The 72,089-nt window shown below is 40.4% G+C and overlaps 1 pseudogene; it reads right to left on the bottom strand.

Annotated features, from left to right (window-relative positions):
* Positions 1–30,305: 30,305 nt before the first annotated feature.
* LOC147602951 (aldehyde oxidase GLOX pseudogene) lies at positions 30,306–32,200 on the bottom strand (annotated as a pseudogene).
* Between the last annotated feature and the right edge of the window lie 39,889 nt (positions 32,201–72,089).

The raw sequence follows: 72,089 nt of genomic DNA, 5'->3' as shown, positions 1-72,089 counted from the left end.
TAGCCACAATGTCCCATGAATGTTTGTACCCCTTTAGGGTTGATAGGCCGAGGTAATGAGACAATGACATCAATTTTATCCATATCTGTTGAAATCCCATTGCAAGAAACAATATGGCCCAAGATTTTTCCTTGTCTTACCATGAATTTGCACTTGTCAGGACTCAAGCATATACGATAAAGTTGACACTTTTGAAACACAAGTCTGAGGTGTTCTATATGATCATCACGCTCTTGTGAGTGAACACATAAATCATCCATGAAGATCTTAAGAAATTGCCTAAGGTACTCCTTGAATACATGACTCATTAACTGCCGCTGAAAGGTTGCTGGTGCATTTGTTAGACCAAATGGCATAACACGATAGGCAAAGATGCCATCTTCAGTAGCAAAGGCTGTCTTGTGTTGATCCTTTGGATTAATTGACACTTGATTGTAACCGGAGAATCCATCCAAGAAACTATATGCCTTTTTCCCTGCAACTCGTTCCAGAACATGATCCGTGATTGGAAGTGGGTAATGATCACGCACAGTAGCTGCATTTACCTTTTTGAGGTTTACACATACTTGAAGTTTTCCATTTTTCTTGGGCACCACTACAATAGGGGAGACCCATTCAGTGTGTTCAATCTCATAGATAAATTCTGCCTCTAAGAGCTTGTCTATTTCTTCTTTTATCTTTCGTGCGAAATTCTCATTGTAAGTATAAGGACGTTGCTTGGAAGGCTTTGCATCCTCTCGCAATGGAATTGTATGCTGACATATGCTTGGATCAACTCCTTTGAGGTCTTTATAACTCCAAGCAAAAACATCGCGATACTCCTTTATTGTTTGAGTTAATAACTTCTCCTCATCTAAGGACAAGTCTGTGGCAATCCACACATAGCGAGGCTCTTCTCCTGGCTTAGCGATATCAATCTTTTTTGCATCTTCTGGACCATCATATGAAACCCCTGGCACGCTTGGCTTTTGTCGCATGGGCTATTGAAGAACAATCTTCCGATCTTGAAGAGTGTAATGTGTGAAGTTGGAGGGAACATTGAGACCTTGTTCTTGTCCACTTGAGTCATCACTCATTGAAGACCATGTGGTTTTGAGCTCTCCTTTGCCATCTTGCATCAAATTTTTTTGTTCAATCGTTATCTTTGCACTCCCGACATTCTCTTTTGAATCGGTTTTAGACTTGAGTTTTGGTTTTTGTTTCTTCGTTTTTTTACGATTTTTGCTAACAGTTTTTAGATTTTCTCCTGCTTGGAATCCATCTGATCGTTTTACTTGGTCTTTGATACTATCTTGTGCTTGGATATAGTATAGATATCCATTCTTTCCTGAGAAGTGAGGTGGTGGTCTAGAGAGTTCATTCTTAGACTCCTCCTTTTCTTTTTGTAGTCTCTCACGTCGTTCCCTCTCATCTTGTTTACGGATTCTCTTATGGCTCTTACAGCATTTACGTTTTGGTCGGCTTCGAGGGATCTCTACTTGAACCTCCCTTCCTCTCAAGAGTAAGCGTGCCTTTCCTAACTCTTCCTCAGGGATTATCACATCATTATCAAAATCAGAGTCCCATCCATCTTTCTTATCAGCATCATTAGCATATTCGAGTGTTAAATCCTCCACTGAGACTTCCTCTACATGCAGTGCTGTTGTGGATGCATTCCTATAGTACAAATCATCTAGAAGGTCACGTGGTTGTACCATTCGTATAGGAATAATGTCATATCCATCTGAGTCATAAAATTGAATTGGCTTAGGCAAAGCACAGGTCGATAATGTTGCAAGGAATCATCTTATGTGAGCATTTACTCATTTTTGGGTATTTTCTTTTATTCTTTGGATTTATCTCATCCCAATACTTGGATTAAGCCTAATGGCCTCCCATAGGAACCTTAATTGGACCATAATCCAAAAATTTTTGAAAATATATACCCTTAGGCTAAGGTCCCTTATACCATTTCCAATTAATTCCTAATGCATATTGGAAAGTTCAATCTGAACTTTTGTTTTTGGGGAATCCATTTTAGACATTAGGAGGATTTTTGTATCCAAGGATATCTCAATTTTGAATTATCTCTCTCTAGATATTTTCTCTCTCTAGGCCAAAACAGGGTAAAACAAGATCTTTCTTCTATTTCAGAGAGGGGAATAATTACAAGAACAGAAGGGGAGATTCTTATACCTTTACACCTCAAAAGCTAGATGGAGGAATCTTACAAATACACTAAACTGAAAATTACACTAGCATAGAGTTACTCCAATATGAAAATACAAAGGATTGGGGTCTATTTATAGGTGAGGGAGGCCACCAACCAAGTCCGACTCCATTCTAGTGGATCAATCAAGTGCTCAGGGAAGGGTTGAGGAATGTATGCCTCATCTGATACACTTCGATTACCCTTAAGTCTCTCAGTGTTGAAATCCCTACATGAGGCTCCACACATCCACAGATCTTCTCGCCCATCTGACAATGTAACTCTTGAGCCCTCAGATGAAGCAGAATCAAACTCATCTTTTGGAGGCCTTGTTACATCACGATATGAAGCAGAATCAAACTCATCTTTTGGAGACCTTGTTACATCACGATATGAGTGATTCCTTAGGTTGACTCCTGTGATGACAGAATCATGTCGGAGGTACAAATAACTGTATCCCCAATCTTGAATCATTTGAAATTGTCGCATGAATGGTCTACCCAATATCACTTCATAGTTTGGATGTTTTCCAAAATCCACTACTGCAAAGGTGTGCTCATATTCAATCCCACATGTGGTGACCAATATGTTCTCAAGCAGCCTAAGGGGATGTTCTAAGCTTCCATCTGCTAGCTGCAAGCGCATCCTAGTGCTTCTAATAGCTGGTTTGCTCCACTTTTCCCAAATGGACCTTGTCACAATGCCCACTCCTGCACCACTATCAAGTATTGCAGGTTGACGCTATTTTTCGCACTTCTAATGGGAGGGTAGCATTTCCCTGATCGTCCTCACAAAATTTTCCTACTTTGTTGATAGGAACTGGCAAAACATGCTTTGTCTCAAGGTGTATAGTACCATGATGGTGACTCTTTTGTAGCAATACCTGCTCTGATAAACAAGTGGCAATATCATTCCACAACTCAGGTCGAAGCTTTATCAAATGAAGCAAAGGTAAGGTACAAGCCACTGGTGCTGACAAAATAGCTTGCACGATACCCATATCCATCTCCTTTGTCAACCTTCTATGCATGGAGGGTATCCTCAAGGTTTGAGAACAGTTCTCATATTCTCCCAAATATAATGGTAAGGTTTTCATTGTATGCTTACTTCTAGGAGAAACAATTGTTTGAACTTCCTCCTGGATGCTTGGGCGTCTAAAGTTGTTTTCTATGCCCCTGGTAAAATCCACCTCAGAGAATGAAGGTGAACTAATAGAGGACATATTCTCATTAACTTTCTCATGAACTGCTGCCCACATATCATTTCCCATGTCCTCGTTAGCATCAATAACTTCATCATTGCATGGGAAGACAAGGCTAGGTGGTGGCAGAATACCTCCTTTCAATTGGGTGTCAATTGGTGCAGACCTTTCGCTATGAGCTTGTGAAATGAGCTCACTTTTCATTTCCCGACTTGATGACACTTCTGGTATGGTTTCTAATGTTTGCTTAAGAGAGGTTGGGCCCCGAGGAATAGGTGGAGGTGGTCCTTCAAGTATTGACTGAGCTTCCCTAATGAGTTGCTGATGTACAGCTAGATTGATCTTCTCCTCTCACGAGGGTTTGGGTATTCTTGAAGCTTCTTGGGTAGCTCAGATAAAGCTGCAATGCGATTTCTATGAGCATCAATGATGGCATCTAGAGTCTCATTCACCTTATCCACAAAAATAGAACCCCCAGAACTATCCTTAGTCGTACTAGTCTCATCTTGCTTAGCACTAGTAGGCCCAAATTGAGGTTGATGCTCCTCATGCACTTCTTAGGATGTAAAAGTTTTATCCCTCATGTTTTGTTTAGAGGCTTCTTGAGAACTAGTGGATGCACTTTTAGTTCGCTTGTTTCGGTTCTTTTTCCTCCTAGTGGTCTTTTTTCTATTGGAATGTAGGGTCTTGTCCACTAGATTTGCCTTTGCATCCATAGTTCGAGGTGTCTCATCAGTTTGCATTTCGGCATTTCGTGTCTGTGATCTAGTCATGACTCTAAGTGGCACGACATCCTCATTCTCAGATGAAGGTGGTGATGGAACTGCCCCTACAAGGTTGAGTGAGACCTTTGGTTGAGAGGTGCCTTCCTCATGTGGTTTCAGCAAACAATCCTTTGGGAAGTGTTCTATACAACACCCTAGACAATATCTTTAAATTGGTGGAAACTGTGGTACTGTTGTATTGGATCGAGCTGCTTGTCTTGAGCGATGTGGACAATCACGAGCCCAATGGGGTTCTCCGCACTCATAACAGGGACCCATTAGTTTGGCTTCTACTTTCCTTTGCTGCCCACTGACCTGAGGGGCCTGGAGTCCTAGGTTGGTAGCCGCCTAGCAACATCAAAGAGTTTTGTTCCCCTGGCCAGTGCTTGGCTTGGATATGCGGGACTTTCAAAGAGATTTTCCTTGGATGAATATGATGCATATTCCTCCTCCACATAGCTTGGGTTTACCAAGTCTCTACACATATTTGAATTGTCGTAGTCAACAACCCTCACAGGAGCAGTCCCAGCAGGAGGTTGAGCTCCAAGAACAGGTCGTGCTTGCTCTTGTGCTATCGGTGGGTTACGTTCAAAATTACTATACTATTGATGTATTTGTGGAGCCACTACACCCCTTTGCTGCTCATGCTCCTGTCTCATTCTTGCAATGCGAGTACATTCCTGTGTGGTGTGGGTAAAGTTCCAAGCACAGGCCTGGCACCACTTCCTTGTGGGTTGGTTTGTGACTAGAGGAGAAAAGTTATTACATTCTTCGATTTTATGGTTTCCGCCACATGCTCCACAAAGATGAGGACCTGTAGGTAGTACACTCCTCATTCTCTGCTGCTGCTGTTGTGGCTACATGGGTGGGCGATAGGTTTGTCCCAATCTCCTTAGTACTAGGTTAGCTATCTGGTCTGGATTTACTAGCGCACTAGACCCTGAACTTTGGTCATCACCCCACTGATCTCTAGGTTTCACCTCAGGGCTAGAACCATCTTGGAATTTGAAGTTATCTGTGAAATCCATAGCATCATGGCAACACTCATTGAAATTTGTATGCTTCTTTGCATAGAGATGTGTATGCAGTGTTGAATTTTTGAGTCCTTTTAAGAAGAGAGAAATTAATCGACTTTGCGCAGGCTTCTCATCTTCTAGGCAACAATTAATGTACTGCTTCATTCTATTTACACAGTCGCTAACACTCTCAGTCTCGCCTTGCTTGAAAGAGTAGATGTTTGCTACTGTGTCATGTTGAATCCCCATCAAGGAAAAAGCAGCAATGAATCTCTCTTTCAAAACTCGTAAAGAAGCTTTATCTGAAGCCTCTAGTGCCTGAAACCAAGCAAGGACCTTTCCCTCAAGAGTGAGCCCAAATCCTTCAATTTGAGTATGCTTGTCAGCCACTTGCTCAGCTCGAACTGCTTGCCTAAATGCTGCTACATGGTCGTATGGATCTCTCCTGACCCTTCATACTTCTTTACCAGTTTTTGAAGAGTTGATGGCCTTACTTGTCTTGAATACTCATCATAGGGCCTACGGCCTCTCATTCTCAGTGGGAATTGTTCCTCTCTTTGGTAAGATGGGCCACATGCATCCCAAATTGGTGTGGGTCCCCTATTACCTACCTCACCAACCCCCTCCAAAGATCTTCCTACCCGCATTTCAGGAGGTACATTTATGGGAGGCCGAGTTGGCTCCCCTACCCTCCGATTGTTATAGTGAGAGAAATGTTGTTGTGGTGTGATCTGTGGTTGCAATTTTGGTGTAGGATAATATCTTGGTGCTAGAGTTGGGCTACTTACAGTGGTCCACTTTGATGTTGAGGGTCCCTCTCTAGTGAACTCTCGTAGGGGAGGAGCAACAGTTTCTCCAAGAAAGGCTGTCTCTTCTGGTTTAGCTGTATTTGTTGAGAACACTTCCATGAATAATGGTTGTCCTTTCCACGTGAGCTCCCGAATCTCCTTCCAATCTAAGGTTCGATATTCATTGGCCCATTTATCAACGATTCGGTTCATGTGTCCTGCAAGCTTGTCAACTACCACCACCAGTGCTAGAGGAAGATCTAGCTCTGGCAATCTTGTTGTGGCATAATATCGCTCTAAAGTGTCCTTATAGACCTCTTGAAGTGGGTCATCCTGTAAGACCTTTGTCACTGGAATTTGTCGTACAAACTCCCATTGGTTCTCAGCCCCCTGACCCATTTTGCTCTTGCCTTTCCTATCCCTTTCCAAATTTAGATCTACAAGAAGTAAATCATCTATGGATGGCTTTGAGGACTGGGCATTGGATGGTCCTGGCATGTTCGGCTCAATGAGCCAATCATCTCTAGACTCCCTTGCTTTGGAAAGCTTCGATAAGTCTAAGAACTCGGTTTTAGAGAGCTCCCCTAATTTGTCTACATTCTCTGGATGGTAGGTGACTTCGTAGCGAACACCATCTCCACCCATGTTATTGATCTTTTCTATAATTTCTCAATGTTTCTCTCTTCTCAACTCCTCTCAAGTTTGAGAAGCTTAATTGGTATGGTTTTTTAAATGCTATTGAAGTTAATTGGTAAATAGTAGTGAAGAGTTTCATAATTTAATAAATGCTATTGAAGTTAATTTCCATTTATGTTTAAATTCTAATGGTTTTTATGTAATTTCTCTCTCTCACTCAAGATAGGATGTGATAAGAGGTGATAAGAGGTGATAAGATGAATTAAGATGTGATAAGATGTGTATGGGATGAGGTAAGAAGTGCATGTGATAGGATAAGATGTATATGGGTTGTGATAGGGCGAGAATGGATGTGATGTAAAAGATTAGATGTGAAGACATATGGGGTTATATGAATGGGAATGTGAAAATGGATGTATGTATGTGGATGTGTGGATGTGGAGATGGGAGTATGGATGTATGAATGTGAAAATGGATGTATGCATGAAGATGTATATGCATAGATGTGAATGTGGATGTAGATGTGGATGTATAGATGTGAATGGGAATGTAGATGTGAATGTGGATGTAGATGTGGATGTATAGATGTAATTGGGAATGTGGATGTGGATGTATGTATGTATGTGGATGTAGATGTGGATATATAGATGTGAATGGAAATGTGGATGTGGATGTATATGAATGTGGATGTAGATGTGGATGTATAGATGTGAATGGGAATGTAGATGTGAATGTGGATGTAGATGTGGATGTATAGATGTAATTGGGAATGTGGATGTGGATGTATGTATGTATGTGGATGTGGATGTATAGATGTGAATGGGAATGTGGATGTGGATGTATATGAATGTGGATGTAGATGTGGATGTATAGATGTGAATGGGAATGTGGATGTGGATGTATGTGAATGTGGATGTAGATGTGGATGTATAGATGTGAATGGAAATGTGGATGTGGATGTATGTATGTATGTGGATGTAGATGTGGATGTATAGATGTGAATGGAAATGTGGATGTGGATGTATATGAATGTGGATGTAGATGTGGATGTATAGATGTGAATGGGAATGTGGATGTGAATGTATGTGAATGTGGATGTAGATGTGGATGTATAGATGTGAATGGGAATGTGGATGTGGATGTATGTATGTATGTGGATGTAGATGTGGATGTATAGATGTGAATGGAAATGTGGATGTGGATGTATATGAATGTGGATGTAGATGTGGATGTATAGATGTGAATGGGAATGTGGATGTGGATGTATGTATGTATGTAGATGTAGATGTGGATGTATAGATGTGAATGGGAATGCGGATGTGGATGTATGTATGTATGTGGATGTGGATGTATGAATGAGGACGTGATAATGGATGTATGCATGTCGATGTGGATATATGGATGTGAATATGAATGTGGATGTGGATGTGGATGTATGGATGTGGATATGGATGTGTATGTATGAATGTAGATATGGGATGTGGATGTATAAATGAGGATGTGAAAATGGAGGTATGCATGTAGATGTGGATGTATGGATGTGAATGTGGATGTGGATGTGGATGTATGGATGTGGATATGGATGTGTATGTATGAATGTGGATATGGGATGTGGATGTATAAATGAGGATGTGAAAATGGATGTATGCATGTAAATGTGGATGTATGGATGTGAATGTGAATGTGTATGTGAATTAATGTGTCGTCGATATGAGGAAATGGATGAGAATGAGTACACATTGAATGGAATGTGGAATAAGTAATGTGGACTAAGGAGGGATAATGTGGAAAGACGAGAGTTCGATTTAGAAACTGTATTTTGTGACTGTTTGTAAATGACTGTTTTATGTCAAGAATGCTGGGGAAGCATTTTGACCGTCTTGTGGATTAAGGTCATGAAGACCTAACTGTTAAAGTTGCAACTGCTGACGGAGAGTCAATGGAGGACGTCTCGCGTAGCAAGGTCGACCGAGGTCTTGACCAGCCTCGGTTCGATTTAAATGGTGAGCTTCCGGTACGGTGGATGAGGGACCAAGGAAGCGGCCTATGAGTGAAGCGCTAGGTCACCTGCGAAGGATCCTAGAGGGTGCTGACCATACGGTGCTCGGGCTCTGGGTCGCCTAGGATACCCACACGTGCGTCGAGGAAGATATTGGAACAAGGAGTAAGAGTTGTTTTCTGAAACCGGGCATGGATCTGGTTGACTGACCTTGCTGGTCCTCAACAACGGATGAGTCCATGGCTCTTTTATATGGATCTGTTGGTTGATCTTGCTGATCTTCAACGAGAGTCCATCTTGATAAGTGATTATATTGCCGAGTATTATGGGCTAGGAACTATTGAAAAGGCCCCTGTGTGGACAGGTGGTGAGCGTTCTAGTTGCCAATGATGCCATAGATACTTTGATGAAGGAATGATGGGAAATTGAATCAACCGGATAAATTGGAAGATTGTGATCAGTGATACTATGGATTTATTAAAGGATTGTTTTTGGTTGAAAATGTAAAAAGGCAATTTCATATTGGGTGTGTAAGTGGTGTGACTAGTTTTATTTTTGCATGAACTTCCGGCTAGGGGGCCTTGGAACTCTTTTCCTTGGTACCCGGGACAAAACCTAACCAAATTCTTAATTGGATCCCATCACTACAGTGGTTGGGCGGTTGGCTAACCCATGGGACTGGTGGATGGGGTTAGGCTGGATTGATGGATCCGTAAATCGAGACTCAACTTTTGTTATTACGATAGATAAAGTAAATCCCGGACAGTAATTGTTCTATGGATAGGAATCAACGGCTGTGCCTCTTGAATGGGGAAAAAAGCGTCGATCCCAATGATCCAAGTGCAAGTTTCTTCCTTGATCTGATCGAGTATCTTTATAGATGCAGTCGGATCAGCTTGATCAGTAATGGTCTTGACTACGTTAGAGTAAAAAGTTATCGTGGTGGAATCGCCTGTGCTTTCTGAGTAAAGGAAGTTTTTCCGGGTTCGGTTTTGGAACAACCGACGGATTAGTCTCTTGTCCGGATATCCGTGGGTGAGGCCCCGAATGTGGGACCCCTTGTCCCGCGTGACAAGTGCTACTTCCGCTGCTAGTACCCGAATCTGTTGCTCGGTGGGAACAGGGGGATTTCACAGTTGGTATCAGAGCGAATTGGTTTTAATAAAGATCAACTGAGAAGCCAAATATGTCAAAATTTTATCAAGAAGCACAAAAAGGTTGTAATTGTGTGATATAATTCATACAATTTGATATTGAAACTGAAATTCGTAATTTGGTAATTGGATCTTCAGATGGAAGTACCGTAATTATATAGAATCCCTGACTTGCTTGAGGCCTAGACATGATGGTATTTACCTTATAATTCCAAGGGCCGTGAGACTACCCGTATATATCGAGAGTATACTGCAGCTCTTTACTGACAGTATATACGAGTAAATCTAAGACTTGAAATTATAAGCGTTAATGCTATCCAGAGGATGATTTCGAATGTGGTTGATATGATTTTTAATTCTGTTTGAGAATTGATGAATTGATTTTGATTCTGATTGAAAAATGATGATCCCTGAAATTTGGTTGAAATGTAATAAGCTGAACGAAACCTCAATGAGGATGAATGGGACGAGTCCCTGTGATGATATTCATAACTGGAATGATGATAATGATTTCACCAAATCACTATGAGATTAGTGGATTGTGCTGTCAGATTGCTACTATTAATACTTGATCGTTAGATCAAGTTAAGGGATGACAAATTGAGAACTTACTTGAATGAAATTCCCGTGGAGGAATGTTCAGAAGGAAATTTTTCGGTCTAATGGACCATTATCATGTTAAAGATATGAATGATATGATCTGAATGAATTGTTGATGAGTTTTAAGGGATATTTATCCCAGTATTCTGTTGGGTTGACCAGAATATAAGGAACCCCAGAATAAAATTGGATCTTAAGAAAAAGAGTTATCCTCTACCTTGCGAGATGAGGACATCTCGCACTTATTTATGAGGAAAATCACACTTTTAGTATAAAAAGAATATCTTTTATGCATACCTACCTCTATGCATGAAATCCAATATGATAAAAGTAACACTCTTACAATAAAATAATCCATTATGCATACTTCTATGCATGAAAATAAAAATGGTAAAAGTAACACTTTTGATATAAAAATTTATCCATTATGCATACTTCTATGCATGAAAAATTTATCCATTATGCATACTTCTATGCATGAAAATAAAAATAATAAAAGTAACACTTTTGATATAAAAATTTATCCATTATGCATACTTCTATGCATGAAATAAAAATGATAAAAGTAACACTTTTGATATAAAAATTTATCCTTTATGCATACTTCTATGCATGAAAATAAAAATGATAGAAATAACACTTTTGATATAAAAATTTATCCATTATGCATACTTCTATGCATGAAAATAAAAATGGTAAAAGTAACACTTTTGATATAAAAATTTATCCATTATGCATACTTCTATGCATGAAATAAAAATGGTAAAAATAACACTTTTGATATAAAAATTTATCCATTATGCATACTTTTATGCATGAAATAAAAATGGTAAAAATAACACTTTTGATATAAAAACTTATTCTTTATGCATGATATTAAAATTCAATTTCTCCATGATTATAATGAAATTCTTTCAATTAATCTAGGATGATAATTCCTAGAATATGGTAGTAGGAAGTCCTCTTTTTATGCTTTGAATGAAATTATTTTATGTATAATTTTTATAAAAATTTTGCCATAGCTCCGCTGCTATGACTGATAAATCTCAATTTTTCTAAGGGATAAAGCTTATCATTAAGGAAATAATTAAAATGATCTCTAATTGGATCATTAATCCATAATGGATTGAATCATTAATATACATAAATTAAAAGCATAGAAAAAAGCCATTAATTTAGCCTCAAGCATAGCTTAATCTTGGGTTAAGGAAAAGCTTTATGAAAAGCTTGATTTGGATTGAGAATGGGTCATGAGTATGACCATTTCTTGAGTGAGAGAGAGAAATTACATAAAAACCATTAGAATTTAAACATAAATGGAAATTAACTTCAATAGCATTTATTAAATTATGAAACTCTTCACTACTATTCACCAATTAACTTCAATAGCATTTAAAAAACCATACCAATTAAGCTTCTCAAACTTGAGAGGGGTTGAGAAGAGAGAAACATTGAGAAATTATAGAAAAGATCAATATTCACTAATTACCTTACAAATTGCTTGATTCTTTGTTCACGGTAGAGACCCCCAACCAATCAATTGGTTAAGTATGTTGATGGAGTCACCAATGGGGATTGAAGAAAGAGGGAAGCTCCAAAAACTAGTGAATTATTAATGAATTCATAGTTCTTGGCTTAGGTGGAGTAGAGTAACGATGCATAAACACTATATATGTTTCAACAAGGGGGAGACTTCTATTTATAGGAAAAATTGAGCTCCTAACCAAACAAACTGATTCTAGAATTTTCTAAATCAGTTTGGTCAATATTTGACCATTTTTAGGTCAGTTAAGCTAACTTTTAGGAACTAGACTTGAATGAGGAGAGAGGAGAGATGAAATATCTCAATTTTTATGAGTTTAAAACTCATTCAAGCATGTGAAATATGCACCTCCTTTAAAGAACTCCCCTTCCTTACATATGTATCATAATGGAATCATTTTAATATTGCTCATAGTTTTTTACTAATAAACCTTGTACATTTTCAACTCTTCATCTTATGTGAAATATGCACCCCCTTTAAGGAACTCCCCTTCCTTACATATGTGTCATAATGGAATCATTTTAATATTGCTCATAGTTTTTTACTAATAAACCTTGTACATTTTCAACTCTTCATCTTATGTGAGCATTTACTCATTTTTGGATACCCAAAATATCTCATATTTTTAATATTGCTCATAGTTTTTTACTAATAAACCTTGTACATTTTCAACTCTTCATCTTATGTGAGCATTTACTCATTTTTGGGTATCTTCTTTTACAAATTGGATTTATCTCCTCCCTACACATGGATTGATGCTATTGGCCCATAGGAACCTTAATTGGACCATAATCCAAAAATTTCTGAAAATCTAGACTCTTAGGCTAAGGTCCTTTATACCCATTTCCAATTAATTCCAATTGCACATTGGAAAGTTCTTTTTGAATTTCTGTTTCAGGGGAACTTATTTTAATAAGATGAGATAATTTTCTATCCAAAAATATTAAAAATTTGAATATTCTCTCTCTAGAATATTTTCTCTCTCTAGGTTAAAACAGTTAGAAACAAGTCTTTTATATTTCTGAAGAGAGATTGATTACAGGGGAAGATGCTGGAGATTTTGAGAGGCTGGGGAGGAATCTTACATTCTCTCCCACTTGAAAAACGCGAGATGCCCTCATCTCGCAAACTGGGGGTAATTTCGCAAGATGCACAAGTATGAGACTGAGAGAAATTTTTTAATTAAGATTAATCACCAATTAAAAAAAGTCTCAAAGAGAGTAAGGGTCAAGACAAGAACAAGATTTAAACTTTATTCATTCTTGGAACATATACAGTAAAGATAGAAGAACTCTTTACACTTCCATAAGCCCGTCCATCATATGATCACAAAAGCAGCACTCACAAGCTGCGCACGTATAAGGTAACTCATCTATGGGAATGATTCTGTTGGTTATTGCCGCGCCTATCTCAGTGTATGAGGTGTTCTAACAAAAGGACCTCTGAGAGGCAAACCAAAAACGGGGTAAAGGCATATCTTCTGATGAGGAAGAAAACACGCCAGTAAGAAGACCCGCTCAGAAAACCCAAGATGTCTTGATCTCATGACGCAGTAGTATCGGGGACCCAAACCCAAAGCTTCAATAACCATGGCCAAGCGGACATTGTTACGAAAGTGCTGCTGACCCCAGGGTGTTACCCTAGTTATGTTTTGATAGGTCCGCCATTTGGTCTGAGCTACAGAAGTTCCCAAGTGAGGGAAAAGTGAGCGCTCATACTGTTCTATAAAATCCTTCTTCACAGACTCGCTTGCGTCTTGAAGGTGAGAAATCATCATGGATAAAACTAATTCTTGTTGCCAAGCCATGAAGGAGATTAAGAAAGAAGGAGATTGATGGGAGTAAGATTACTGTGAGCGACAAGTAAAAGTTACGACTTATATAAAGGAAGGAGCTAGCGTAACTTAGAAGCCAACGGTATCTTGCCACTGAAGTTTTACCGTCTTTCCATGATTTGGGTTTGGCACATATTTCTATGAAATACATTAAGAACTTTGAGATGAGGAGATAAAAGAAGCTCGTAAGCTAAGTCACTTACTTTCTTTGAATTCAGATAAGGCTCACAATATCTGGGGATAACTTCTTAAACTTCCCTATAGATAAAGAACTTCTTTTGGGCCGTACTCGAATGAAGACCAAAACCTTGGTATCCAAAACACCGATTTTTACTTCTGAACTCATTGTTCTGAATCCTTAAAACAGGTGGAACTCCTGAGAAGTATTCTAGGGAAAGGGTCTTCCTTTTTTAAACAGAATCTTTCTTTTATTTTAGAGAGGGAATAATTATAAGATCAAAAAGGGAGATTCTTACTCCTGTATACCTTGAAGGTTGGGGAGGAATCTTACATGCATAACTTAGATGCATAAAAGAAATTCTTTTATTCTAAAAGTGTAATTCCTACCAAATTGAATTTATGCATAAGAAGATGCATAAAAGATTGATTTTAATTTCGAAAGTGTTAGTCTCCTTAAATGGAATTTATGCACAAGTAAATGTGTAAAGAAATCTTATATCAAATATAAGAATTCTCTTGTATTCTATAAATAGATATGAGATGTGATAGGATGTGATAAGAAGTGATAAGAGGTGATAAGATGAATTAAGATGTGATAAGATGTGTATGGGATGAGGTAAGAAGTGTATGTGATAGGATAAGATGTATATGAGTTGTGATAGGGCGAGAATGGATGTGATGTAAAAGATTAGATGTGAAGGCATATAAGATTATATGAATGGGAATGTGAAAATGGATGTATGTATGTGGATGTGTGGATGTGGAGATGGGAGTATGGATGTATGAATGTGAAAATGGATGTATGCATGAAGATGTATATGCATAGATGTGAATGTGGATGTAGATGTGGATGTATAGATGTGAATGGGAATGTAGATGTGAATGTGGATGTAGATGTGGATGTATAGATGTAATTGGGAATGGATGTATATGAATGTGGATGTAGATGTGGATGTATAGATGTGAATGGGAATGTAGATGTGAATGTGGATGTAGATGTGGATGTATAGATGTAATTGGGAATGTGGATGTGGATGTATGTATGTATGTGGATGTAGATGTGGATGTATAGATGTGAATGGGAATGTGGATGTGGATGTATATGAATGTGGATGTAGATGTGGATGTATAGATGTGAATGGGAATGTGGATGTGAATGTATGTGAATGTGGATGTAGATGTGGATGTATAGATGTGAATGGAAATGTGGATGTGGATGTATGTATGTATGTGGATGTAGATGTGGATGTATAGATGTGAATGGGAATGTGGATGTGGATGTATATGAATGTGGATGTAGATGTGGATGTATAGATGTGAATGGGAATGTGGATGTGAATGTATGTGAATGTGGATGTAGATGTGGATGTATAGATGTGAATGGGAATGTGGATGTGGATGTATGTATGTATGTAGATGTAGATGTGGATGTATAGATGTGAATGGGAATGTGGATGTGGATGTATATGAATGTGGATGTAGATGTGGATGTATAGATGTGATTGGGAATGTGGATGTGGATGTATGTATGTATGTGGATGTAGATGTGGATGTATGTATGTATGTGAATGTGGATGTATGAATGAGGACGTGATAATGGATGTATGCATGTCAATGTGGATATATGATGTGAATGATGAATGTGGATGTGGATGTGGATGTATGGATGTGGATATGGATGTGTATGTATGAATGTAGATATGGGATGTGGATGTATAAATGAGGATGTGAAAATGGAGGTATGCATGTAGATGTGGATGTATGGATGTGAATGTGGATGTGGATGTGGATGTATGGATGTGGATATGGATGTGTATGTATGAATGTGGATATGGGATGTGGATGTATAAATGAGGATGTGAAAATGGATGTATGCATGTAAATGTGGATGTATGGATGTGAATGTGAATGTGTATGTGAATTAATGTGTCGTCGATATGAGGAAATGGATGAGAATGAGTACACATTGAATGGAATGTGGAATAAGTAATGTGGACTAAGGAGGGATAATGTGGAAAGACGAGAGTTCGATTTAGAAACTGTATTTTGTGACTGTTTGTAAATGACTGTTTTATGTCAAGAATGCTGGGGAAGCATTTTGACCGTCTTGTGGATTAAGGTCATGAAGACCTAACTGTTAAAGTTGCAACTGCTGACGGAGAGTCAATGGAGGACGTCTCGCGTAGCAAGGTCGACCGAGGTCTTGACCAGCCTCGGTTCGATTTAAATGGTGAGCTTCCGGTACGGTGGATGAGGGACCAAGGAAGCGGCCTATGAGTGAAGCGCTATGTCACCTGCGAAGGATCCTAGAGGGTGCTGACCATACGGTGCTCGGGCTCTGGGTCGCCTAGGATACCCACACGTGCATCGAGGAAGATATTGGAACAAGGAGTAAGAGTTGTTTTCTGAAACCGGGCATGGATCTGGTTGACTGACCTTGCTGGTCCTCAACAACGGATGAGTCCATGGCTCTTTTATATGGATCTGTTGGTTGATCTTGCTGATCTTCAACGAGAGTCCATCTTGATAAGTGATTATATTGCCGAGTATTATGGGCTAGGAACTATTGAAAAGGCCCCTGTGTGGACAGGTGGTGAGCGTTCTAGTTGCCAATGATGCCATAGATACTCTGATGAAGGAATGATGGGAAATTGAATCAACTGGATAAATTGGAAGATTGTGATCAGTGATACTATGGATTTATTAAAGGATTGTTTTTGGTTGAATATGTAAAAAGGCAATTTCATATTAGGTGTATAAGTGGTGTGACTAGTTTTATTTTTGCATGAACTTCTGGCTAGGGGGCCTTGGAACTCTTTTCCTTGGTACCCGGGACAAAACCTAACCAAATTCTTAATTGGATCCCATCACTACAGTGGTTGGGCGGTTGGCTAACCCATGGGACTAGATGGGGTTAGGCTGGATTGATGGATCCGTAAATCGAGACTCAACTTTTGTTATTATGATCGATAAAGTAAATGCCGGACAGTAATTGTTCTATGGATAGGAATCAACGGCTGTGCCTCTTGAATGGGGAAAAAAGCGTTGATCCCAATGATCCAAGTGCAAGTTTCTTCCTTGATCTGACCGAGTATCTTTATAGATGCAGTCGGATCAGCTTGATCAGTAATGGTCTTGACTACGTTAGAGTAAAAAGTTATCCTGGTGGAATCGCCCGTGCTTTCCGGGTAAAGGAAGTTTTTCCGGGTTCGGTTTTGGAACAACCGAGACGGATTAGTCTCTTGTCCGGATATCCGTGGGTGAGGCCCTGAATGTGGGACCCCTGTCCCGCGCGAGAAGTGCTACTTCCGCTGCTAGTACCCCGAATCTGTTACTCGGTGGGAACAGGGGGATCTCACATATCATCTCATTTCCACCCTCTAAGCATGCTCTTTCCATAGCAAAAAGCACATCCATAGTATCCACAAATGACACCTCATCAAGCACCCCTGAAATAAACTCATTCTTCTCCAAAAGACCACACTGCTCAAGACTTTTTTGTTCATTTTGTACATGTCGACGCATGCCACGCTTCAAATCCTTGCTTTTTACAAACACCAGTGACCCATAGCTAGAAAATCCCTGAAAATTTGCTGAAAAGTTATTTACATTGATTGAGTCCTGCGAGAACTCATTTTCCCTTGTACCATTGGAATCCCGCTGTACAATGGCACCTGGCCAAAATCCCTCATCTCCCTGTAGTTCATAAATTCTCTGTTTATCTTTGGGAGTGACTGTGCTCGAAGAGACTCACGGTTCCTTTCATGGTTAATGCAAACTGTCAAAAACTGAACAACTTTCTTGCCATCTTTACTCCTTATTCTTGCATATGCCGAGCCATCATCCAAAACCTTTGTTTCCATCCTCACAGCTGTAATGTAGGGTTGCCCAAGGATGAGGGGATACGATGACATCTCCTGAACAAAGAAGTTCTAATTATCTTTCACATCCCCTATAGTTACCCTTACATTTGGACAGGCTGCATAGAGCTCTCCAGATGAGTTATTAGTTGCTTTAATCATCCACCCATGATCTACATCCATTGGCCACTTACATTTGTTGTAGAGATTTTTAGCCATAAGATTTATTTCAGACCCATGATCAATTAGAGCGACATACGGCTCTTCCAAGTCACCTGTCTTGACAAGGGTTTCAGTGGTTGCCCTTGCCCAATGGCTCCTGGAGTAATGACTCTTTGTAAGATCTTCTTTTTCATCATCCTCATCCACAAAGCGCACTTGTCGTGCCCCTTCAGCAGAGTGATTACATTCCACCACATTCTCTCTCTCTTCCTTTTGCTGTACCTGTACTCCATGAGTCTTGGAAGTGCTTGCCTCCCCTTGTGATGGAATAGATTCAATTATGGACTGCCTTTTCCTTCGTATAATATCAATTATCTCATCATGGAATTCTTTCTTTGCAATCCCCAAGACTTCCCCTAGTGTAAATTCCACCCTACTGTTTAGAATCCTCTCTTCAAGCACCTTTTTGAGGTCTGTTGCGGCTTCAATATCAGATTGAAGCTTGTAGAGTGGACTTTTCCCTTTACCCTTCTCCTTCTCATGCTTCATTTTTGTTGGCACTTCTTCCATTGATACTTCCTGTGGAGGTCTGCTATGCGGTGGAGGCATATGTGACCAGGATCCTTCTTTTCACTACCACGGGTGACCCTTTTTGATGGCCCTCCTTCCTCATTTTCCCTCTTACGCTTTTCCTCAACCTGTGCCTCATTATTCTGGCATTTTGCAATGTAGGCATGAACAGATAAAGAATCCACAGGCTCTTCCCAGCCAGTCTCAAGACGTATACAGTCACCTGCCTCATGCAAAGCCTGCTTAGACACCTTCTTTGACGCAATTAGTTCCATTGTTGATGGCCAAAAATCTTCATTCTCATAATCTTCATCATTCTCAAATTCCAAACATATCACATGTAGGCATAATACAATCTACAAAAGATTTCCATATACATGTGTCCATTCACATCACATATATCATATAATGCCAATTCCATCATTTCAAGGTGTCTCTTGATCTCGTGAAAACCTGCTTTCAGATTCCAACAACTCACAAAGCAAAAGATGACATATGGCATATGTACAACATATTCATGTGATTTTAGAAAACTCCATGTCTAGCATTCCAAAATCCAACCGAGTAGAAAATAAAATCCAAGTCCCAGGAATCTCTTTGTATTTTGATGCTTTCTTACTCCAAGATTCTCCAAAACAACAAAAAAAAAACTTGCCCAAAGCCTTACCCAAAAGCTTTAAAGGGGTAGTGTATTTATCTAAGGGCTATACGATTTTTGAAAATCGTAAGTAACAAAACAAAAAAAAATCACTTATCTCAGGAAAAGAAAAGAAGCGAATTTATGGATTTCGCTATTCTCATATTTTGCTTCGCTGCCGTATGCGCCAGAATCTGAATTCGTCATGTATTGTGAGATTTCTTGAAGATCATATCATTAGATAGCGCTTCATTTCCTCTTTAAATCAAGCCCCAGGATGCCCTATACAGTAGCTTTCATCACAAATTTTGATCCTCTGGTCAAATTTCCCTCTGGTTCACTCTTCCCCTCGTTTCTGCATAATAATTTCTCTCCTCTGCGTTTCTGGTTTTTTCTCCAATTCTTTCCCGCAAGAGAATTGGGCTTCCTTCGCTTTTACAGCCCAAAAATCGCATTTTCCCAAATTAAAAATACGCTTGCGCCTCCTTATTATTCGGATATTCCCCTTTTTAAAAAAAATCCATCGTGTTTTCTTCCACGCAAGCCACCACCTTGCGTAACTCATACTTGCTTGCAATGCTAGGTGATGCAAAGTCCACGAGCGGAATCAAAGGAGATCCGGTGTCTTCCCACAAATGCATCTCGCCCATCTCATTCCGTTTCTTGTTGACAACCACAAACATGAGGTGATCCCCTTCCTTCACTATGTTCTTGACAGCCCACTCCAAAACATACCTACTCCCAAGCGAGAAGTCCATGACAACGCCCACCTGCCTTGCTGTCTTGCCCTCTGCTCAAGGCTTCAGTTGCCAAGCTGATTAGATCACCCTCTTGTCCACATACCCGGGTACCATCCATAGCCTCTGTGCACAAAAACTCCATCAAGAAGCCATCCGTCCAAGGCGTGCAAAAGTTCTAGTTGCCATCCCCGTACTCAACACTTACAAAAAAAAATCTAGTTCTTTCCTGCACATCATGAAAGGTGCCCCAGTTGGTGTGTCCATATCTCACCGCTCATGCACTCGATCACCAATCCAACTTCATAGCCTTGAATTCCATATGTCCACCTATGTCCAGACACCTGGGTCTCACCACAGCATGCTCATCATGTGCACACAAAAGCCGCTTCAAACTAGCCATCTATCATCTGTAGCTATTCCGGATGAAAAGTACCCACCTTGGGTGCTAAAAAGATCTCAAACTGTAGCTCCTCTGCAAAAATTTCCTTCTAGGAAGTTGTTCATCTCATGTCTGACCACAACTCCTTAGTTCATCACATACCCATCAGGCACTCCCAGCTCCTGCTATCTGCCCTCCAAAATGGCTCCTTATCAGCCTGTGCACTTCACAAAAACTCACACATTTCTCCACTGTTTGCCTGGCCTTCAAGCATGCATCTGCACAGCAAAAGACTGCCCTTTTCCTCCACTAAAAACATCACACTATCCAAGTGTTAAAACACCTACTACACCCGTTATGTACACAGGCTTTGAGACCTGACTCAGTCTCAGCTCGTCTTATTGAACCTCATTTACAATATGAACATATGTACTTAGGCATCATGTAATGACTCAAGTCATGGCACTTAATCCCATGCATCTGGATTTGCATTTAATGGCCTCATATGCATGGTTTCACACCATGGACGTGCCATGGCATGACAACGTCCTACCCAAACCTGTTATTTTTTGCATAGGGGACCCCTTGGGCAATATGCAAAAAATAGTAGGGGACCATCCCGCCTATCCCGCATCTAATGGTGGTGAAATTTTACAAGTGGAGGGGAAGTAGTCCCATGGACCCAATCACAATTTTAACCTCGATTGGATGCCATACAGGCATGATGTCCCACCCAAACCCGCTATTTTTTGCATAGGGGACCTCTTGGGCACTATGCAAAACATAGCGGGTGGCATCACACCGTCCCGCCCATCCGACATCTTATGGTGGTGAAACTTTGTGAGTGGAGAGGTAGTTGCCCCATGGACCCACTCACAAAGTTTTACCTACATCGGATGCCATACATGCGTGATGTCCCACACACTACAAGGGATCGGGCTCATATCCGCGCTCCTAGCCGCTAAAAATGACTTGTGAAAAAAAGTAGCGGGCCCGTGTAGTATCAGCACGTGTATCATCGCAGCCAGAGACATGCGTGTAAAAGCACGTGTATAGGACTGCTCAGACGCGCTCATACACGAGCGTATACACGCGTTCTGTCAGTTCATATGCATTTAGACGCGTTGATACAAGCGTCTATACACGCGTTTTGTTACTTTAGATACGCTTATACATGCGTATTTCTCAGGTTTAATGCGTTTATACACGCATGTTTTATAGATTATCTGCGTATATACACGCGACTTTTAGCAGTTCTGACGCGTTTATACACGCGAACAGAGAGCAAAAAAAAAATCCAGAGAGTGCTATTTGGTGCCTGAATGCTGTTCCACCATTCCAACACCCAATAACACTCTCTGGATTTTTTTTTTTGTGCATTAGACCATCCACGAAGAACATACCACGAGGAAGATTAAGACAAGAACGACATGAATGCATACATTGTCAATATACGATTCAAGACAGACATGAATGTAATACTATCGATTCACGATTCAATATTACTATCAAAATTTCACACATATATACAAGGGAGTCCATATCTCAAAGTAGCCCATGGCTTCAGTTTACAAAAAAATATATACAACCACATCCTCAATATGGAATGTGATACTATAAGTCTGAGTACTACTCAGACCCAGATGATGACTCGGTGCTCCCTCCATGCTCAGATGAGCTCGCATCGATCGGAATGTCCGATGAGTAGTGCTCACGTCCACCCTCTGCAGTGGCGGGGCGGGTGGATCATCAGCAGCTTGTGCCTGTTCAAGTAATATATAGTATATAAGTATATATATATGTAATTCAATAAACCAAAATCATTCGTTTAGAATTTTCAAGTACCTGTCGACCGTATGGTCTCATGGTGGCTATCTCAAACTGCGCGTCTGTAATACGTCCCTCGGCTCTGAAGATGGCCCACGTGTCACGTCTACTATGCCGGCGAGCATACGCAGTATCGTGGGTTGTGGGCTTCCTCCCCGTAACCCGGCTGTATCATAATCAACACAATTTGCAAGATTAAAACAATCATAGAATCAATGAATTAAGTAAACAATCAAATAAAGTGGCAAGATACTTACGAACTCTGCCTCCCGACGCCGCCAGATCCGAAATGCGAAGATCCAATGGTCTCCATCTGGATCCGTCGTGCCTCCACATGCTGCCTGCTCTTCACGCCACCCTCTGCTCGTTTCTTTGCCTCCTTCCACTCGCGTTTGTGCGCAGTGGTGGCAGGTTTCTCGGCAGGATAGCCACCCGCAGCTACATTTAGCCGGTCATCGTACGCGAGTTTTTTAAGGTGAGATCTTTTATTACTTAAGATCTCCCTTATTCGCATCCTTCCCCATACATCCGAGAATGTAGCATGTGGGGGATTGGGGTACCGACTATGTACAGCCTCTATCACCTCCCCAACTAATCGGCTATTTTGATCTTTAAATTTAATAAAACAATTTCTATACAAGTTTGATACTACCCCACGCATGTACTCCATTACCTCCCTCCCCCTCGCATCCATCACTATCCCGCCCCTATCCGTCACATCATAGCAGATCACTCTCTCCACCTCTCTCATCTCCTCCTCTTCCGAACTGTCTCCTCTAACTCTTCTCCCTCTATCTCCTCTCTCACCGCGTGCCCTACTACCTCCCCCACCTCCCCTACCAAAGCACCCGCCGCATTCTCCACTCCCACTCTTCCTACTGCTGCGGGTGGAGTCACGACTGGGGGATTGTCTACGTGACGGTGGCTGTGAGCCCTGACGTGACGGTGGCTCCGAGGGAGCACGTGATGGTGGCTGTGAGGGTGTGCGCGTGAGTGTGTCTGGGACGAGGTATGTCTCCTCGGTGGACGTGGAAGAGGAGAAGCTGCATGCCGTCTCGTCGGACTCGTAGGCATAGACGGCACTGGAGTGTCCTGGATACTCGCGGTAGGGGTATAGACACCAGGCATGGAAGGAGGGGGATGGGCATACATGTACTCTGTAAGCTCAACTGGACCAGGATGGCGCCCAAAATGATTTAGCATCTCCATCAGCTGTTGTACGCAAATGGATCGGATGAAGAACCTGGAATATCCATAAAGAACCTGCAAAAATAATCCTCATGTACATCATGGGCTGTCTCTTGACTCACACAAATATCATCATTCAAGTCACCTATCAGCCTGCAAACCATAGAAACAGGAAAGACAGTCTCGTGTATACACCCGTCTAGAAACGCGTGTATACACTCGTCAAAAAACGCATGTATACACCCGTCCACAAACGCGTGTATATCCGCGTGAACAAACTGTGCAGACAGGATACACGCGCTTTTACACGCGTTTCTACACGCGACCTGCGCAAAAAAAATTTTGAAAGGGACCGACCTCCGACAATGTGTCCTTATAAAAGGCCCATTGTCGCCCCTGTCAGAAGCGTTCACCCAAAATCGTGTGCACAGAAGCAAAAGGACGGAGACAAACCCAAAAAGCAAAGAGAAAATAGCATAAACAAATCTGAGGAAGGAGACAAGGCAAAGGACAAACTGACTCACCTATGAAAAAGTGAGTCTTCTTTCTTGGTCGGCTTCCTCCCGTGTGTGCTCCTTCTCTGCTCCCTCCTTGCACTTAGGTTTCGTTTCTGTTGGAAGAGGCGAAAACGAATGACAACAGATATGTTAGTTCAAAATCTTTATTTGGGGAAGGCGGGCTATTTTTAGTTTAAACAGATCGTCGCGTTTATAAACGCGAGTATGTTCGCGTGTATGATAATCTAGCTGCGTTTATACACGCGTTTTGCAGGAATTATCCGCGTTAATACACGCGATTTTTAGAAAATAGCCGCGTTAATACACGCGATTTTTAGGAAATAGCCGTGTTAATACACGCAATTGTTAGGAAATAGCCGCGCAAATACACGCGATTTTTATACTTTCATTAAAAACATATTATGATTTTCTATTTTCTGGTTTGTACATAGGATGTCATCAACCTCCTCAAGCAGTTCTGGGGAAGATGAGACAATGCGTCATCGTAATCGCGATGTGTGGTTGGGACAATGGATCAAATGTATGTGTAATCGATGTCAAGGATTTATGATGAAAATCACTCTTTTAATATAAAATAATTTCTTTTATGCATCTATTTATGCATAAAAATCATTTTTGATAAAAATATAGTGTGGAGAAAGAATTGTGGAAGAATGAGGAGGAGAAGGAGGTGGAGTGGGGTCATGGGGAAGAGATAGGGAGAGTGGGTGGGGGGAGGAGATAATGCCTCATCAATCGAACCCATCGTGCATTGCAATGCTTGAGCCCTTTCTTTACACTCATGATCTCTTCTTCTCATATCTTCCATGCGAACCCTTGCTTGCTCCTCCATGAATAAGGTGGATTGGGGAATCTTGTTGCCTATTACGTTTTCTACTCTCCTATGACTTTGTGAACCCATGCTAAGATGTAGGGAAAAAGAGATTAAGCATAAAATTGAAGATAATTAAGATTAAAGTAATACTAGAACAAGATTAACATATGCTAAGATGTAGGAAAAAAGAGATTACACATAAAATTGAAGATAATTAAGATTAAAACAATACTAGAACAAGATTAGCATATGCTTGGAATGGAGCTATCTCCCAAGTTGGTGAAGCTCTAAGAATGAGCGAGACTCAAAAAACTAGGCTATATATACCAAGCTAGTTAGCATTTCATTGATTAAATTAGATTATGGATAAAATCTGGGTTTCTGTCAATTTATCTAATCTTTTTACAGATGATGATAAGTTTTTATAAAATACTTAAAAATATTAAAAGATAATTATAATTTTTATAAATGATAAACTAATTAATTATTTAAGTAATAAATAATATTTTTTATTTATTTAATAAATAAAAGTTATTTATATAAAACATATTTGATTTATAAATAATATTAAAATTTCTTTAGACTCATTTATAATACATATTTCAAGTTTTCTCCCAAAAAATATTTTTAAATAGTAAGAATTTATTTAATTATATCATAATATTCACTTGGTTGAAAAATTAAAAAAAAAAGATTTATTTTATAATAATATTTTTTTAATAAATAATAGTTATTTGATAAATAAAGTATATTTTATTTTTTATTTAGCCTATTAATAAAATTAAAAAATATAACAGTGAGGTGACAGGCATTTTGCCACATGGCACAATGCCACTAACATGGAATCTCCACGTGGTAAAATGTTGCTGACATGGAATCTCCATGTGGGCATTCCTCATGCTCAAGGGTGAGGTGGCAATGCCATGCATGTATATGATGTGCCATGCCATGTAGGTACAGAAAGTCAACCAAGTTGATTGTGCTGAGGTGACAATATGACATGGACATTCTTGATTACGTGGAAATGCCATGTATGCATGTGATGTGGCATGCCATGTAGGCTTTAGGGAGTCAACGTTGTTGACTAAGTTAAGGTGGCATGATGAGATGGCAAAATGTTTATGTGGACTCTCCTCCATATGATGTGGCATGTACATGTAGGACTAAGACTATGTTACCATAGCTCAATTGCTTGACGAATGGCACTCTCTAGTTTGGTGAAACACCAAGCCTAATAGGCATCCTTTGTTTTAGACTTTGGGTGGAAAAATAGTGAAATTTTAATTAAGATGGCTGAAAAATGGGCTTCCCTTACTCAAATTCACTCCTTTTTTTTGTTAAATTAATCATGATAAGTACTTCGCTCCACAAGAATTTGAAGTACAATGAGGGTCATATTAAATTTGTATAATTAAATTATTAAACTTTTGCAGGCTCTCTAAGAGACTGAGTGAATTTTCTACAGAGGATCAGAAGAAATTCAATCGTTAAAATTACAATCTGACAATATGGCCACATTTGAGACATATTTTTCTAACTTCTCACCATTCGATCTTTAATGATGAGCTTCACATTTGCCAAGATCTTAAAAACAAAATCACATGTTGCTTTACAATATAAAGTAGAGAAAAAATATTTATAAAAATTTACTAAATACCAAAAAATATTCCCAATAAATCAAGTTAATCTCTATGCAATGTGTTCTTTTCATGTACGAATTGGGATGATCATTAGACTTGGGATGCAAAAGTACTAAGCATTTCATGTGTGACATATACTGTAGTAAAGAAAGTTGGAAAATGCAAATGCCAAAACTTGTGTTCAATGAAACAATCGCTAAATAAACAGGATTTCCAATCAGAGGTGCCATTTGAATACCCACTGTATGTATAATGTGCCCCAAACACCATGCCACTAAATTCCAAACATAACCATGAGAGATTAGACCTTTAAGTTGTGAAGATGCCTGTTTTTAGGCTACCTTCAAGGTTCCCAACTCTCAAAATTGATGCCCCTTATCTTGCAACCACCCTATAATTTATCATCATTTTTATATATACACACATTAATCAATGTGATCTTGCATTTATATTTTTTTTTTAAATTTTATAATGTAATTATATTTTATATTTACATACATGTACTTTAATAAAAAACTTTGATCTTATAACCAATTAAATACATGAAATTAAGAAGAATGACTCCCGATGGAGAGGAATCATGGATGAGATTCAAGCATAGAATGTTTGACTACACAATACAATCTTTTGCATAAGAGTCTATGTAGTCTATACATAGTTTCATGCATAAGATTATTAGAGTCTATGTTTAGCCTATATGCATAAGACCCTATTCATAATACTCTAATCGCATAGTATTATTGCATAGAGCTCTATGCCTTCATACATAGATAGATCTCTATGCATAACACGATTATGTATTATGCAAGGATTTCTATGTATACAAAAAACATAGAGCTCTATCCACAAATTGAAATGCTCTTTGCAAGGATAGATCTCGATATATACAAAGAGCTTTATTTATACATCGATGGCTCTATGCATGCATGATTAAGAGTCCTAATGTATGTTCCTTAGAGTCTTAATGTATGTTGCATTAGCATGTTTTGTTTTGAGTCCTAATGCATGTTTTGTTTTGAAGCTTCTATGTTTTGTAATCCACAGGACTTCATGTAGGATGAGATTCATAATTTCTTCCAAATGCTCTCCCTGAGTAGCATGAGGTAGCTAGGTTGCCACCTCACCCATTCCTGGGTCATTGACTCTCATCTCACCCCTAGTGCTCGAAGTGATGCTAATCCACAAAATTTATGACATGGGTCTTGTAGCATAGTGGTAGCTTTCAAAGTAGCTGTGGTGGCAATGGTGGTGGTGCTTGTGTTGTAGAAACCATAGTGGTAGCTTTGCCGACGTAGCAGTGGTGGGAGTGGCAATGATGGTGGTGGTGGTAGTGATTGGTATGCTACCATGTCGTCCTTCGGCATGTTCTGTTGAGACTACTCCATGGCTACTCGGAGTTTCATTCCTATATAGTCACTCCGACTTTCACTTTCATAGCCACTCTCTGCATTACTCTGAGTTTCACTTTGGAAGGCACTCCTTATGCTCTGACTCCCATTACTCCTTGCTCTCCAGTAACAAGACCCATATACTTCTATATATGCTACGATGATGGGTCCGTCATTGAGGATGAGTGAGGTGGTAGGGTATTGACACATATACGTCAGCTTTATAGTGTACACTTTGGCCATGACATCCTCATGAAGTGGCATGATCAACCCAATGAAAAAAAAGAACTACATTATTGAGCAGCTCCATAGAGAGTTCCCTGTAACCCGAAAAGAGCAAGTGGATGCTTAAGAGAACGAGAGACCTAATGAGCCATCGAAGGCCCAAATTGTGAGAAGCAATAAAGGAAGGAAAGAGTAAGCCCTTATAACTCGACATTGATGCCTAGAGAAAGTCTAAGGATGAGGTCCATGACACCCCTAATAAGTACAAGCACACAACGGAAGGCTATTGAAGCACACCTTGAAGATTCAAGGACTTCTCTTCTTTTGGCAGTGGTGGCACTAGGCACTTTCCCACATACTTCATAAGCTTTCATCTCTTTCTTTCTGTAATATACTTAATAATGTATGTATGAATTATGATCTAGATCTATTATATATACTAAATATTATTCCTTAAATGTGTGTAGAGTAGTGGGGCGTGCCTATACCTAAGAAGAGTATGACTTCGTGTGGTTTCACAGAACTATTTTGTTGTTCGAATAAGATGGAGGGAGAAGGACACAAGCTCAGTTGGGCCCACATCATCAACTATGTAAGTATATAACATGTCAATTATATAACATATCGTTTGCTAGCATAAAACTTATGGTTTGTTAGCATAAAACTTATGGTTCTACAGGGAGTTCTGGAGGAGCCATGCAATGATGTGGAAGTGGGAGGAGGTGCTGGGCATGATGATCATTAGACGAGTACTAGTACATAGGCTTTTGTTTGTTTTATTTTCATAAGCACTATGTTCATAATTTTGTAAGAGCGCCAACTCCGCTCATATTTTTTTGTAAGAACTCTACTCATATTTTTTTGTAAGACAAGGATATACAAACTTTGTGCGTATATCACTAATTAATTTGATAATCTTTTATGTATTCTTTGTCTTTTTTATGTTAAATTATCTATTTTAACTTAATGTGTCTATATCTAAAGTACCTGGCTAGTAGAATGGGCTAGGTTGGGAAAAACTACTCCACTCTATCCCATTCTGCTCATTTTTTCTCCCAGTGTCGGTATACATGTCAATATGTGTGTTAGTGTTAAGCAGCATTGGTATGTACATTGGTCCATGATGCATATGCCGATGATTTGATATTACCCAACATTGATACATGTGTGGGTATGTACATCGGCGTGCTTGATGAATATGCCGACGATTTGATATTAACCAACGTTGATACATGTGTCGGTGTATACATCAGTGTGCTTGATGAATATATTGACACACATATCGATGACTCTGTACTAATGTTTATACTGATACTTATACTGACACCATGGGCAAAAAAATTGTAAGTCTAAATGGTCGGTATATGCAATGGTATCAGGCTGATCTCTTGTAATGTTAATGGTAATGGCTCAAAAAGTCCGAATTGACAAATATGTGATTCTGTGAATTGGCGTTCATGAACGCTCATGTTCTTGCACATACTCATGCACATGAAATCCTTGGTCACTATACTGCTAATTGCTAATTGTGCTTTTTGGTATGAACTTAAAGAAGAAGTCATTCCATCTAGTACCATCCATCTCCGCATTAAAAGATCAAAGGAAAATTCAAATCCAAGAAATTGAACAATAATAACAACCACCTAATCTAAATCTAAATTGTAAAATTAATCATGATTGAAATTATATACACAAATCTCTTTATAAGTTTCAAGTTTTATGAGTACTTAGAAGGGGTGAAATTTTTCAACACTTCCGTGGACTTCAAAATAGAAAGCCTACAGGGAGCCCATTACACAATAAAGTTTACTCTTGGCTCGGTGGCTTTTTTTTTTTCAAAAAAAGGCTGGTATATTAATGAGAAGGAGAGAATCCGAGGTTACAAAGAGGGCCACGTGTCTGAAATAAATCCAGACACGTGGGATACATGTGCTTGCGCGTGTGACGGGGGGAGGCTGTTGGCCATTTGTCAAGTCACACGCGGAATTGCATGCAACGCTTTGATCCCAGGCTACCGGCTAGCTTCTCCTTTGGTATCTGCCGCCGATGTGGGCTTGGAGGTATTCTGTAGGTGCATGCAGAGATAACTGAGGCTTCGCGACGAGTGCTCTGCTTCCTTCCTATTGCTTGTCTTCGTGGAGGATGAGGAGGGGAAGGGGGAGGAGTTCCCTCTTGCAAGTTGGTGTTTGCCCTCTTCCTGCACTTCATCGGGTCGGAACTCCTCCTTGCTACCTGTCATTTTGGTGGCGTTTGCTACCTGTCATTTTGGTGGCGTCTCGGAGAGGGCGATGGAGGCCTCTCCCCGTGGCTGGAGTCCTTCTTCCTCTGTGATTGGTATTCTCTTTTGGTAATCTCGTTTGTGTTCCTTCCCTGCGGACTCGATTCAGGTCTACTTTGCATACAGATAAGTCTGTTTTGATGTCATGCAGCAGTATGTGTCTCTTTTGATGGCTCGGTGGCTTTCTTTAGACGTTAGAAGTGGGCTTTAAAGGTCTGCAGCCTTCAAATTTAATCACTCACATGATCCATTACTTGTAAGCCTCTAGATACCAGTTACCTTTTACGGAGACACCTTTCAGCATTTTGACAGTCGACAGAGCACTAGATGCAGATGGATACGGAAGGGTGAAGGTAAAGCTGAAGCTGTCTGCCACCATGATGAAGGCGGCTTTGGGACTCGGGAGTGGCAGGTGAGAAGTAGATTATGAGAGATGAACCCATGCTGCCGTGCTAGGGATGCCATTGTTGATAACTCGCAGCATGTAGTAGCCAGAGGGAGCGGCTACAGAGGTGGGAGGGGCAGTGAGGGTGGCCAGGTAGCGGGGGCCAACCTGCATAACAGTAAAGGCTAAGAAGAGCATTCGTTGATTCATGGAGTAGGAGTGGGTGGTGAAGGGCGGAAAATACAGATTGAAGAAGAGGTTGACAGCAGGAGTGCGGACTTTGAAGGTCACGGTGAACTTGGTGGCGTAGGAGATGGTGGTGCTAGAGAGCGCTGTGATGGCGGGCCTTCTCAAATTGTAGCCGGAATAGAGATAGTATGGCCTGAAAGACTCTAGACGCAGCTCCGTTGGGAACGGCACCCCGCTGAACACATAGCCCACATTGGTGTTGCTCCCCCCCACCAAAATCCTTCCGTCCGCCAGAACGTTTGCCGTCGAATGGTACATCCTCGGAATTCCAGTAGCCGTGAGCACCTCGAACCTTCTTCCCACGGGCTTCCATGTAGAGTAGAGAAAAGGAGCCAGCGCTGGTTTTCTCGCCGCCCCCCACCCCGCCGTGCCTTGCTCAGCTCCGTTGATGATCAACACGTCGCCTGTCGGACGAATCAGCATGTCGCACATCACCCTCGGCGACGGCATGCTTTCTACTGCCCACTTCGGATTGGCGTCAGTTATCACCATCCTCGCACAGTCATTCAGAGCGTCCATGTACTTGCCGGAGGCTGGGGCCTGGAAAGATCCGTCGGGACTGCCGCCGCAGATCAACACTTCGACCTTCGTGAACCTGTCGGAGTGCTGCAGAGGCAGCATAACTGAGGAGCCCGACGACGGATAGTTCCGGCCACCTCCCGCAAGGTCAGGGAAAGTCTTCACCACTGTGTTGATCTTGTAATTGAGCAGGATGGACTTCTTGTTAGCAAAGATGAAGAGGTTTCCGTCGGACGACAGATGAAGGAACGGATAGAGATTGTTTTCGACGTTGGGGGTGTTGGTTTCGACGAGGAGACTGAGGGCAAAAGCTGCTTCCCCGGGCTCTTTTGGAATAAACTCGTAGCTGAAGGAGCGTCTGCCGCCAACGATGATGACGCGGTCGTCTGGCAGGACCTGATTAGAGACATACCAGCGGGAAGATGCCATTTGCCCAGACTCGACCCAGTCGCAGGCGCCGCTGTCGCAGGGCACGAAGTAACGGACTGCTGCAGCTCCGTCGTTGAAGCCACCAGTACTAACCAGGGTGCCGTTGGCGAGGAAGGCGCCGGAAGAGCACCATGTGTCGGTAAGAACCTCGAGGGGGCGGACGTTATTGGTGGCCACGTCGTACTCGAAGGAGTGCGCATAGCAGTCCACCTTAAGGGCCAGGTCGTTGGGATCCCTCCGACACGTTCTTCCGTTCGGAAGCCTGAGCTGCGAAGGCCCGTAATCTGTGCGGTCGAAGATAATGACCTTGTTGAACCTATTTGTTGTCATGTGCATTGCAGACACTCCGGCAGTGACGAGGGGTTTCCACTGGCCTTTCTTCTGGCCGATTGCATGCTCTGGCAAAAATGCGAGGCTTACTGTAAGTGCTACAATGGCGCAAGTCTCTAGAAGACGACCAGCGGCAATGCTACTACTATGCCTTCTCATCGTCATAGGTTTGTTTGCCTGGAACAGAAGTAAAATTGCCGTGAGTTTTGGCACAACATGATAAAAGCTCGTATCCGTGGACCGTTGGTAAGGGATACGCCAAATTACCCAAATCTAGTGTGCGGCACCTTGTCAACGTCTCGTGATCGTCCAGTCATCCATGGGCTATGGCTCTTTTCCCAACGGTCTCCACAGTCTCTCAATAAGCCAAATCCCACGTTCTTAACCATAGGCCCAGTGGACAATTCCAAAAAGGCATTTCCTGATTAAAAGAAAACCATAGAGCCTTCTCAATTGGTAGTTGTGATACTCCATATTAGGGAAATTATGAGCTCATTTTGGGGCCTTCTAAGAACTTTCATGCTTTTTCTCTCTCTAAAAAATGGGGCCATGGTGAGCCCTATCAATCTTGTTTCAGAATCTCTCCATGTGACATATCATTGAGAAGCTTATGATGAGTAAATCTCAAATATATAATCTCCAACAACTTTCAAGTAGGAATGCTTAAGATACACCACAAACAAGATTTAAGATGCCAAAATGTAACGTTACATGCCACATCATCTCTTTTAAAACCACTTTTTGGGGAGCTTCACTATCCTATGTTAGAATCCCATCATGTTATATATAGCATTGGAAAGATCTTGAAGAGTACATTTACATCTACCAACTCTTAAAAAAATAGGAATTATGTGAACCATGGTCCCATTTTTTAGAGAGAGAAAGAGCATGAAACTCCTTAAAGGGCCCCAAAATGAGCTCATGATTTTCCTAATAAAAAGGAATTTCCAAAGATCAACACAACACCTTCTTAATTTGTAGTTGTGACACTACAAGGGAAGGACCCTATATCTACATTTTTTATTTAGGATTTTTTTGGGGATTTATTTTCGCCTGTTGTCGTCGATAAAAGCATTCGTCAGGAATGCCGGTATAAGTGTCGAGAAATACAAATGTCAGTAAAAACCTCGGCATAAATGTCAATATAAACATTGGAATATAAGCATACCGATAAGTATAACGATGCTTACCAACTTTGGTTGAAATCGAGGCTTATACCAATGCTTATTCTGATGCTCATACCGACACTATATAAATTTCTTTTTGGATAGAGAATGGGACAGATTGGGGCTATCAGAGTTTGTGCTATTCTACCATTGGTACCACAGTAGATACACATATTTAAGAGAGATTGAAGGGAAGGTGTTTGAAATCAAGACTTATTTTTTCACAATTTAAAATATGATTATATTTATATTGCTAAGAGAATCATTTACATTGTTGTGTTACAAAGATTAGAGCTAAGCTCTTTAAAAAAATTTGAAAAAAATAGCCTATCTACTCGTGATCATTTCCACCATCATCTCCTTCCCCTTCTTTATCATTGCAAGCCTCTTCCAAAATTCCCTACACAAATATAGGCAAACCAAAACTTACATGCTACCAAACCAAGTTTTATAAACTTAATTAGCAAGGGAAGGGGATTTTTTTTTGTGAGCATTTTCTACCGAGTGCTTTTTGGGAATTAGGTGAGTGGATTCCAAAAAGATATCCATCCCCCTCCATCAAGAGAGAGAGGGGTGAAGAGAGTTAGAGAGAGTTAAACATGACATAATTACTTGAGAGGGAGAGGGCGATAGAGAGCCATAGGGAGTGAAAATAGAAAAACATGACAGCATCACATCCTCTACATCGAGGTTATTACTTTAAATTGAAAATAAAACCAAGTTCATTCACCTACAACTTCCAAATACAAAAATGTGAAGATAGAAAACCATGGGCTCGCCATATTGCAATTAAGCCCATCACTTTAGCATTCACTTGAAAAATAGCATCATCATTACCAGGAAGTGAAAAGGACATGAGACCTTTCCATGCTTGTGCTGCTTGACCTCCACATTGGTGACCTCCCTCTGGATACGCGCAACAACAACTTCAATGCTAATATTTGATGAGGCCATCACAAACAATAATACGAAGAAGGGTTTAGTGTGGTGTACTCTACTAACAAGGCTTGGTGGCAATGGTGATTAACAAAGTGATGTGAAGCTCATCTCTATATTTATAACAATGGGAGAGTTCTACTCTACTTTTGTAATAAACAAAAAATAAAAAATAATTTTATCTTTTTTAATGTCAATAATTGTAATGCTCCTTGTATCATAAGCTTGAGGACTTGTAAGACTAGAACTTTGATTCTCCACCCAAACATATCCCACATGGACCTTAAACACATGGTTATATAAGTCTAAGTGATGCTGCATGACCTTCCAATCTCAGCCCCTTGACCTTTTATTGGCTAGGCATGGCCCTTTCACTATCCAATGCCTTCTCAACTCCCCCTAGAAGGGGGCACCTAATTCTATGGCCGTTGGGCTTCCCTTATGCACCATCTACATCCCTTATGTGGACGTTGTGAGTTTTGGCACAACATGATAAAAGTTCGTATACATGGACCATTGGTAAGGGATAGGCCAAATTACTCAAATCTAGTGTGCGGCATCTTGTCAACGTCTCATGATTGTCCAATCGTCTGGGCCCATGGCTTCCTTTTCCAACGGTCTCCATAGTCTCTAAATAAGCCAAATCCCACGTTCTTAACCATAGGCCCAATGGATAATTCCAAAAAGGTATTTCCTGATTAAAAGACAAGCACACAGCCTTTTGAATTTGTAGTTGTGACACTACAAGGGAAGGACCCTATATCTACATTTTTGAATTAGGATTTTTTGGGATTTATTTTCGTGTGTTGTCATCGATAAAAGCGTATGTACACGAATGTCTGTATAAGTGCTCAGAAACACAAATGTCACTAAAAGCCTTGGCATAAATGTCAATATAAACATCGGAATATAAGCATACCGATGAGTATAATGATGCTTATACCGACTTTGGTTCAAATCGAGGCTTATACCAATGCTTATTCTAATGTTTGTACCGACTCTATATAAAAAAAATTTTGGGTAGAGAATGGGACAGACTGGGGTTATCAGAGTCTGTGCCGTTATGCCACTGGTAGCACAACAGATACTCATATGAGAGAGAGAGGGCAATAGAGAGCCATAGGGAGTGAAAACAGAAAAACATGACAACATCACATCCTCTACATTGAGGTTATTACTTCAAAAATAAAACCAAGTTCATTCACATACAACTTCCAAATATAGAAATGTGAAAACTATCATATTTACTACTATGGGCCTCGCTTGTCCTCTGGGTGAAGGCACAAAGTATGCCAACGGTGTTCGTACCCTTTTGCACTTCCTTTAGCAAGACATACTCAAATGATTCATCAATACAACCATGGGCTTGTCATATTGCAATTAAGCCCACCACTTCGGCATTCACTTAAGAAATAGCATCATCATTACTAGGAAGCAAAAAGGGCACACGAGACCTTTCCATGCTTGTGCACCATCTACGGTCTTCTGCTTGACCTCCATATTGGTGTCCTTTCTCTCGATACGTGCAACAAAAACTTCAATGCTAATATTTGATGAGGGCATCACAAAAAATACGAAGAAGAGTTTAGTGTGGTGTACTCTACTAACAAGGCTTGGTGCAATGGTGATTAACAAAGTGTTGTGGAGATTATCTCTATATTTATAGCAGTGGGAGAGGTCTACTCTAATTTTATAATAAACAAAATAAAAATAAATTTTTTATGTCTTTTTTAATGTCAATAATAAAGGTATCTTTCCTTCAATTTCAATAAAGTCATCTTTTGTGCTTTTTTGGGGAAGAGCGAGTATGTATTGATTTTTTTAAATACATACAATTTCAAATAAGGGGTTGTGTGTTTTGTGGAGCACCTTGGTCCTCTCTTCTCACTCTACATTGCCGCTCCCCTCTCATTTATATGTAAGATTTCAAACCGATGAATGCTTGTAACGTGAATATCATTCATCAATACATGACTATGTTCTATAATACCATACCTGCTTGAAAATGCACAACCTGTAAGATTTCTCCCCCAGCCCCTCAAGATGTCCAGTATCTTCCCTTGTAATCAATCCCCTTTTCAGAATAATAAAAGATCTTGTTTCTACCTATTTTGGCTTAGAGAAAGAAAATATTTTAGAGAGAGATTATTCAAATTTTAGATATTTTTGGATGAAAAAATATCTCTTCTTATTAAAATAAATTTCCCTGAAACAGAAGTTCAAAAAGAATTTTAGAAGGTGCATTAGAAATAAATTATAATCTGTTCAAAAGGCCTTAGCCTAAGGATCCAGATTTTTTGAAAATTTTGGATTAAGGTTTCTATAGATAAATAAGATTAATCCAAATGTAGGGAGGAGATAAATTGAAGAATAAAAGAAAAATCTCTCAAAAATGAGTAAATACTCACATAAGATGAAGAGTTGACTAAGGACAAGGTTATTGGTTTTTTTAAAAAAAAGATATTTAGAGGAAATGATGCATTTTTGACACCTCAGTGTGGGGAATTTTCCTCATGAAGGAGGTGACTATTTCACATGTGTGAATGAGTTTTAAACTCACAAATAATGAGATATTTTCATCTCTTCTCTCTCCTGTTTCAACTAGAACCAAAAAGTAAGCTAAATTGACCTAAAAGTGGTCAAAAAGTGACCAAACTCATCTGGAAAATTCTAGAATCAGTTTGCTTGGTTAGAGGCTCACTTTTTTCTATAAATAGAAGCCTCCCCTTTTGTAAAATAATAATAGTGTTTTATGTGCTGTTACTCTACTCCTCCCTAAAGCCAAAAACAGTGAATTTATTGACAATTCATTAGTTTTTGATCATTTCCTCTTCAAAAGAATTGGTGGCCATTCTTGTTGCAAACAAGAGTAGATCCCTCAAACAATCAAGCCAAAGGAAAGCTCACAGATATTCATATAAGCTAGAAATCTTACTTTTCTTTATTCCATTTAATGGTTTTCTAATTTTTGTTTTGAAAAATGATGTTATGCCTTGTTGGAAAGACTTTCCCTCTCTTCATTCTTGAATTCACCCATTCTTTATCCTAGATATGTAATTGAAATGTTAGAATTAAACTTTTCATATTGTTTCTCTTTAAAAAGTGGAATTTGATTAGTTTAGAATGCTTTTGGTATAATTTCTAAGTAGCTTGAGAATGAAAAAATTTGAAAAATGGTCGGCCATACAAAGGAGGTTATGGCAAAATTTTTTGAAATTTTGTAAAATAAGTTTTATCTCTATGTTATTCAAAAAGAGTAATCCCCTCCATTTGTGTATCCTAAAAGTGTTCTTTTCATTCTATGCATAAAAAGATGCATATTGGAAATATTTTTATTATAAAAGTGTGATTTTCATTAGAATTAATTTCTATGCAAAGAAATATGCATAAAAGAATTCATTTTTATTTCAAAAGAGTTATTCTCATTAATTTTGATTTTATGCATAGAAAGATGCATAAAGGAATCCATTTTTATTTCAAAAGAGTTATTCTCATTAATTTTGATTTTATGCATAGAAAGATGCATAAAGGAATCCTTTAAATTGAATTTATGCATAAATAGATGTAGAAAAGGATTTTTATAAAAGTGTTATTCCCACTGAAGTTGATTTTTATAAAAGAATGGATGGATGGATAGATGTGATGTGAATCAGATAAATGTGAATGAATGGATGGATAGATGTGATGTGAATCAGATAAATATGTATGTGAAAGGATGGATGTGGATGTATATGAAGAATAGAAGTGGATGTATGTGAAAGAATGGATGTGGATGTATGTGAAAGGATAGATGTGGATGTGTATGTGATAAGTATGGATGTGGATGTATGTGGAAGAATATATGTGGATGTGTATGTGATAAGTATGGATGTGGAAGAATATATGTGGATGTGAATGTGAATGTGATGGATATGAACGAGAATTGAGGCGATGAGATGTGATGTAAATTAGATAGATATGAATGATAAGGAATGTGAATGAATGATATGGATGTGAATGAATGAGATAGCATGTGAATCAGGAGAATGAATGATAAGGGATGTGAATGAATGCGATGGCATGTGAATCGGGATGAGAATGAATGGTATGAGATGTGAATGGATGTGATGTGATGTGAATCGAATTGTGAATGAATGAGATGTGATGTGAAATGGATGTGATAAGATGTGATCTAAACTGGATAGATGTTAATGAATGTGAAGTGATGAGATGTATGGGTAAATGCGAGTGGATGAGATCTGATGAGGTTAATTGAGGAAAGAAGTGTTGATATGGAAAATGATGTGATTGGATGAGAATGGAAAATGATGTGATTGGATGAGAATGAAAAATGATGTGATTGGATGAGAATGGGAATGCTTATGAAATAAATGTGGATTAAGTAATGTAGATTGATGTGGAAAGACGAGAGTTCTTTATAGAAATTGTATTTATGGCTGTTTTTAAATGACTGTTTTATGTCAAGAATGTTGGGAAAGTATTTTGACCGTCTTGTGAATGAGGTCATGGAGACCTAGCTGATAAAGTTGCAACAGCTGACGGAGAGTCAATGGAGGATGTCTCACGTAGCAAGGTCGGCCGAGGTCTTGACCAGCCTCGGTTCGATTTAAATGGTGAACTTTCGATACGGTGGATGAGGGAACAAGGAAGCGGCCTATGAGTGAAGCGCTAGGTGACCTACGAAGGATCCTAGAGGGTGCTGACCATACGGTGCTCGGGCTCTGGGTCACCGAAGATACCCACAAGTACGTCGGGGAAGATATTGGAACAAGGAGTAAGAGTTGTTTTCTGAATTCAGGCATGGATCTGGTTGATTGACCTTGTTGGTCCTCAACGGCGGATGAGTCCATGGCTCTTTTATATGGATCCGTTTTGTCGGTTGATCCTGCTAATCTTCAACGGAGATTCCGGTTACTATGAGCTAGGAACTATTGAAAAGGCCCCTTAGGGGACAGGTGGTGAACGTTTTGCTTACCAATGATGCCATAGGTACACCGATGAAGGAATGATTGGAAATAAGGATTCAACCAGAGATTTTGAGGATTAGGATCAGTGACACAATGGTTTCATTAAAAGATTGTTTTTAGAAGATGCTGATTCTATGAAAAAGGCAATTTCATATTGGGTGTGTAAGTGGTGTGACTAGTTTTAAGTTTGCATGAATATCTGGCTAGGAGGCCTGGGAACTCTTTTTCCCCTGGTACCCGGGACAAAACCCAACCAAATTCCTAATTGGATCCCATCACTACAATGGTTGGGCGGTTGGCTAACCCATGAAATTGGATGGGGTTGGGCTGGACTGATGGATCCCTAAATTGAGACTCAATTCTATTATGGTACGATAGATGAAGTAAATCCCGGACAAAAATTGTTCTATGAAAAAGAATCAACAGCTGTGCCTCTCAATGAGGAAAAAAGCGTTGGTCTCTATGATCCAAGTGCAATCGTTTTCCTAATCTGACTATAGGACTTATGGGTTTGTTCAGATCAGTTCAATTAGTTAAGGCTTTTGACTACGTTAGAGAAAAGTTATCCTGGAGGAATCGCCCGTGCATTCTGGGCAAGGGAATTTTTTTTCGGGTTTGGTTTTGGAAGAACCGATGGATTAGTCTCTTATCTGAATATCCGTGGGTGAGGCCCCGAGTGTGGGACCCTTCCCCGTGCAAGAAGTGCTACTTCGGTGGCTAGCACCCATGAATTCGTTTCACAGTGGGGACATGGATCTCACACAACCCATAGCGAGAGGAGGAAAAGGGAGGAAGGGAGGGGAGAAAGATATATACTGCACAATCGAATCCTCTACAATGAGATCGCTTCCACAGAGGTTACAAAAGTTTCAAAATACTATAGGTCAACTGATAATCCATGCATTCAATTATCTAAATTGGAGTAGGTTCTCCTATGAGACAAGGCATTGTAAATCTCAAGGTCTGATAGGATAGGTTCATGGATGAACATATTCTCATTCTGGCTCAAGCCTAGCACATGCAAATAAATGAAGTACAAGTGCTTGCATGGCAAGATACGGCTTCTTCTTAGATTCTATTTATAAAATTTGGACACGTACAACATGGTTCGTCTTTCACATGTACATCATATTTTCCCACATGTGCATCATCCCCGTCCAATTAGATGTTGAAAACTTCATACTTGTGTGCTCCACACTCTGCACTTCTACCACCGTAGTTTTCATTTTCAAAAAAGCGGCCTTTATTTTTTTGCTGCTTCCTCTAATATTGATGTGCAGTACTTGACTCTTTTGCCATTTTGCATGCCTAAGCCACCAACCTCTGTATTAGTAGTTAGTGGACCCATATGGTGGTTCTTTAGAAGTTACACTTGTAAAGAACTTTGAAACCCCACCGCTACTCAACGGGGTGGACATAACACCTTCTACATTCTTGCTCTCCACCTGGTATCCACCTTCCCATAATGAATATATCTCCTCGTCTATGAGGTTAGTTCCTATGGCCATATCTTGGGTGGTGGATTGGGCTTTGGGTCTATATTGGTGTCCATAATATAGCAATGAAGCATGTGGTCAGGGTAGAACCACATCCCCTGTCTAGTGAGACCATTAGGATGCTTGCGCGATAGCCTTCAAAAGATGGTGCAGGCACACCCTTTGCAGATCTAGCTATGTGTTGTGTCCACACCTCTTACCTCCCACGAGGCATTCTGCTACATGTGACCTTGCTTCCAATGCATGTTCTTTGGGTTTCCCACATTGCTTCATTCTCCTTGCTCTCAATGACATTGCACTCTGTGACTTCCGTTGTTCTTTCTGGAGTACTTCTTATATTGATCATGCTCCTTAAAAATGATCTTCCGTGGCCTCCCAACATACTTGCGATCTCATACATGTGCGTTATACTCTAGTCAATGCGTAGCCTCGTCACCTCATCAATATCAATGACCACAACACCCGGTCTCTTGTGACGTGCACTTTCTTTGTCACCGGTGAGAGGGGTAGGCACCCTATACATGGGTGTTCCTTTAGTTTCCCGATTAACTGTTCGGACCACTTGGGTTGGGCTTGTAGACAACCATTCTTTTAGTTTCTTCAAGCTTGGTCCTCTCCCTATATTCTTGCCTTGAGAGTAAGAGATTGCCTTAGTGCTTTGAAAAATTACATTTGCCATATCGGTAGTACATGCATTGTAAAGAGAAATCTTGCTTGCGTCTATATGCTTCCCCTGCAAGCCAACTTCCATGCTTCCTTTTTTCTAGGTTTGTTCTTGGGGTGTTTGGACCATAATTACTTCTCTCTATTGTTCTCACTGAACCCCAATGTGCTATGCGCACCTCCCACTAGCTCAACCCCAATATTCCATTGCTGACATATTCCTATCCATTACATGACCACCATTGCGCACCATTGACATATCAATCGAGCCTCCATTGATGTATCTTCATTGGTAGGAGCCATGGGCCACTTTTCACACATTGCTTTATGCTCTCCTTGAGATATAACACACACATACTTTGTTCTGTGGGCAACCATGCTCCACTCCCAATGAAATAGGCAAGACCTCTCTCTATTTGTCAAGATGCTATTTTTTCCACCATTAAATACATGTCAAATTGTATTTCAGTTAGCCTAAGCCTCATTTTTCCCATGAAACTAAAGAAATATGCCCTTTCACAACCCCGGTTTTCCATCATGTCATTAATGCATTCCCAGAACAAACATTGGGCCTCCATATCCTTGTCTTTTATTTCATATGTCACAATTGTTAGAAGATCTTGCATGCTACGTGAAAACTCTAGTCAGTTATGATCTTGCATGCATGTGAAAACTCTAGTCATTTATGATGTACCACACTTGACTAGCTCTAACTACTTTTATACTCTACATTTGTAATATGCTACCTTGAATCATACACAAGCCATGGTCACCCAATCCTGGGTGTGGTCAGGCTATATCAATGCATTTCGCAGGTCACCAGAGCTGGTCCATCACATTCAATTCACCAAATCCAACCCTGAATAGCAGATCTAATGATGGACATCTTGAAAACAAAGCACTTCTCACCTGAGGATCCTTGTTCCGAGAACCTACTTCCATGGAAGAAGTCGTAAGTGTACTCTTGCTTCAACTTTAGAAAGGCATCCAAGCCAAAACTCTCCTTTGAAGGCCGGTGCCGAGGGTTGCAATGTGACTGACCTCTGAAACTTATTCAAATTTCACACTTCACTTATCTAGATTTTAATAACTTTTTTACAAAAACATAAATTAGCCTACCACCTGTCTTCCATGAATGGTCCCATGTCCTTAGCAATGTTGATGAACTCTTGTTTCCCAATGAAACGTGAGGAACTAACATCTTGCACTAGCATTGCCCCCATTACGATTTCTTTGGCCATATGCATTTGTCCCTTCCTTTCCCTAGCATTGAAATCTACTCCTAGAACCCTGAACACCATTTGCTTTGTCCTATCAGTACATTATATTGATGGAAACCAATGTGTATCATGAATGGAATCATCATCTCATTGGAGGGCATCACATAATAGATGTAGCAATGCACATCACCAGTGTGCTAAAGCAGTAATGGCAAAGGAGATTTCCAGACACATTGCTGCACTTCTCCCTAGTGGAGTCGTGCCTTTAACATGCTTCGAGTAAAATGTGATGTATTTGACACCCTGTGGTTCTTTAAATGCAAGAAAAGTTTATTGAGACACTTCAAACTACCTAGGCAATGGCTTCTCCGACACACTCTAGGGAAGGTAATGTTAGAGGTTTGTGGCTTTGACTGCTAGTGGGGATCATACTTATGCTCCATGAAGTCCATTCCTGAATGTGTTCCCATGGTTGGTGGGAGCTCAAATGCAATATCACCATTATATTGCCTAGGAATCTCCACGACCTTGATAACCTCTTTGACATTCAACAAAATCTTTGTTAATGTTTTTCCGTTCTTCATGCCCCAAAGATATTCCAAAATGCTCTTACCATCTCCTCTTGCAACAATGGATGAGGCTGATGGACCGGTTTTTTTGTTATCTTATAAGGGACTGCATAAAGCTATCACATTAGATTGAGTTTGTCCTCTGGGCGGGCTATCTATGATGGCTATCGGTTGTCAGTTTGAGTTTAACGAAGCAACAACTATTGTGGAGTTATTGGCTGAAAGAGAGTCCTCAAGTATATAGAACTCCTCCCCCTCATTATTAGAGGTTGCCTCTAGAGGGACATGCAACTCTTGAGACCCAATATTTACTATTGCTTGCAATCCATATAATGAGTGGGGAGCTACTTGTTCTTGTAAGAAATTTACATTCACGGACAACTTGACCACTTATGAAACATAGATTCTTAGAAGATGGGAATGTGATTGTTCAACTCATTGTAAAGATGAACAAAAAAGAAGTAAACAAGAACTAGAAAGAATGACACAATGGTACTAAGTTCACATGAAATGAATGGTGATTAACAACCTTAAATAAGTTGTCCATTTTTTATTTGATCGTTTTAAAGTAATTATTATTTTTGAAACAATATTAATTAAAAAAATTTGTGATGTATATATATATTATATTTTTTCCAAAAATTATCATCCCTCTTCTCTCTCTCTCTCTCCCTCTCTTTATTCTCTCTATTTCGCCCTCCCTCTTCTCTCTCTCTCTCTCTCCCTCCTATCTCTCTCTCCCTCCCTCCTCTCTTTAAAGGATTAAGAAGTCTTAAGACATAATTCCTTTCTCATAAAGGACTTATTCTTATTTGATAAATGTTATATATGGGCCATCTTCCTATAAAATGGCATCAAGTTAAAGCTTAGTAGGTGTGCCAATGGAAACCCATATACATCTTCCTTATTTAGGGAAACACAAGAAAATAAAGATGGAATTCCAATAAGAGGCATGATGGGATTAAATGCCATAAGAGGCATGACGGGATTAGAATGCCATAAAGAAAATAAAGATGGAATACCAAGAAGATATATGATGGGTAGAGGAGCTAATTGCTTCACTTCTTTACATAAATGACAAGTGAATCATGAATGGGATCCACAAGCATAATTATATCACTATTTATAAAGAGATTTGTACCCAAAAAGGGATTTGATTACACAAGCCCAGAATGTCCACACCCTATGCCAAACCCGTGTGCATACTATGCTCATTATATGCTTTGTGAAGACACCTTAGAGTGTTATCAGCCATGTAACACCTTTGCACATGCTATGCATGTCTACCCTATTATGTATATTATGCCCATTAAACAACACCTTAGAGTGTTATCAACCATGCAATACCTATGCCTATGCTCCCCTATCTACCCAATTATGAGTCATTGTTGGCATTTCCAGCCTCCCTATTTCATCCACCAATAACTATGGCACCTTCCAAGAGGGACAAGCCCCACAAATGGAGATTCTAAATGTATCCAATATTACCTCTCTCTCTCTCTCTCTCTCTCTCTCTCTCTCTCTCTCTCTCTCTCTCTCTCTCTCTCTCTCTCGACTTCCCATGTGGATAGCGCAGTCCACATGGAAACTGCCACATGTAATGCCCAACCTCAGGCATTACACATGATGTGCCCATATGGATATCACTTTCCAAAAGGCATGCCACGTGTCATTCTCGAGCTCAGGCATTATTCATGGTGCCAAATAATTAGTGCCATGTGTAATGCTTGACCATGGGCATTACATGAGCAACCGCTGTAGCCAATGCTATCCATGGCTACCACATGTAAAGCCTGAGCTTGGAAATTACACGTGGCAGTGCCACGTGGCATGTGCATGCCACACACATGACGCATGCCACACAACACTTCCTATCATTGTCTAATGGCTTAAAAAGCCATTAGACAACGATAGGAAGGGGTCACAACAACCCTCGACGTGCCCCCTGCAAAGAGCACTTGCCCTCACGTCCCCCCCTCAATGTTCCCTCTTCCCTCAATGCACCCCCCTTCAAAGAGCATTCCCCTCATCAATGCACCCTCTTCCTCCACTTCCTCTCCTTCAACGTTATCTCTTTCAACGCAAAATGCCTCCCTGGATGCGATTGCAATCGAAGGGCTTCACTGAAAATCAAGATGAGATCCGAGTATTGCAAGAAGTGGGCATGTGAGGAGTGGCCACATCAAAAGCGAGGTAACCAACACCTCTCAATTGCAGTTGGCTTTGGGGGTTGTTTCTTCAACACCTGCCAACAGTCACGTTGTTAGCCGTAGTAGTGACACAATTTTCGAAGAAGAGGAGTCCATAAAAGAGAGTTTCGGCCAAGCGGTTAATCGACGCATCTCCAAGAATCGGGTGGAGGACCACTTGGTTGATAATCATAACCACCTACATTAAGTGCCTCTTTGTCTCCTACTTATAAATCTGGAAATCCATACAAATGAGGATTTCATCAAGGGGTTAATTAAAAGCATGAAAGAGAGCACATACCAGTCGATAATGGAGGTGTTGATTGTCTCAAAAGGATTCCTAGGCCAAGAGTTGTTTCCATTTGACCGTTGAAGTGAAATTGGTCAACCTATCATTGTCAGTATAGAGTTTGACACGATACTAGAGTAGCAAACAGAAGGATGGCAACACATAGTTGGGAAGATGTTTATTGTATGGGATGGCAACCATTGACTCAAAGCATGGCAAGAATGGGAAAAAATAAATCAAGCTGAAAGAGAGAAGATTCCCAAGGTGATTTGTATAGTGGTCCGATTCCTTGAGGAGGAGGAGGAAGAGTTCTTGTTGATTGATAAATCAAGCTGAAAGAGAGAAGATTCCCAAGGTGATTTGTATAGTGGTCCGATTCCTTGAGGAGGAGGAGGAAGAGTTCTTGTTGGTGTTGATTGATAAACAAGTAAGTGGATTGTATCTTGTTTTTTTGTGTTTCAAATGAACAAACTTCTTATATGTCATCATTTACCTTATTTTATACGCATACAAAATTTCCCGGGTCACTACCATTCATGTGCCGAACATGAGGATCTTGGTCAGTTGGCCAAATATAGAGAAAAGCCTTATAACTCTATTTGGGTGCCCTAGGTCACTTACTCTTGGGCGACGCCTAGTGAGAAAAGGCTTGGAACTATAAAATCCAATTTCTCTTGTTTGTAACTCATTCTTCCATTTGTGCAATAGAAGTGGAGAGTTCTCTCTCTCTCTCTCTCTCTCTCTCGCAACTCTAATCTAGCATGTGTGATGTGCTTAGGGTTAGGGTTTGGGAGTGATTAGTGCTAATCACTTGTACTCTCATGATTTCCTGTTGCTTGAGTGATTAGGCTACCATCGTGATTTTCTTCCGTCGCACGAAGATCCCACACGACCTTCGGGAGAGAGGTTGCACCACCCGTTGGATTAGCAATCACCTTAGTGTGACAACGAGTGCATGAGGATGGCAGTGAGATGAGTGGATATGGTGGAGCTCTTGAGTATAGATCAAGCTCGGTGGATCAATAACTTTTGCATGACATATTAGGGTGAGCTTAACATCTTTAGCGCTGCTACCAGGGGAGCGCCAATCCTCTACTTGTTAAAGCCTTCTTTGATTTGAATCCAACGGAGTCTCGATAGCTCGGTGTCAAGTAAGTTGTTGCTATGGCATTTGGTTTTTGGTTATTGGATTTGTTTTGTTGATATATTTTTTTTGTTTTTTTGATTTTTTAAATTTTTTTGCATAGGTTGTGGTTGGGAGTAGGATTAGCAAGTGTTCAGGCAAAAAAATTAAAGATTTGGGTCATTAGAAAGCTCAAAGAAGAGGATTTTTACTTAAACATAGAGTGTTTTTTTGTTAATTTTTTGCTTCCAAACATGCTTTGTGTTAGATTAGTGTACACAGGTAGCCTAGGAATGTAAGATAGAACCCTAATCTACTAAAAAACCTTTAAAAATCATAAATAATCTCTTAATTTTCACTAATTATCACTAATCTACTTGTTAGTGTGAATAATGAACTTAAAGAGAGCTAAAAAATAAAAAAAATGAGCCTAATTTCTTGTAATTGGAGTAATTGGAGTGGCATTAGTGTTCTAAACACTTGCCTTAACCTAATTCTTGTTGAGATTCAAGCTCAATGTCAGCTTGTGCCAGTTGCACTATGTGCTGGCATGTTAGGTGTAGCAGCATGTGTGAGACATAAATGACCGTGTCCAGCTGGTCATAGTGTGTGGACATTAGCTAGGGTTAGCTGTGTGTGGACATAACACATAGTGTGTTGTGTATTATGGATTATGGCTTTATGCATTGTGTGAGAAGGGAGATGGCTTCCCTCTATGGTTAGGGTTTGCAATATACATTAGGGTTTGCTCCTGTGTGTGTGTGTGTGTGTGTGTGTGTCTCCTCCCCCTCTACCTATTTTTCATCATGGTATCAGAGTTTGGTGCTCTCTATTAGGGTTTATGAGTGAGTGAGAGAAGAGGGAGAAGAAGCTGTGAAGAAAAGCTGTGAAGCTTGCCATTGATGCTGTGAAGCTTGGAGCACACCGATTTCTATCAAATCTGAGATCTTGGCCTACCGGGTAAGGACTAATAAACACCCTTGAGCGGATTGCAGGTGATTCAAGCACAAACAAGGCAAATCAAGGTTGCCCAAAGCAAAAGAAAATTATGGTTTTTTGCAAGCTTTCCATTTGAGCTTGAAGCGGTGATGTATTGTGAAAATAGATGCAATCTGGCAAAGGAACATGTATGTGACAAGGATTAATGTATTGGCAACTCATGTGCAAGCCCTCGGGGGGGGGGGGGGGGGGGGGGCGGGGGGGGGGGGGGGGGGGGTTCACTATATGTAAAATATCCCTATCGCGTGCGTTCAAGGCCTATATTTTAAATCCCTTATTTGTGAATTTTTTAATCTATATAATATCCCCTTTTCTTTATGAATCTGTAAATTTTTTTGGAAAAAATTTAAATCATACCCTTATGTAAATATATTTCTGTAAGTTTCATAAATTAAAATTATACTTCTGTTGAACGCACGTGATATTCACATTTTTTTGTGAGTGACCCCCCCGAGTGCAAGCCCTAAATTGAATTTGGAGCAAAGTTGGTGCATTTATGTGAGAGGAAAATCACTGGTTTGAATCCTTCACAAAAACAGAGAAATGATGCTCATTGTGGATGTAATTAAAGCTAGGTTTTTGCAAAAATCACTCAATTTATGGATTGGGCACATGCCTAGGTGTGTTGGGCATCTAAATGTACCATCAATTATCATTATAATCTCCTCAAATCAACCCTACAGCAGGTAGTGTAGGCAGATATGCAGAAACAGAGCAATTTTTCACTTTTTTGCTAAGTGGAGGCCAAAAATCAAGTCTTGTGGTTGACAAATTCCAAAATTCTCTTAGCAATTGTGTGGTACATACACTTGAGAAGGTTGCTATATGTTTGGTTGAAGCAATTATGCATTATGGAGCTGGAAATGAGCTGATTAAACAGGCTGTCTATTGTGATTAGTGAAACAGAGGGTGATTAATCAGCTAATTACTCTCTCATCTTAAACAATTGGTCTAATTCCTTTTACATGGAGTTAGTAGACATCAATGCTAAGCTAATCAATGCCTGGTCTCTCAATTTGGACAAGAATCAAAGGAATTAAAGCCATTTTACTAACTGGTCTTTTTTGGTTTTACTGGTTTTTCTCAAAACAGAGAAGGGGATTTGATAATCTTGGTATGTACGCACCTTGGTTGGTGTTGATATGCAACATTGAGCTTGTTTAGGTGTCAACACAAGTTATCCACACTTGATTGAACCACTACATTGCAATTTGAAGCCTTGGAATGCACGCGTATCTTGGACTGCGTATGCCAGTTCATTTTGGATGCAATCAGTTTGATTTTCTACATTAAAAGTGAAGTTTGTTGTGAGTACTTTGGAGCATCTGGAACAGTTATTAGAGTGTAGTTGAGCTAAGGAAGGCTTGTTTATAGATTCGAACATGTGTGGAAGGTGCATTTGCATCATTGATGAGCAAATATGTCAAACAACCCAATACAAATTGTGGGTGAAAAGTTGGATAGGAAGAACTTCCAGGCGTGGAAGTACAAGATTAAAAGCTTTCTGAAGGGAAAAGGTTTTTGGAACCTTGTTATAGGGGCGGAGCTAGAGCTGGAACTACCCCGACAACTTACACATCAACACGTTGTAGCTCACAAGCAATGGTCAGAAAGAGCATACAAAGTTTTGCATTACCTGTCTATATGTATCTCGAATGCTATACTCATACATATACATGATGCTGAGAATCCCAAGGATGCATGGGATACATTGTTAAAGCTATTTGATACAGACACTAGTGCTTGCAAGTCTCAATTGCGACAACAGATTCATAATGTGAAACGGAAAGGAAGGAGCATCCATGATTATGTACAAGAGATAAAGAAGTATGCAGATGCATTGGCAACAATCAATGCCCCCTGTTAACGTGCTATGTAAGATCCCTGTTCCCATAGAGCAACAGATTCGGGATACTAGCAGCGGAAGTAGCACTTCTCGCGCCGGACAGGGGTCCCACATTCGGGGCCTCACCCACGGATATCCGGATAAGAGACTAATCCATCGGTTGTTCCAAAATCGAACCCGGAAAAACTTCCTTTACCGGAAAGCACGGGCGATTCCACCAGGATAACTTTTTACTCTAACGTAGTCAAGATCATTTCTGCTCAAGCTGATCCAATTACATCTATAAGATACTTGGTCAGATCAAGGAAGAAACTTGCACTTGGATCATTGGGATCAACGCTTTTTTCCCCATTCAAGAGGCACAGCCGTTGATTCCTATCCATAGAATAGTTACTGTCCTTCCAATCCCATGGGTTAGCCAACCGCCCAACCATTGTAGTGATGGGATCCAATTAAGAATTTGGTTAGGTTTTGTCCCGGGTACTAAGGAAAAGAGTTCCAAGGCCCCCTAGCCAGATGTTCATGCAAAAATAAAACTAGTCACACCACTCACACACCCAATATGAAATTACCTTTTCATAGATTCAAACAGTTTAAAACAATCCTTCAATAAAACCATAGTATCACTGATCACCATCTTCCAATTTATCCAGTTGATTTTTAATTTTCCCGTCATTCCTTCATCAGAGTATCTATGGCATCATTGGTAACTAGGACGCTCACCACCTGTCCACTCAGGGGCCGTTTCCTAGTTCCTAGCCCATAATACTCGGCAATATAATCACTTATCAAGATGGACTCTCGTTGAAGATCAGCAAGATCAACCAACAGATCCATATAAAGAGCCATGGACTCATCTATTGAAGACCAGCAAGGTCAATCAACCAGATCCATGCCCGATTTCAGAAAACAACTCCTACTCTTGTTCCAATATCTTCCTCGACGCATGCGTGGGTATCCTAGGCGACCCAGAGCCCGAGCACCGTATGGTCAGCACCCTCTAGGATCCTTCGCAGGTGACCTAGCGCTTCAAAGGGTGTAATCAAAGATTTTTTTGTTGCAGGCCTCTCAAAGCCCCTACATGATGTGGACAGTGTGCATGACACCAAAGGTAAGGGAAAGGCTGCAACAACTGAGAACCCTTCGACTGAGAAGGGTGGTGAGCTAGATACAATGAATGAAGGAGTAGATGCAGGATCCCAGCAAATACAAAGTGCAAGCATGAAAACAACAGAGGAAGGCGGTGACGTGAGCAGTAAATCAGAAGAAGATGATTTTTTTGTCATGGTTCCTCATGCGCGTGCCATGCCTGCTGCAACTGACACAGTAAAAACTTCTCAGCAGACAATGGCTAGTGCCAGTGCATCAGGGGAAACATTGAAGACTAACAGCATAGAGGACCCGCAAGAAGTTGGTGATATCGTCAGGAAATCTAAGAATACAATCCTTGAACTATTGTGCTTGCCATCGAGTGATATAGTTATGTTTGATAAAAACCTTCAGCTTGGTCTGTAAGAGTTGAAGAAACTCCCAGCACTGCATTTCTTTAGTCACAAGATCTTTTCTCTTTTTTTTGTCTCCGTGCTTATCTGTTGCCTCCACATATGCAAACAATTTTACAAAGATATTCTTACTTGGGCTTTGTGTCTCTAAGCAGCATGTTTCTATCTTTTTCACACCACATTTCTTACATTCGCCCATCAAACACTCACTATTGTGGTAACCACAGCATCTATCTGCTTCGGGCAAAGAACCGACTCCCATAGATGTGTGACACCTTTCAAAGTTTGACATAAAGCCATGCAACCCCTGCTAGTTTCATCACCTCTGACGCAAACGCTGCATGCACATCTGCATTGGGCTCCATGCAGCCCGAATGACTGAGACCGCATATGGTTAAGTGTGTCCTTTAAAAAGGACATCTACACATGATATTCGCACCAGCATGTGTATCTATCTTTCAGCCGCCGTACAAAAAATGGCTTCATCATCTCAAACATTCTCATACCTATTTTGCAATCTGGATGCTTTTCTTTGAATCTGTAGAAGAGCTCAACCTGCAATTATGAGAGTTAGAAGGCAGTTATTATGCTAGTTATGCTAATTAGTATACAGGCCATGCACGGAAGCATATTGTATGTAACCAGCACTTACAGTATGCTTCCATGCATGTGCAGTATGTTAACTAGCACTCATAGTATGCTAACTAGCACATAATGCTAACTAGCACTGACAGTATACTAACTAACACATTCAATAGGCTAATTGGTACATTCAGTATGCTAAGTAGCACATTCAGTTGGTACATTCAGTGTGCTAACTAGCACAAACAGTATGCTAACAAGCACATTCATTATGCTAACTAGTACATACCAGTATGCTAAGTAGCACTTACAGTATGCTAACCAGCACTTAAAGTATGCTAACCAGCACTTAAAGTATGCTAATTAGCACTTAAAGTATGCTAATTAGCACTCACAGTATGCTAATAAGCACATACAGAGTGCTAACTATCACTAATCATATGCTAACTAGCACTTACAGTATGCTAAGATGCACCTACATTATGCTAACTAGCATCTTGAGTATGCTAACTAGCACTTAGAATATGCTAACTAGCACTTAGAGTATGCTAACTAGCACTTACAGTATGCTAATCAGCACCTACCATATGCGAACTAGCACTTACAGTATGCTAATCAGCAACTACCATATGCTAACTAGCACTTACAGTATGCTAATCAGCACCTACCATATGCGAACTAGCACTCACAGCATGCTTACTAGCATTTACATGCTAACCAGCATGTAGAGTGTGCTAATCATCACATAGAGTATGCTAACTAGCATACACAGTCTGCTAACTAGCATTTACAGTGTGCCTCCAAGTATGGCTTGTATACTAACTACTAGCATGTAGAGTGTGCTAATTAGCACATAGAGTATGGTAACTAGCATACACAGTCTGCTAACTAGCATTTACAGTGTGCCTCCAGGTATGGCTTGTATACTAATTAGCATTACTAATATGATAAATAACGCACTCTGTAAGGTGATCAACATATTGCAGATTTGAACTAGCATATACAATATAGCATGTTCTAGCATGTAGAGTGTGTTAATTAGCACATAGAGTATGCTAACTAGCATACACAGTCTGCTAACTAGCATTTACAGTGTGCCTCCAGGTATGGCTTGTAAACTAATTAGCATTACTAATATGATAATTAACACACTCTGTAAGGTGATCAACATATTGAAGATTTGAACTAGCATATATAGTATAGCATGTTCTAGCTAGAATAAACCATAAACAACCACAGTGTAAATAACAACCAGTATGCTAACTGTAAAGTTTCACATGCTTTTTAGTGTACTCGAATAATGGTGCTTTGGTTAGATCAATTACCTGAGGTTCATCAAGGAGGTGTACAGGGTGCTTTATGTAAATTTTTCTCCCCATCCTCTTTCGAGACAAACATCTTTTTTGTTAGGGGATACACGTGTCTCATCCCTCCAAAATGTGTAAACCATCTCTTTCATTTCATCTGTGATTGTGCTACGACGGGCATAGTTTTTGACATGCAAAACATTCCACCGTCTCAACATCGATGTCACCCCGCAATTTAGCCTTGTACAAGGATCGACGCGGAACTTTAAGGAGTCTCGAGACTTTTGACATTTTCATGTTCTCCTTTGAATTCAACATCATGGACAATGATGTATGCTTCAAATACAACGCCTCATTACAGCTTGGCTGCTTTACAAGCGCCAAGGTGTTACGAACATTGCACATGATTGCACTTTGAATAGTAGACTCCTCTGGACACACTGCTTGCACGACAGGATGATGAGATACTAGATTCCAAATTTCTTACTTGTCTTCTGTACTAATTCCTTCAGTCCTCCTCTTGAACAGTGCCACAATCTCAGACGAGATTTCCTTCTTCTTTTCCTCCTCAAAGGCAAGCTCTTGAACCTGAACCTGCTTAAGTTTTTTCTTCTCTCATTGTTTCCTCTTTCTTTGTCTCTCATAATCCCTAATGGCAGTACAAGTTGGGTCCTCCAAGTTCGGATTAAAGGATCCCTTCTGCTACCTTCATCTGCTGCCCTTAAACGCGCAAGTAAACCTACCAGATCAGATTGCAAGGTATGGTTCGCCATAACTCTATGAGATGGGGAGGAAGTGGGCTACACGGAGAGAATGCGAGGCAAAGGGAGAGGGTGAGACTGTTTGAGCAGCATCACAGAGAGAGAGAGAGAGAGAGAGAGAGAGAGAGAGAGAGAGAGAGAGAGCTTGGCTTACACAGATCATGGAGAACCTCGAGAGAGTGAGAGAGAGAGAGAGACACAGAGACAGAAAGATAGAGAGAGAGAGAGAGAGAGAGAGAGAGAGAGTGTGCTCATCCACTACACCATGACTTCAGTAAACTGAAAAGATGCTACATTTGAATTTGGCGCCGAGTAAATTTAACATTAATTATGGAAAGTTTATTTCAAAATGGACATATTCTTGGCTCTCGAATGTATGCTAACAAGCACTCCTAACTAGCATTGTCCGGGATAGCATTTTTTGTGCACGTTAACATGCTTCTACCCCCCCATGCCTGATGATGATTTGGTAGACATTACCTTGCGTGGTCTTGGCAAGGAGTATAAGTCTTTTGATACATCCATCTCGGTTCAGAGTATAGGTTTACCAGATTTTGATGAGTTGGTTTCACTCTTGCTTGTTGAGGAAATCAAACTCAGTGACTCCTTTCATGATGCATCTAGTAGCCATGATGATAATGGAAGAAATCAGGCTTTCTATTCACAAAGGGGATCTAGAGACAGGGGGAGATTTGCATCATGTGGCCGTTGTAATGGTCGTGGATGGCAAGACAGGTCACCACAACAGAATTTTCAGCCTACATATGGTGCTAGAGGTGGTCGTAGATATACACCTCACAGAGGCAGAGGTAATCCTCATGGTAGAGGACGTTAGCAAGGCCAACAAACATCTATGCAAAATGTGGAATGCCACTATTGTGGAAAATTTGGTCATATGGCATGTGATTGTTTTCGCAAACAAAATGATTTGATAGGGGGTAGAGCACAACATGGTGGACATTATGCACAACATGGTGGACATTATGCACAACATGGTGGTGGAAATTATGCATCAAGCAGTAATGATGGTAGCGCAAATCACTTGTCTGCCATGAAACATGTTGTGGGATCTATGATGACGAATGGTGAAAGTGATGACACTTGGTATATGGACTCTGGAGCATCAAACCATATGACTTGTCATGGCGAATGGCTTGAGCATGTGAAGCCTATGGATGTGAAAGGCTATGTGGAGACAGGAGATGATACCCAACATGCTATCACACATGTTGGAAGTGTACCATTGGTTATGCACAATGGTGAAACAAAGTCTATGGCAGATGTCTTGTATGTGCCTTCTATTACAAAAAGTTTGGCCTCAGTTGGTCAAATGGTGGAATAGGGTTTACAGGCTCGTTTCAACGAGCATGGTTGCTTCATTGAGGATTTCAAAAATGGATGTAGAGTCATTTTGCCAAAGGCAAGAACGAAGGCAGGTTATTTAAGTTGGATGCTGGGATTCCTGAGTTGAAATCAGCCATGTTCTCTAAAAGCCAAAATGTAGGACATTGACATGTGGCATAAAAGGATTGGACATGTGAACATACAAAGGTTAAAGAACATGCATGCAAGAGGCATTGTTAGTGGGTTGCCTAGATTCAAGTATGATGGGAATATGCATGTTTGTGATGCCTGTCAGTTTGGAAAGCAGGCGAGGTTGTCGTTTCCTAAAGAAGGCAATATGAGTAGCAGGTCACTTGAGATAGTTCATAGCGATGTATGGGGTCCTGCACAAAACCCATCCATTAAAGGAAGCTTGTATTATGTAACATTCATTGATGATTTCAGCAGAATGACTTGGATTTACTTTCTCAGAGAGAAAAGTGAAGTGTTGTGGGAAAGTTTATGGATTTCGAAGCTTTTGTAGAGAAGCAATATGGCTCCTCTTGGATAAAATGTTTGAGGACAGATGGAGGTGGTGAATACACCTCACATGCTTTTGAGCATTTCTTGAGAAAGCATGGCATAACAAGGCAGTTAACTTGCAGGTACACACCTCAGCAAAATGGTGTTGCTGAGAGGAAGAATAGAGTCATTTGTGATGTGGCAAGGGCGATGCTCAATGAAAAGAGCATGCCAATATTGGGCAGACGCGTGTGCCACCACGGTGTATGTACTCAATAAGACACCCACAACAGCCATACATGGAAGTACGCCAGACATGCGGCTTACAGGTTTTAGTCCAGACATTGGATACCTCAAAGTGTTTGGTTGCATACCTTATGTACATGTGCCTGACGAGGGAAGGAGGAAGTTGGATCCTAAGGCAGAAAAGTGTGTGTTTGTTGGATATGCACAGGATTGCAAGGCATATAAATGCTACAATCCACAAACTAGGCAAGTGGTTATCTCACGAGATGTGGTGTTTGATGAACTTGCTAGTTGGTACAAGGCAAAGGATGAGAGGGTCATTGATTCCCTTGATGTTGATGTGCATGTGAACTTGCCACAAGCAAGTTCTATTTCTATGTCTGGGCCAGCAAAGTCTGAGAGTAGCACTATACGTTCATGGTCAAGATGCTTGAGGCATGAGAGTGTGAGCACTCGGAGTAGTGCTGTGGATAAAGCAAAGAAGAAGGTTGAAGGAATTGGCATTATAGGTTATGAGTCATCAAGTTCAGAGAGTTTGGATGAGGAACATGGCATACTAGTTTTACGCACACCTGGTGCAAGGCAGGATAGATATGTGTCTCCACATGCTAGAGTGACAGGTGTTCAGAGTGATCCACATGCATTGCAGAGATCCCAAAGGGTCAGGTATCCAGTTGACAGGTTGACATATCGTGATTCTGCTATGCATTATGCATATATGACCTCTTTGGTGAAGCATGTGGAACCTACATGCTATACAAAAGCTATTAGGAAGCATGTTTGGGAGAAGGCAATGGATGTTGAGATGGACACATTGGTTCATAATGAAACATGGGATTTGGTTGCCTTACCACAAGGCAAAAATGTCATTGGTTGCAAATGGGTTAACAAGGTGAAATGCAAGTCGGCGGATGGTTCTATTGAACGCCATAAAGCGAGATTGGTAGCTAAGGGTTATGCACAAACCCAAGGCTTGGACTATGATGAAACATTTAGTCTAGTTGCAAAGATGGGAACAGTGAGAGCAGTCATTGCTATGGCTGCAGCAAATGGTTCTATCGACAAAAATATATTTATTATATATCATAGAGCAAGTACTCCAGGGATGCACAGATTCCACTCTTTACAGTGAAAGCCCTATCTAGGTATACAGGGTATGCATTTATACCTTATAATTTACGTAAAGTCATGCTTATAGAGAAGTGTGCTGCCATCCGTATCTTTGGATATGGCCCTGGTTTTTGGCCTTCTTGAGCAGGTTTTTTTCTATGTTATTCAAGCTATGTCTTAGGTGCAGGAGTGGAGGATGTAAAGTCACTGAAGGGCTATAGTCGTAAGAGGTTTTTGCGTTATAGAGGAAAAATGCCTACCGAAGAGGGGAAGCAAGAAGAGAAGAGACTCAAGAGCAATTAGCTCTTTTCGTTGTAAATATTTTCACTATAAATCTTCAATATAATGGAATGGTGCAATTATTTTTTATTTTCAGGTCAAAAATCTTTACAACTTTCTTCTAAATGTTTACTTCCTAAATAAAAAATGTTTACTTTATTCCAAATACTTTCAATTTCAAAGTGCTGTTTCTACTTCCAAATTCTTCCTTTGCGTCTTTGTGAAGATCTCCATGCTGCATGACATGCTGGTCCTGTGCCAGCTTTCCACTTTAGTGATCTTTTTTGTTTGGCATTATTTCGTGCTGCCCTTGCTAGATTACTCATACGCGCCCTTTCCATGGATAATTTTTGCCCAAAAGTGTATCTGTAAAACCAGTTAAACATCTCCTAGAGGTAATTTGTACGAGTCTTCCCTCCTCCATGCCGAGTGTTTTTAAAATATACTCCTATAGCTTGATAGGGAGATTTCTCCGTTCTTTGTGTGCTCCACATGTCGATAGAACCATATGTATGCACCATGAGCATAAAGAATGTGCTGCAAAAAAAATTAAGAGTCAGTAGTTATTCATACTCGTTTCTTAATATCCAGTAGGAAGGAGCAAATGTGTTTACCATGTAGTGCATAATGCTGGTTTCACCCCATCCAACCATGGAATTCGTAAAATTAGAAATCTCATCTTGAAATTTTTGTTGCTCCTTTGTGGTTGTCCTGCTTTTGGTCAAAAGTTTCACCATCTTATTGAAGTCTGACCAAACCTTCTCACGTAGAATTACAAGGCTTGAATTGGTGCAGTCAAATGTTGTACATTTGCATAAATCCTTCCATAAGTTCCAAGGCTTGGTTGAGTCCTTGACATTTTCTGGCTTCTCCAAAAAACGTCTTGCTTTATTTCCACTCATGGACACTTGTTGTGCAAACTTATGATTCATGCGAGAGGTCTTTTTGTTAACAGTAATTTGCACATTGCCACCATGGCACCCAATTGAGTTGAGTAGCTGCTCTACGTTATAAAAAAATTCTTCTTGTTGTTCTTTGCCTTGCATGGTAACAACTGTGGTCCATATCATGTCATTTATGAGGAGGACGTAGTTGGCAAACCAGTAATAAAAGCCATTGAAATCTCTTCCCATGGACCTTTGGGAATAGGTAGGGACATAATTTTCTTTATCTTAAAAATTTATTTAAGTTACTAAATTTAAACTAATCTTAATGTTGAATCTATGGTTTACTAATTAGGTTCTTAGGTTGTAAAAATATAATAGAGATACTTATGAAAAATTTCTACAAAGAGAAGTAAATATATACATATCTCCATCGTTGTGGTGTTATTGAAATTATTTGTCAAAAAAAAAATTAATACTCCAAAGAGATGTAAATCGTTATTGTTACTATGGATAGGGAATAAAAAGTTAATAAATATAATTCATGAGAAACTTAACATCATAAGAATGAAAGATAAATTAATTATGGATATAAGGATAGGAAATACTAACCTTGAGTTGAAAAGCTATTTGAGAGGATGTGAGATTGTAATTAAACAATAGATAGAATTGATTGTAAATAAACAAGTCTAAATCTATGTATTTACCTTAATGTCAAACGAGATGATGATGAAAAGATTAATTTTTATTTGAAGTTGAAATAACTTGAAAAATAAATATGAAACTTTTAGTACTCATAAGGTTGAGTTGAGCGTAAGAAGTTTGTACCTTACATATATTTGATTGTTACATTGATGTTTTGGAAGGTGCTCGAATCACTGTCTGAAAGATAAAACCTACATAGAAATATTGAAAGAATTATTTACTAAATAATTCTTCCAATATTTCTATGTTGTTGCATTGATGTTTTGGAAGGTGCTCGAATCACTGTCTGAAAGATAAAACTTACATAGAAATATTGGAAGAATTATTTACTAAATTATTTACTAAATAAAAGAGGATAGCAACTTACTTGCAAGTGTTGGATAGCTTTGCTATAAAATATATTATTAGAAGGACACAAATATAGCAAGCATATGTGACATTTTAATTTGTTGTGATGATTAAAATTATGGAAAACAGAGAAATTTACTTGGGTTGGACTTCAAAATATGAGTTAGAAGAAAACGAATCGACAACTAACTATTTTATTTTATGCAAATAATCAAATTGCACAAGGTGAATACTTAACTGGTAAATCATCACAGAGATTTTGCATACTAATCTGCAGGTTAGTTTCAATATAATATCAAACTTGAATTGTTAATTTATAAAATTTAGAAAGTGTAGTTATAACTTAGCTTTCACCCGCGATTCGTAATAAGAAGTCGGAAGTTCGTGTGTTGAAGAGTAGGAAGAATAATATTTGTTGATGTCAAAAAATCAATTAATTATAATGGATCCAAAAATCTTCAAAAGCTCGAGAATATTTCTCAAGAAATGCATCCAATGTAGAAGATAACTCCTTAAAGCCGAAATAAATCCAAGTAATAACTCGTTTGAAGAGGTCATTAAAAGGGTTGAAAATTTGTCCAGAAGAAGATAACCTAGGTAATAATTTCTTGATGCCAAGCTCAAGGGTCAGAGTAGTCCTTGTGGAAGTCTTGTTCTTCATCATCATCTATCATCTTTACTCCAAGTGTAATCTACTTTGATTTTCAAGAGGTTTAGGCATACCCAGATTATCATTAATACCTTGATGTTGAGAATCACCCTCTTCATCAAAAGAGAAGTTGTCGTCCTCATGGTTGACTTGTGATAAATAGTAATTCTTGATGAAATCTATAAAAAGAAAACCTCGACAAAGCTTTTAAAAGTCTCATGTTGCTTGTCTTGGATCTTTAGAATTCTTTGAATTTAGTTGAAGAGAAGCTTTTGTTGAAGGCTTATAAGGCTGCAATATAAACAATATAAAGCTTTAAGGCTTTAAAGTTCTAATTATATACTTAGTCTTTAAAACTTTGGTAATAAAAGATCTAGGTTTTTTATATATATTAATTTTAGCTTTATAACGTAAAGTTTAAGGCCTTAAATGAAAAAAAAGGAGGTAGTAGAGACTTAATAGAAAGCTTTTGCTAGTAGCTTTTTATGGTCTAAAGCGTTTATATAAAAGCTTTATAACTTAAAGCGTTAAACTTTTCACCAAAAGCTTGTAATTAAGCTCATAAGCAGCACGTAGCACACGCTTCTTCTTTTAAAGAAAGAAAAAGAAAAAGAAAATTGTTAAGCTTATATAATAATAAGCTTTATAATTTAAGAAAGCTCAAAAGCTTTATATATAAAAACTTAACAACCTCCACAAGAGTGTGCGTAGTGCAATGTTGAAAAAAAAAATCGAAAGACAGTCGCCATCGCTACGTGGAAGAGGGAGTGAGTATGAAGCTTTCACACACACACACACACACACACACATATATATATATATATATATATATATATATGTATGTGAACCAAGTTTAATCAAAAGGGCTCCACTTCAAGCAAACTGCAAATGGCCGAGCACAGCACACAATAGAAAAAGAAAAGAAGAAATCCAGTACGAACGATGGAGAGAAGAAAGGATTTTTTAAAGAAAATAAAATATAATGCTTTAACTAAAGATTTATTTTAAAGCTTTTAAAAGGTTTAAATTAAGCTTCACCACAAGTCAGCGCGCGAAGAGCGACTGGGCAAATTGAAAAGAAATGAAGACAACAACAAAAAAAATCCACCGTCACTGAATTGCATGCCATCACCAACAAGGAGAGGGGGAAAAGAGAATAGAGAAAAAAATTAATTAAGAGAATTAAAAGATAAAAAATCTTTGTTTCTTCAAAAGAGAAATCCTCCAACGCACATCGATTTATTGAGAAGGAAGAAGAGAGAAAAAAATTTGAGCCCTCCATTACAGAAATTGAGCAGAGGGTTTTGTAAAATATGAGGCACGGACTTAGGTTCGAATCCTACTGGTTACTACACCTAGTACGAATGTTTTAGCTACAACATTTGCGGCCAACTTAATGTTGAGTAAGAACTTCTCTGCTAAGAGTTGTTGTTTTCCATCAACTTGATATAAAACATCAACTTTTACGAAAATTTGATATTTTGCATCATCAAGTTGATGTAAAACATTTACTTTATATTCAAAACATTAACTTTCTAAGCAAAAGATCTACTTTTTACAATACTTAATGTTTTGTATCAACATTATGCAAAACATCAACTTCCTACAAAACTTGATATTTTACATCAACTTTGATGTAAAACATAAAGTTTTATGGAAAAGTTGATATTTTACATCAAATCGATGTAAAACATCAACTTTTTTTTATAAAACTTGATGTTTTACATCAACTGGATGCAAAACATCAACTTTTAGTCTAAAAGTTGATGTTTTCGAGTTGATGCAAAACATCAACTTTTCCATACAACTTGATGTTTTGCATCAAATTTGATGCAAAACATCAACTTTTTCATACAACTCGATGTTTTGCAACAAAGTTGATGCAAAACATCAACTCTTCCATAAAACTTGATGTTTTACATCAAGTTTTAGATGCTCCAAAGAAGAAAGTTGAAGGATTGGAGGTTGATTTTCACAAACGGCTTGTTTTAGGGATTCTCTATATGCTAGCATGCTCAGACGACCTATTCCACAAATTTTGAGTACCAACACAACTATGCGATTTGCTGCATTAGCAAATCGCTTTGTGACGTCTGCACATCACGTTGAAACATAGTTGTGTTGGTACTTAAAATTTGTGGAATAGGTCATCTGAGCATGTCTCCATGTACGAAATCGCTAAAACAGGCCGTTTGTGAAAATCGACCTCCGATCCTCCAACTTTCTTCTCCGGAGCATCTGAAACTTGATGCAAAACATCAATTTTTGTGGTACAGTTGATGTTTTGCATCAACTTTGATGCAAAACATCGAGTTTGTGTGGAAAAGTTGATGTTTTGCATCAACTTTGATGCAAAACATCAACTTTTAGGGGGCTATTTTTCTTAACATTGAAATATTTTTACATTTTTATGAGAATTATTTTTATTTTTATCATCAATAAATTTGTAAAAGCTCATTCCAAATAGTAGATAGTAGCCAATAAAATCTCAATTTTTTTAAAAAAAACTTATAAATCATAGAATTAAAGAAAAAATATACCTATGATAAGGTGATATAGGTAGAACATAGGTTTACGGCTAAGGACCTGAAAAACAACATATGGTCGTAACCTTTGACTACAAGTTCGAGAGGAGGTCATTTAAAAAAATGCTTGTCTATATGTAACCATGTAACCTTTGTATCATAAATAATATCGCTACATAGTAGATGCCAAAAAATCATGATAATAGAAGAGCTAGATGAGATAATCCATGATTACCTATAATCCATTGGTTTTAATCCAAATGTGCAAGGCTCCATTGATTTGCAATACCACCAGTCGGTTGATTCGCTAATCCTGAATTTTGTTCTACAATTCAATTTTAAAGCTAAAGAACTATAAGCAAATACACGTGGTCTGACCATCTATGTCGAGGAGGGCGGTGCATGTGAGCCTGAACTCTGCCATGCCTATGTGCAGTAGTATGCTCTCCACCATAGGGGACCTTGAATCAACCGTCATCTCGTGAAAGCTCAAGCTCTTCTCTACTAGCATTCTAGAAGCCCTAAGCTCCTCTCTTTTCTCTTTGTACACAAAGACAATGTCGCGAGACGAGCAAAGATTGCATCTCTCAGCATCCTTTGCATGTCCTCCAAATAATTATAATTAGAGTTCATTCTACACTACCCTTACACTACAAGGGATCGGACTCATACCCGCGCTCCTAGCCGCAGAAAATGACTCCTGGAAAAAAAGTAGCGGGCCCGTGTATCAGGGCGTGTATCGTCGCAGCCAGAGACATGCGTGTAAAAGCGCGTGTGTAGACGCAGTCAGACGTGCTGATACGAGGGCTTATACATGCATTTTGTGAGTTTAGCTGCGCTTATACACGCGCATGTCACAGAGTATCCGCATATATACACGCGACTTTTACAAAGTTGACGCGTCTATACACTCGAACAGAGAGCAAAAAAAAATCTAGAGAGTGCTATTTGGTACCTGAATGCTGTTCCAGCATTCTAGCACCCAATAGCACTCTCTGGATTTTTTTTTGGGTGCATTGCACCATCCACGAGGAAGATTTAGTGCATTGTCATTACACGATTCAAGAACGACATGAATGCATACATTGTCAATACACGATTCAAGACAGACATGAATGCAATACTATCAATTCACGATTCAATATTACTATCAAAATTTTATGTGTACACATATATACAAGGGAGTCCATATGTCGAAGTAGCCCATGGCTTCAATTATAAACAAATATATACAAAATCAAATTGGTTTGTCTAAAAAAGCCCATGGCTTCAGTTACAAAAATATATATACAACCACATCCTCAATATGGAATGTGATACTATAAGTCTGAGTACTACTCAGACCCAGATGATGACCCGCTTCTCCCTCCATGATCAGATGAGCTCACATTGGTATACATGTCTGATGAGTAGTGCTCACGTCCAGCAGGAGCAGTGGCGATGGGTGGATCATCAGTGGTGGCAGGAGCATCAGCAGGTGCAGCAGCAGCTTGTGCCTGTTCAAGTGATATATCGTATATAAGTATATATACCTGTCGACCGTATGGTCTCATGGCCATCTCAAACTACGCGTCCGCCGTAATACGTCCCTCGGTTCTGAAGAGGGCCCACGTGTCACATCTGCTATGCCGACGAGCATACCCAGTATCGTGGGCTGTGGGCTTCCTCCCCATAACCTATCGCTGTAACATAATCAACACAATTTGTAAGATTAAAACAATCATAGAATCAATGAATTAAGTAAACAATCAAATAAAGTGGCAAGATACGAACTCTGCCTCCCATGACTCGATGCCGCCAGATCCGAAATGCGAAGATCCAATGGTCTCCATCTAGATCCGTCGTGCCTCCACATGCTGCCTGCTCTTCACACCACCCTCTGCTCGTTTCTTTGCCTCCTTCCACTCGCGTTTGTGCGCAGTGGTAGGTTTCTTGGCAGGATAGCCACCCGCCCCACTACATTTAGCCCATCATCGTACGTGAGTTTCTTAAGGTGAGATCTTTTATTACTTAAGATCTCCCTTATTCGCTTTCTTCCCCATACATCTGAGAATATCGCATGTGGAGGATTGGGGTACCGAGTATGTACAACATCTATCACCTCCTCAACTAATCGGCTATTTTGATCTTTAAATTTAATAAAATAATTTCTGTATAAGTTTGAAACTACCCCACGCATGTACTCCATTACCTCTTTCCCCCTCGCATCCATCACTACCCCGCCACTATCTGTCACATCATAGTAAATCACTCCCTCCACCTCTCTCACCTCCTCCTCATCCTCACTGTCTCCTCTAACTCTTTCCCCCTCGCATCCATCACTACCCCGCCACTATCTGTCACATCATAGTAAATCACTCCCTCCACCTCTCTCACCTCCTCCTCATCCTCACTGTCTCCTCTAACTCTTCTCCCTCTATCTTCTCTCTCACTGCGTGCCCTACTACCTCCCCCACCAAAGCACCCGCCGCATCCTCCACTCCCACTCTTTTTACTGTGGCATTTGCTCTCCTCTGTACTGCGGGTGGAGTCATGACTGGGGGATTATGTATGTGACTGTGTACGTGATTATGGCTGTGAGGGAGTACGTGATGGTGGCTGTGAGCCGCCCTGACGTGACGGTGCCTGGGAGGGTGTGCGTGAGTGTGCTGGGAGACGGGGTATGTCTCCTCAATGGGCGTGGAAGAGCAGAAGCTGCATGCCGTCTCACCGGACTCGCAGGCATAGACGGCAGTGGAGTGACATGGATACTCGGGGGCGGGGTGACCATACCAGGGAATCCAGGATATGGAGATGGGCATACATGTACTCTGTAAGCTCAACTGGACCAGGATGGCACCCAAAATGATTTAGCATCTCCATCATCCAAGTGCCGTACGCAAATGGATCGGATGAAGAACCTGGATCCATGAAGAATCTGCAAAAATAAAAGTATATACATGAAGAATTTGCTTTGGATGACCAAACATGCAAGCTGGACAAGAGGACAAGCAAGACACGCAAGCATGGGTGAACTTTAAGGACAAACACAGTCGCATGTAAAAACCCATCCAAAAACGCATGTATCTGCGCGTGAACAACCTGTTCAAACAGGGTACACGCAGACATACACGCGCTCATACACGCGGCCTACGCAAAAACTTTTTCAAAAACGATAGACCACCGACAAATCTTTCTTGACAAATCTTTCTTAAAAAGAAAGCCCAGATTGTCACTATCGTTCACAAAAATACTAAAGCAAGCACGACCAAAGAAGGACGGAGATAATCGCATAAGGAAAAGAGACAATCGCATAAACAAATGGAAGGAAAGAGACAGGACAAAGGACAGACTGACTCACCTCTGGAAAAGTGAGTCTTCTTTTTGGCTGGTTTCCTCACCCGTGTCTGCTCCTTGCACCCGTGTCTGCTCCTTGCACTTGGCTTTAGTTCTCTGTTGGAAGAGGGAAGATTTGGCGGCGACAAAGGAGAGGAAAGATGGAGTTTGAAAATGGTTTTTGGAGAAGGCAGCGGGTTATGTGTTAGGTATACACAGGTGGTCGCATGTAGGAGCGCGTGTATATTCGCATGTATAATAAACAACCGCGTTCATACACGTGATTTTACACAGCTAGATGCACTGTTACACGCGATTTAAAACAGTGAGACATGCTATTACACGCGATCAACACAGGATATAGAGACTTTTTATACTTTCATTAAAAACTAATTATGATTATGTGTTTGCTCTTTTGTATATAGGATGTCATCAACCTCCTCAAGCAGTTCTGGTGAGGATGAGACAATGCATCATCGTAATCGCGATGTGTGGTTGGGACAAAGGATCAAGTGTATGTCTAATCGATGTCAAGGATGCATTGTAGGAGCGCATCGTATTATCTTGAATCACATCTCCATGTATGGAGAATGGAATCAAATAGGTTTAGAGGTGAGTAGATGTAAATTGATAGTATTCAAATGACTCATGGTGTCCAAATTAATGGAGTTGTAATATATATACTCTAATTGAAGCAGGATGCAGTACCACACCCTAACATGGTGCCCTACACACGACGAGAGCACGCAAAGCATCGACGAGATGATGCTGGAGCTTCGGGATCTATTGTCAGTATGAGTGGGAAAGGGATGACAATAGCCCTGCACCCCACGAAGTTGTGGAAGAGGAAGTGTTTGATAAAATGGTGCGGTATCTTTTTAGGGATGATCCCAAAGGTATGGACGACGATGATATAGAACAAGAGCATCTTTACAAGGCTTCATCGACACCGGTTTTTGAAGGGTGCACATTCTCTATTTTACGTGCTTCACTTGAACTACTCAATATACAAACATATTATGGATGGAGCAAGGCAAGTCTTGACGCATTATTGAAGTAAGCATTCTAACTTGCAAATTTGAATTAGTGGTTAAGGGTTTAGGGTTTCATTAGGACTTGTTTGGGGTCTTCTTGGGCCCTTTAATTTGCCCCAAGCCTAATGACAGTCATTAAGGATTGGTGCAATGGGAGAAGGCCATGTGGAGAAAAATGTTGGGTTTCCCTGCCCCTAATATGTAGGGGTCAAACTTGAATCATACCATTTTCTTTTAAGAAAATGGGCTAAAAAATGCAAAATCTTTCAATAAAATCAAATTTCCCACCCTTTTTTTAATAAAAACAGCTCAAACTAGTATAAATGACTCCACCTCAAAAAGTGGGCTAGGGCCAAAAACGCCCCCCCATCATTATCTCTCATTTAAAGCTACTTTTCCCTCTCCCCACTCCCTCTTCCTCTCTCTAAAACTAGCAAGCTCGGTTTTGAGTCTCTCTCTAACTAAAAGAGTCATTTTTTGGCCTCCTCCCTCCCCATTCAACCTTCCCCTTCCCTCCTATAGTTAGATCTATCTTTCTGTGCCTTCTTGACTATGGAAAGCTTGGAAAACAGTCCACTTTTCCCCCCATCAAGTCCATCCTCTCTTGCTTGCACACATTCTTCACTCTCCTCTTGCTAGCTTATACACATTCTTCACTCTCCTCTTGCTAGCTTATACACATTCTTGACTCCTCTTGCCAGCTTATATGCTCTGCTAGCATTAGGTTGCAGAGATCTTCTTACACACCTATAACTTCATAGCATTTAGCTTAATCAGTTAGCCAAGCACAATGAGTCACCGACCTCGTTCAAGGGTGGAGTCCTTTAGCAGCAGCAAACGAACAAGACGACGCTAGCTTGTGGGTTACAAGCACCTTTGGGTGACAATGCATCCAAGCACAAGGGGAGCCCACAAAGTCTCTCGCAGATACATAGGGTTAAAGTCGCACCATTGGAAGGGTTGCATAGTGGATCTCAAGCAGGGGGCTGACAGAAGCAAGTAGGTGATGATCCAACACATCTACAAGGCATCGCAACTGCGTGTTGACAATGCCAATCACAAACGCTTTCCTGCAAATTGTAAGTTTTATTTGTGCTTCTTGTTTTATGGGCTGCACTGAGACATGCTAATATCATCATTTCATGTTACGGAAGCTTGATTTTTTCAAGTGTGTTCTTGTAATGTTCTATGCAGACATCTTTCCGTCGACATTTGTGGAATGGGAGCCTTTAGAGGCCCTTTCTGGAACCTTTGAGGCGCACCACTTTGAAATCAGCAAGCTACTATATACTAGTTGTTCGGCATCAGAGCTTTTAGAGCGCTCAGTTTTCTTCTTTGATGCAGAGTATATTGTACCCACGTCAAGAGATGGTTTTGGGACTCTACGGAGGCTCCCCACACCAAGTCTCACGGACCATGATTGGCCAAAGCCCTTGGCCAAAGCCTGACAATACTTTGGTTGCACTAACCAGATGTCGGATTGAGATTGATGTGTGCAATGCAATGAAGTGCACCTATGGGTCACATCGTGTGACTCTCACGTTCTTCATGCCTTTACATTTGTTTGCGTTTTTGTTCAAGGAGGCTGATGTTCATCGGACTCCTACAATGTGGATTACAAAGGGAGGCACAGCAATGAGTGCCTTTCTGCCACCTTCGTGGGATTTGAAGGTTATTCAACATCATCAAGGTGATAAGATAAAGTGCATGGTGGTGTCGGAGAAGATGGTCATTCGGTACCAGCTTGGAAAGCAACAATTCTCTATTATCTTTCCTTTACAGACGTTGGAAGCTGACTGGAGGTGAATGGCAAGCACTCGATTCGCACATCAACGATGCAGAACAGCTTGATGTACATGTTAGCACGCAAGCTGATGTGTGGGATATCGTAGTAAATGCTGATTGGAATATGGCGAACCTAAGGGAGTACTTAGGCCTTAGGTTTGCACACTGAAAGGTGACTTTTCATTTGTGATTGATAACACACCTCTACGTAAGAGGAAAGAGGCATCTTACTTTTGTAAACGCATTCCCTTCCCTAGATGTATCCATATCAAGCAAGCTATGTAACAGATTTTGAGAGATTAATTCAAAACAATTTTGGCTGCTCGCAATTTGCATTCAATTTTGTGCACTTTTAAGTTTTGTCGCGTGTTTTTATTTTTTTGGAGGTTTTAAGTGAATTTTTAAACATAAAAAAAGTTTTAAAGACCTCTTTATAAGTTACTTTTGGCCACTTTGAGTTCATTTTCAAATTTGAAGCTCTCCTCTCCTCACTCTCTGTATCTTTGCGGTCCCCTCGCCTTCTTCGCTACTCAAGCATGGCCACCCCCGCCCAAGCTCTCCTATCTCAATTGCACAAGCTTGACCTCGGTCACTTGATCGAGAAGCTTGCACCCATCTTTCAGACATCTATTGACATGGAAGGCACCGCCGAACTCCATAATGACGTGTTTGGGGCGTTCACTAGCTACATGGACACATACATGGCTGAATACTGTGTCAACTTTGAAGACGAGGAGGGGACTTGGGTGCCTGTGGATCTTATCAAGCATACCTACAAAGCGGACAAAAATTTCAGGTTCAGGCTTGCAAGATTCCTCAAAGGCCTTAGTAGCACATATCTAAGGCAGGAGGAAGAAGATAACGTGGTAGATCTTGGAATGGGCAACATCGGCACAAGTTTTTTGAGGTGGGACATGACTCTTGCCCTCTTGAGAAAAGCAAGGGAAAGAGGAAGGCCACTCCTCCAAAGAAAGCCACACCTTAGCTCTTGATCAAGGAAGCTGACCCAAAGGAGGAGATTGTCACCCCAGTGCAAGAAGCATCTCTTGCACTTGTGCCTCTCGTGGAAGAGCCGCAAGCTGAGGCTGTGGACCGGGACATCGAAGGAGACGATGTCATGGATGAAGTTCCAGAGCTTGAAGTGCGAACTCTACACCCCATCATAGTAGAAGGTGTAGAGTTCTTATTTTTGGATGACATCGCCCATGTCCTTGGGCTGCACCAGGATGAAACTCTCTCAGTCATTGCTATGTATACGGACATGCGAGACACACAACAGCCGTCCAAAGATGATGACATCCGCATTGACTTCAGTTCCGCAGATGTCACAAAGGTGCTTGCGCTCCCAAAAAATCATGCCTCAATAGAGTCCCTTGTGACAGAGACTCTTGTACAAATATCCCAGTGCAAGGATTTCTACAAGAGTGTGCCAGAAACTAGCTTTGCCCCTCACAAGCCGCTTGCCATTTCGGATTCCGTCAGCCTCGGGAGCATCAATATTAGTGATGCAAACCTTGCGGATCATGATGATGCCACTGAGGTAGTACACCCAATTTCTTCCCTCTTAATTTGTAATTTTTTGAAGTCAACTCATTCTTCTATCTAATTTGTAGACCGCAAGAGAAATGGACTGGTTTGCAAGCCGAAAGGGTGGAGCACAAAAGGAGGTGGAGGGGAAAGATGCTGCGCTATGGCACTACATCCCGAGCTTCAATGCCAAGATGCTTCGCGTGATTCACAACGACTTTTCAAATGATGCACAAGCCGAATTTTTGAAGTGCAGAGCCCTAAGCGCCATCCTGTCTAAAGCCCCTATAGCCCAAAATGCCCATAAATGTATTCTTGTAAATAGGGAAGCAGCTATCTATAGCTTTGGTGATAAAAGTGCGGGGTCTTTCCTAGGATTTTGTGGCCTTAGCCTTGGACAAGGCATCACTGATGCCAAAGAGATAGCCAAACGCATTGGTGACAAACCATCGGTAAAGACTCTCACCCACGAGGCTTTCACCAAGCTCATCAAGCGAGTTGGCTAGATCCAATGTACTCATTTGCCTTTTGTGGAAATCAAACAATTAATGACATCAAGATGTTTGTCGAGCTGATTTTAAGTTTTAATTATTTTTTTGATGTGTTTATATGTTGTTGTCGTGTCGTCATGATGTTTCAATCAATTTTTATGATCGCTCGTCTGCCACCACCCGTCCGACTTTGGCTCGACTTGACGGGCCGATTTCTCCTGCGTATGGCCCCAAAAGGGTAGATCTGATCTGCGGGGTGTGCCGGGGCCGACGGGGGGAGCCGGTGGTCGCGCCCTGGACCCTATGCGCCATGGAGCGACTTTTGCCTGTTTGGCCAGGGTGGGCCGGGGCCGACAGGGGGGGACCGGTGGTCGCGCCCTGGACCCGGCGCGCAGGGTCAAATAGGCAAAAGTCGCTCCGTGGCACACAAGGTCCAGGGCACAACCACCAGCCCTCCCCCGTCGGCCTCGACGCACCCCGCACATCAGATCTACCCTTTTGGGGCCGTACGCAGGAGAAATCGGCCCGTCGAGTCGAGCCAAAGTGGTGGCAGACGAGCGTTCACATGAGGTCGAATGTACATAGCGACAATAATTACATGCAAAAGACTACAATTACCTTCACAAGATGACAATCACTTGCAATAGAAAACATAACTTTTTTAAAAATAGACATGGTTTTTCATTAATCAAATTGAGATTACAAAACACGAATTTGTTGCATTACAAAGGCTTCTCCTATCTAGTGAAAGAGAACGTCGTCCCCCAGGATACGCCTAGCTAGACGAAGATTAGATGGCTTGATAGTGACACGTTTTGCATGCACCATGCACAAAACCGCGTCTTGGAAAAGCGAAACCAAAATATCCTCGGCACCTTGTTGCAGAACGCCTAGTGCCGCCGCTTGCACACGATTGACATCCCGTCTCGCTGGTCGAGGATAATCTCTTTGACGAGATGCACAAAAGGTGCCTTTGGAATAATTGGTGTGGAGCTCTTCTGATATTTGCGAATTTCTCTAAGGGCAACCTTCCTTGGTCTCCACCTTCGCTTCTTCTGCGTTGTTGGGGACGGTGGTGCTTGCGCGTGGTGAGTCCAAGCTAGCGTGTCATTTTTGAACTTTTGTCGCTGCTCTTGGAAGGGGGTTCTGTGCGTTTAGGAATGGTTTTCCCCTTCTTAGCCTTTCCAGGTGTTGGAGTTTTCTTTGCCTTTGCAGATGGTGGAGTCTTCTGAGCTGCTCTCTGCTCTGCCTCCTTCCTTCCTCGCTCCTCTTCATCTTTCCTTTCTTTTTCCTCATGAAGCCTCTGTGCGTTTGCTACCCTGGCTTCTCGTTCAAGCTTCTGTCTCTTATTTTCTACTTCCTGAGCTGAGAGTTTTCTCTTTCCTTTACCAAGTGCACGAGCCAAGACTCTGTCTAATATTGCATTGAGAATCCTACTACTCGACAGGTGCTCGCTTTCTATTATGTCTTCATTTCTCCTCTTTGTATATTCTGCTCGAAGACCTTGTGTAGCTGCTTCCAAAATCATGTCATCTTCGTATCCGGCCTTTCGCAGGTCAGTAACAAATTTGCGAGCTTGTCTGTTAAGCCAATCCTCCTCCGCAGCAAAGAATGCAAATCTTCTCTCGTCGCTTGCGGCGGCTTGAGATTCTTCTGCAGCCTTCTTATCTGCCTCCGCGTTCCTAACTGC

This window comes from Cibotium barometz, chromosome 65 (genome assembly GCF_041138505.1).
Source record: "Cibotium barometz isolate CiBa-2024 chromosome 65, ASM4113850v1, whole genome shotgun sequence".
Classification (NCBI taxonomy): Eukaryota; Viridiplantae; Streptophyta; class Polypodiopsida; order Cyatheales; family Cibotiaceae; genus Cibotium; species Cibotium barometz.
The sequence above is the reverse complement of the archived record's forward strand: the minus strand, read 5'-3'. Positions and strand labels throughout refer to the sequence as shown.